The sequence below is a fragment of the Dermacentor andersoni genome, chromosome 9 (assembly GCF_023375885.2).
Source record: "Dermacentor andersoni chromosome 9, qqDerAnde1_hic_scaffold, whole genome shotgun sequence".
Taxonomy (NCBI): Eukaryota; Metazoa; Arthropoda; class Arachnida; order Ixodida; family Ixodidae; genus Dermacentor; species Dermacentor andersoni.
Window position 1 is genome coordinate 21488816 of NC_092822.1, and position 72089 is coordinate 21560904.

General features: G+C 44.2%; 1 protein-coding gene and 1 long non-coding RNA gene across 4 annotated transcripts; one reads left to right on the top strand and one right to left on the bottom strand.

Moving 5' to 3' along the window:
* Nucleotides 1–1900: 1900 nt before the first annotated feature.
* On the bottom strand, nt 1901–54221 carry LOC126527239 (uncharacterized). Of its 3 annotated transcripts, XM_055068624.2 has the most exons (28): nt 53799–54221; nt 52946–53665; nt 47625–47926; nt 39782–39876; nt 36327–36440; nt 35628–35734; nt 34563–34624; nt 33525–33670; nt 32522–32775; nt 31072–31417; nt 29801–30015; nt 29138–29332; nt 27683–27745; nt 26507–26606; nt 25903–26031; nt 23381–23465; nt 20979–21084; nt 20348–20394; nt 19215–19335; nt 18168–18289; nt 16663–16919; nt 15175–15326; nt 14574–14662; nt 11001–11133; nt 10782–10826; nt 10034–10079; nt 6823–6950; nt 1901–5001 (listed from the first exon to the last, which is right to left on the bottom strand). In XM_055068624.2, exons 2-28 carry the CDS (start codon nt 53342–53344, stop codon nt 4924–4926), a joined length of 3936 nt encoding a protein of 1311 aa, XP_054924599.1. In that variant the 5' UTR covers nt 53345–53665; nt 53799–54221; the 3' UTR covers nt 1901–4923. The 3 variants fall into 3 exon arrangements, with proteins under 3 accessions (XP_054924599.1, XP_050030951.2, XP_050030950.2); XM_050174994.3 differs by having other exon boundaries at nt 19215–19332; nt 52946–54221; XM_050174993.3 differs by having other exon boundaries at nt 52946–54221.
* Nucleotides 4925–29131, top strand: LOC126527240 (uncharacterized). Its single transcript, XR_008611662.2, has 4 exons — nt 4925–5012; nt 8292–8411; nt 20906–21058; nt 28935–29131. It is a non-coding gene; the product is annotated as an uncharacterized lncRNA (long non-coding RNA).
* Nucleotides 54222–72089: the final 17868 nt, after the last annotated feature.

A 72089-nucleotide genomic window follows, 5' to 3' on the forward strand; every position in this document is an offset into this window, starting at 1 on the left:
AGGCCGCGTCGGAGTTGGGCCCGAGCTAAAGCTTCCTCTTAAAGAGACACTAAAGAGAAAAATGATTTCTTCTGCATCAGTAAATTACCTCTCTAGGACACCAAAAACACCACTCTTACTACGACAAGACGGGTGGCGACGCCCCTTGAAGTTCCCGCACCTGGTCGCTGTGACGTCATGGATTTTGATGGTATCTTCTAGGGCCTACCTAATTATATAGCGGTACAGATTGACTAAATTGTGTTCTAAAGGAACCAAACATTACACATGGCAAGTTTCGGGAGCCGTTACTGAGCCAACGCGGCCCGAATGCAAACATAATTTGGAATCCCTGACGTCACACTGACGTACGGGCGTCGGGGTTTAGGCGCGAAATTCGAATACTGATACTTCGACCTTCATTTTCTCATCTAATATCATATGAAACTACTATTTTGAAATGACTCCGTGCAGTGTTCTCAAACAATACTTTATTAGTCTAAACTGGTTTGTTGCTCCGCTTTAGTGTCCCTTTTTGGTCGCCATAACAGCAAAACAATGAGCCATCAGTAAGTGCTATTTCATCATACCGACGCCTGGCTGATCGCACATGTACGCGTGTCTGACGATGTGAAAAGCTTCAGCGTTTCCACGCGGTCGCTAATCGCGATGCGTGTAGAGGCGAAATAGAGCGCCTTAGGTTTCCGTAGACAGCGAAGCGAATGCGTGTCCCCCCCCCCCCCCCCCCTTGTTGCGCTATAGAAGATAGCGCGCCACCACATTGCTATGACGTAGCCGTTAGCGATTCCTTTTGTTCCGCAGTCCGCAGCGGTAGATAGCGCCAATAGCGTCATGACGTGATCATGGCGCCGTAGGAACGCGCAACTCTCGCATGCAAAATCGCACCACGTGCCGATCGCGCGCTCACTCCCCCTTTCTCTCCTTGTCGCGAGCTGTGCCTCTCCACGACGCGTTAGCGTCCGTTTCCTGTCGTCTGACGTTTCCATGTTTGTAGCGAGAGCTGTCCGAGCTAGGGAGGTAGAGGTGCGACATGTAGGCTCCCTAGTCCGAGCGTCGCCGCGATGCCCTCTGGACTGTTGTAATCGCACGTGAGCCCCTTACAAAAACACTGCTTGTACTCCCCGCGCAGCGGTCCGCAGAAGATTCCGTCTCCTCCCCCCCCCCCATGGGAACGTTCCCCACTCGCAGTTCAACGTTGCTCGGTGTTGCTGTCGACAATAGAGGACGGAATCCGCGATACGTCATCGCTTCGCGTAAATATGTTGTGAAGAAACGCCCCCTTGTTTACTCGACCCTGCAGTGCCGTCAGGAAAGACCCACATATGGCAAACTGCGTCGGGACAGTTTTGTATGGTGCCATGAGCTACATGTAGGTGACCTTTCTCCTCTCGTGTCAAGCATGCTCGCATGATTGCACGTGTACTTCATTTGCGTGGTGAACATTACTTGAGCGTTGTGACCAGTGCAACTCAAGTGCCGTGTGCATGCGTGTTATACGTGCCTTCTCGCGCGTAGGGGGGGGGGGGGGGGGGTGATTCTGCGCATGCATTGTGTGCATGTTCGTGTGCTGGCATGTGTGTAATGTTAATGTTCGGTGTGCTGTACCGTAAGTGTGTATGGTCGGTAAGTCGATGCAAACTAGGAACTTGTTTGTGAACTCAGTGAGCAGGGCAGCCTGTGCCTTTTTACCATGCAGTGTTGCTCCTACATTAAAATTTTGCGTTTTCACTTAATTCAGTATACGATACCGCTACAGGCGACGAAGCTAGGCTCGTGTCATTCTGTACCGCGTATACATCACTAACTCCAACAAACTTCGCGTCATTGAGATTCCAACGTTGTGTTGGATCAGCGGGTTTCTTGTCATTTTTGTTGTGCTTAAAATAAAACAGACCACTGCTTCATTTTCAACCAATATTTATTGATCATTGTAAAAACAGTTTTAAAAATGCACTTGCATCCACAACATGACTAGACATATTTTTTGCTGAGCTGCAGCAGCCATAAAAGGATTGTTCACGTTGAAAAAAAAAGTGGAACCGTTGGCAGCCCACCAACATTGCACAAGTGATCACACACATACGTTACACAGTATGGTTGTTCAGATGTTTTTTTTAAAAAAGAAGGACGTTCGCCTGGAGTTGTGGTCTGGCACATAAATATGCCGCTAAAACAGTATGAAGACAGCAACTAAAACCACTCTGTAAGAAATGCTCCACCTAAAAAAAATTGATTACAGACTCAACCTCTTCCATTCTGTGCCTTAGCTGGAGAACAATGAGATTTAAAATGGCCATGTTTTAAATAGTCTTGTAAACACACAATGCACATGCTTCCAAGCTGTGGAAGCGGAGAACTCATTCCAATGTGGACAGCAGTAGCCTGGCACAACCCAGTCCACTGCTAAAGAGAACACCCAACTGATAATGAAGTCAATATAACTTCAGTGAAAAAGAAACATTTCATACTGGTTGCATTAAGCTGACATCTATGCATCAAAAAATAGTCTGTATGCCTTTATGCCATAATCTCCTTACTGAAGCATTTAGAAGTAGATTCCGTTATAGATTATACAGAAAGCAGACGGAAAATATATGGAATTGCTCGACTGCATACGGAATGTATCAGTAGTTTGAGCTGTAATTTGTAGCAAAATACCAATTGAGTGTTCCCTCTAACAGTGGGCTGTACAGCAGTGAACAAGGCCCTCCCCGAGCAGAGCAGAGATAAATGATACCTTCGAAACAATTCTTCGCAGAGCTACCACAAAACTTAATAGGTAGTTCATTCAGCATAGTCAAAGCCAACATTATGTCAGTTGGCAAGTAAAGCTTTAGGTGCAAGAGGAAAACAGCAACAATGCGTCTCAACTGCTCTGTGTTACATACCGCCAGCAAGTGACACTATGCAAGATGCCATCATGTCTTTAAAAGCATCACAGTACATAATAAAAATCCACAAGAACAACTTGAATACAAATAAGGGGCAACTGCGATTTGCACATGCCTTAAATAAATAACATGGAAGCATAATAAATATAAAACAAAGCTAACTTTCACTGTGATAAGACAGGCCCACATGGAAGGACTTATGAGATGTCAAATTTCTTTCAGTCAAAACAGTTGTAAAGAATGCTGCAGTAGTTTTCGGAGAACGAAACAACTTGAACAGCTCCTTACACAAGGTAGTTTGGGACAGCACTTTAAACAATCACAACTTCAAGAAGCCCTGAAAGAAAACAACACGGCCAACAGCCTCTACGGCCTACAACTGTGGTTCTGAAGGAACTTCAGTGCCAGAACAGGCAAGTCTGTCGAAATGAAATAGTAAGCACTGTCAAACATTAAAACCAACAGCCAAAGAGCTCCTCAAGAAATGAATACACAAGACATGTTTAAAGCCACACATGAATTAATGACAACCACTTCGCTTGAATGATTGCAAACGTTAGCGCATCCCACAGACTTTGCATGTGCACGCTTGCACGGATAAAATGCGCTCAATGAAAACGAAGAACATGGAGATGTCTCTTCAGCCCCTCTTAACGACTCACAATGTGGGCACACACAACTGTTGACACCACTCACTGACAACAACACGGGAAAAAGTGGGGGTGGTCAGCCTTGGTGGTGATTACATGAACGTGCACCAAATTGAGCACAAAATTAGTGGCCCCACAGTGGCAAGTTGTGTTGCAAAAACGCAGGTGCTGAACAACAGACCCGGCCACCTAGACTTAGTCATGACTGTGGTAATTATTAAGTCAAGCCTTAAGTCTCTGTTTCTTATGGTATTGGGTAATGCTAATGCCAGAAGGAACACTGACACAGCCATTCAGCTGGCCACTCTCAACAGTACAAGCTGGTCAAACGAGAGGGACTAGAGGCTGGCAATGACATATTAGTGTGAATGCTCGTGGTACCTACTTAATGCTAATGCATTAAGATGCACTAAATGGCTTTAATGTAATGTTAATGCAGTAAGAAGTGTGAACTGTGCGGTAATGCGAGGAGAAAGTAACTCTGCCTTTATAAAATGTTTTGCATGTTAAGAATGAGGCCTAGGCTAGAAAAACGGGGAAAGGCTAAAGATTAGTTACAAAATGTGTTGTAAAGAAAACTAACGAGAATTTGCAGTATCATCTTGCATGTTTTTAAGTAAAGTTTAAGTGTGATAAAAAGTCTTGGTTTGATAAAGAAAATGACAATGAGAGGCGTGCTCTTGGCGAACACAAGTAAAACCTGGAGTAGAGAAGTTAAGAACAGGTTATTAAAATTTTCACCGTTGAAGTGAAACTTAAGTTTCTGCTTTTGCAGCAGCACACCAGTGAAATATACTTTTGGCACACAGCTATACGGGGCATCTTTCTGCAATGTGTAACTGTGTCAGTGCTCCGTTCATAATCTAAAAGATGTTGCATGTTTTGAGGTGTACTTGATCCTCCCTCTAGTCATACGCATCTCCCTTCTTAAGCTTCTTGTGACTACTCCTTTCTTGTAACGCTTGTATATATATACACACAACATTACTGAAAGGAAAGCAACCCATGTTGCATGGCCTTGATTGATGCTCTCGGATGATGGCAATTATTGTCGTAGCACAAACAGACAGACACTCTGAAAGGTGTAACAGTTTTCAGGGTGCTAATGAAGGGAAAGGGAGTCCCATACACTGAGCTAAAAAACACTGAGCGAATGCATACTGCCGCAGTCAGCAAGACTGCAGTGTTTTTGATGAATGGTATGAGCAAATGGCTCTTCTGATCTAATGCTTTACGATGATGGGAGTGATTAAAATGTGTCTTAGTTGCGAGAAGGACTGTTCTGTGCGTTGAATGTTTTTCCTTCTTTTGTTATTTTGTTCGATGGCAGCTGTGACGCCTGGCGCACACACATACACACACACACACGCAGAGGACGGCAATCAGACAGCGGTCACCGTGAAGGAAGGATCCGACTGCTGCTGAGATGATTCCTCATCCTCGTTTTTGGCCTCAAAGATCTGGAAGAGATGTGAGTCATCAAATTGGCATGCTGTGGCGATTTGGTAGGTCAACATCAAAGAAAGCAAACAGCACAAAAGGAGTGCAAGAGAAATGTGGATGCAGACAAGGCTCCCCAATGAGAATGTGCGGAATGCGGAACACTTGTTTGGTGTCTTTCTTGTCTTCGTCTATGCTCCTTGCACTGTTACCGCATCTAGATAAACCAACTAGCCCAACATTGCGCCCTTTAGCATAATCAGCCGACACGTGCACTATTGTCCGGTTCCTTTGTTCTGTTTTTTTTTTTCATGCTCTTCATTTTATAATATGTTTGAATGAAGTGTGAACCTTAACAAGGAACAAAAATGCACATGAACAGCACCCAGCTTTGCAGAGCATGAAAGGACTGCATATTCTCTGGGTTGCACACACTGACTTATTTAGTTCCTCAACAGCTGTTATTGTTTGCAAGACATCTCCAAGTCAGCAAATACTGTACACGGGAAGACGCAAGACTGTGACGTGGTTAGGTAAAAGATTACAAAATACAACTCATATAAAAAAAACAATAATAAACATTAAAAAGAAGGGGAAAAAAAAAGCTAGTTTCATGTCGTGTACCAAGTACAGAGCTTATTCGAAACCAGTAAGTTTCCAATGGACATACTAAAGTTCAAAGTAGCAGATTAGAAAAATTTTGAGACACCTGTAAATGTGTCAGTTTAACAACACGCCACTCAGATTATGATAGCCGGAAAGCGTGCTGACTGGAGAGAAACTGTTTCGATACTTTCTGCAGATGCTTTTTGCTCTCCTGTTCCTAGCGTTCAAGAAAAAATTACCAGAGACACTCACGGACTCTCAGAAGAGAGAACACAGTACGAGGCTAGTGAAAACATTTGAGGCAGGTTGCACTCAAAGATAACTTAAAGAAACATTAAAGGGAAAAATAAGATAAGCTGTGTTAGTAAATTACTTTTCCAGAATTAAATAATAATATTAATAAAGACGAGCCATTTTTACTGTGAGGTGAGGCTTGATAAACCAGAAAAGATGAAAAAAAAAACAGGTTGCAATGCTTCCTTACAGTTTGTGCAGCACCCAGCAGTGATGTCACAGATTTTGATGGCAGCTGCTTGGGCATAGTTAACCCTTTGCTTAACTTAATTGCTTAACCCTAGCAGTTTACACTCTGTTGGCACGGGCTGCTGCTTCCCTGTGTCCCTTTTTTTGCGAAGGCTGCAAGGGACTGGAACACTCCTTTCCAAAGAGTGTTCCAGTCCTACACGCCGATCCACATGGTTTCAAGATTGTCATGGCATGTTTACCACTAAATGACGGCCCATCCCTCATGTAGAACTCCTTGCCTGGGGCATCTAGAGTATATTATTACACAATCAATGAATATGTACTGTGCCGTATTCTAAAGGATCGAAATATACAACTTAGCAAGATACCAACACAATTATTGCACGGCAACAACCCGAATACAAGAAAATACTTTGAGATCAGTGACATCACACTGACCTGCCAATGCTGAGGTTTCAGCATGAAAAAGAAAAAAAAAGGGGGTTTTAAATGAAAGTTTGGCCTTCATTTCCTTTAGGAAATCAATTACTAAAAATCAACGTCTTACTGTGAAATTAGCGAGGATAGAGTTTTTGCAAAATAATTTATCAGCCCAAACTAATTGAATGTTTCTCATTAGTGTCCCTTTCTAGACAATGAGTGGTGTACCGGCTCATGTTGGTTCGGCTTGGCTTGTTTTGTGGTTGTTGCAAACCTTGAACATAGCCTTAAGGGATGGGGGGGGGGTGAGAGGGAGAGGGGGGGCTCACCTGTGACCGAGAACCATGGGGGCTCTCCTCCAACCGTGGCAGATCCAGCCCTGCATTTCCCTGGGCCAGCAGCCCCTCTGATTCGTCACGACCCATCACAGTCGCCAGGACTGTTGGACCTGCCAAGCCTGCGAATGTTGTTATGGTACCAGGGGTTAGGCGCATGCACGTCTCGTGACACACATCGATCTTGCTGCACCAAAATTCTAGGTTTTTCTTCATTATCATTAAGCTGCGGTAACCCTTCAAGAACTACTAACATGAAATCTTCTACTAGTCCTTTTTTCCTTTGTGCTTAAGAGGAAGCTTTAGCTCGGGCGCTCCTATCTAAATACATGTAAAAGGAGAATTCGTTTTTCTCGGCAACCACTGTACAAAATTTGACGGGGTTTGGCGCATTTAAAAGAAAAACTTAAATTCTAGTGACTGTTGGTTTTGAATTTTTGATTTAGGTTGTCAATTTTTTATTAAAAATTGGCAAAAATCGCAAATTTTCAGAAAACGAAACTATTAAGTTTACAACTCCGTAACTCAGCAAGAAAAAACGATATCGCAATTCTGTGAATTGTATCTGATAGCACATCTAAAGCGGACAAATTTGACATCTTACACATGAATCTCAAAAAATTTATTAATATATAATTACAACTTTTGCAAAACCCTCGTAAACAACGTAACAAATTCACGTAAGATGCAAAATGCCATATCAAATTTGTCCGCTTTGAATGATCTAACGGATTCCGTTTACAGAACCAGTATATCTTTTTTTGATGCAGAGCTATAAATTTGTAAACTTCGTGCTTCTATGTTTTTCAAACTTCTGAATTTTTGAAAATCTTTTGAACAAAATTCAAGCCCTAAATCAAAATTCCGCTTCCAACAGTCACTAGAATTTAGCTTTCCCTCTCAATTGCAACAAATTTCATTGAAATCGGTCCAGGGGTTATCTCAGAAAAACGTTTTTGCGTTTTTACATGTATTTGAATAGGCCGCGTCGGAGTCGGGCCCGAGCTAAAGCTTCCTCTTAATTAAAGTCGAATCTTTCTAAACCCTAAACAGAATACTAAACTGCCCTAAACATTTTACTACAATACACTTGCTTCTATGAATTAGTTTCAGTTTTGGTATCACTAGGTGGATGTTTCACTACGTTGTGGCATATTGCCATGCCCTGTCCCTGCGACGGCTGCAGCAGTCACATGCCAGCACAGCCAGAAAAGAATATGAGCTGTGCTGCTGTTTACTTTCTTCATGAGCAACATCATCACACATAGCGATATTAATACATGACATCGGCAAATTTTGCTCTGTGTCATGACATTGTGAAAACGTCGATGACACCAGGTCTAGCATTCTGCGACCAAGTTTTGCATCAAATTAGGACATCTTATGTTTCCCAACTTTCAAACTTTTATGTGCTGAAAGTGTGTGGCAGAGAATTTACACCCAAACTCTATTGGCCTTAATAGGAAATCCAGGATGGTGGAAAAAGAAGAGAAGAAGAAGCAAGCACCATGGTTTTGTGAGAACAATGCAGACTACAAATGACAGAAAGCTGAATGAGTTGATAAGGATTCATGGTTTGAAAGGTGAGGCGAAAGCACCGGTATAATTTTTAGTTTTGACATTTTATTTCAAGACATAGCAGTCGCAAGGTATACTCCAATACATAAAATTATAGTCCGATCACTGGTGTTTTGAATGGATGAATAGTAGTAAGAATTCCTCAGAGAATTTTTGATAATTTTTGTGTGAAACTTCGAAGAAGCACCACAAAGAACTCGAATGAAATTAATAATTTGCTATATTTAGTATAAGTACTGAAAGTAAAAAAAAAAAAACCTGAAATAAATATAATATAAGCAACTGGTTCCTAGTTCCTAATTTTTCCAAGTCCAGCTCAAGCAAAAAAAAATATATTATGAAGGTTTGTTGGCATCAATACTAGCCATAGTGATGCCCATGCTATGTCAGAAAGCAGTAGCTTTGCAAACTTAAAAAACCGGGGAAGTTTCTATTGTACAGGAAGCACTTGCGTTTACTCATTGCAGCAGGTACCTGGTTTGCTTTTCATTCTTCAGGCTCACAAAGCAATAGTTGTCAGGTCAGGGAGCATGAAAAAGCCTCCTCACACTTGATTATTGTGGAAAGGAAAATTTTCATCCACCCAAATATAGCACGAAGCTACAAAGTAAACCCGTACGGGTTTCTCAGAAATGTTCCTACACAATTCCTCACACTTTTCCCTTTTATGAGATTTCCTCAACCTTGCGGCATTCCATAGGACTGATTTGCCCTACTTGGTTATTGCGTTCAATCAGCTTTTCTCTGCAAGCAAGGTGGCCTAGTGTGTGTTTAAATGGCGCTGAGCCTCCGCGTACTTTGTTAAGTTCTTGTACAGTGCTATACAGTAATGTGGAGTGTTGCCAAAATATTGTGCAGTAATGAATATGGGAACATGCACAGGCAGTGTTCAGAATGTGAGATATTAGACAGCTAGTCAAGCTTTGAGCAAAGGTTGGTCTGGAATCGACTGTGTGCTCTTGTGCGAGTGAAAATCCCACATGATGGGAAGGATTGCTCGTAATCATGTGTACATACGCTGTCGAAGTGCTGATGGATAAACACAAACTCTGGTGGGGAAAAATAAAGTCGCACTTGATATTAGCCGAACACAATTATCAAAATAATGCACACTCTTGAGCCTCTTGAGCATATACGTCGAACCGGTAAATTGACAACCTGAGAGAAGCTTCTGTTTTCACTGCTGCTGTCATTTGAAAATTAGGTTGCAGAGTCAACCAAAGCGCAAAATTTTGCGTCTCTTTATGGAAGTGCTAAGAGCACTGGAGTCTAGTTTCAACAATACTTCCAGCTGTCGTTTTCTGTACCCAGCAAACTGCTAGGTATTGCCAACCTTGACAAACAGCTAAAGTTCAGTTGTCATTGCAGATGGTGCATAATGTTCCCAGAACTACAACGCAAATGATCAACAATTTGCAGAAATACTGTTGATCAAATTGACTGATTTTTATAAGTGCGGTAACGAAAGGGTCAAGGCTAAAGCATGGCTGTGCTACGCGTGTTGCCAAAAAGTGAAACTCCATTCTGCCCATGGCCCTATGCTGTGTAAGAGCTTGACGGCAATCTTTTCAACATGATATTTATGAGGACTTCAATTGAATTGATACAGCAAAAGCAAGAAACACACCTTTGGTGGCGCTACTTCTGGTCTGCAAGCTTGGCGAGGGTGACTGCTGAAAAGACAGACACAAGTGCACAGATGAAGCAGTGCCTGAGACATCACACAAACATGGGCACAGTTGCACAAGCAAACTTAATGTTAGTTTGAGTGAGGGCACTCTGTCATTAGTGCCATTTGCAGGCCGTCAGACGGAAAGGTTTAGTGACACTTGCTGATGAATGCACTTGCCAATGAGAGCGTTCACTGAACTCACTTTGAACTCACATCAAATCGTATAACTTTAACAGCAGTGCTTCAAAAATCGTAAATAAAATAATGCTCACTACGCAGTTGGCACTAATATTAACTACACTGCTTTTGTGCGTTCAAATGTTACAAGCACCCCATGCCATCTGCAATGGTAAGCAAAATTTTTTTCCCTGTTTGCCTTGGACTGCTGTCTTGTCTTGGAACATGACAACTGCTCATGCTAATGAGGTTGCAATGGATGGCTTTAGTTACACTAAAATCGAAACTAAATACTATTCTTAACCATATAATGCAGTGTTATTTTGCATTCGTTGCCTAAAATATTAAATTTAGATGTGCCTACTGATTTGCTCAATGGCAATGCTGCCAATTCCCAATGAGATTTTCTTTTCCCATGTAGCAGTGCATTGCCAAAAAAGGACATGCACCGCAGGAAAGTGTACTGTCAAAGTGTCACTAAACTTGCCCGCAAGACAGGGGTATTAGTGCACAAAAATCTGACTACCTTTTCTCTGGCTGCCACCACATAGAGGAAGAACACCAGCAGGCCCTGAAAGTTTGAAAAAGGATGTGGTTCACTTTTGGATGGACTGGAAGAGCTGTCAAGGCACTGCTACACACAGTTAGTTTGGCAAAATTTCTGCAGAGGGCGCCTCTACCAAGAAGAAATGTGTTGCTCTAGACAAAGTGCTTAACAACATTGTGTTGAATTGCAACCACTGACCAGAAGGCCCAAGGTAGTGGCAAGCACGTAGGAGCGCAGACGGGAGTTCTCCATGTTGACGTACAAGATGCTGGCCAGTGACACCACCAGCAGTGCCACCAGCACAAGCATGGAACCAACCAGGACACTTGACCTGCGCAATAATGGGTGCGGCGTATTATTTTTGTTCACTCATTCATTCACTTCCTTCGTGAGATGGCATACAAAGTACAGAGTGGGTCTGCATCAACGTGCACTGTATCCTTGATCAACCACATCCAGCGGAAACGCTTTCCATGAATACCTATTGGCTAAGTCAGTGGAGGCACACATGGCAAAGGAAACTTCTAGGCAAGCAGGCATTCCTTCTGTGTTATGTTCATATCGCATCATTGCCAGGATATGAATTCCCAGTGCTACAGTGACGAAATCTGCTTGACATCATGTCGTTATGACAACATTATGTACTGACATGGATGGTAGCAGCAGCAGCAACAGCAGCAACACCTTGTGGTGGTTTCTTGAACCACAAAGCATCAGAAACATTTCTGTGTTTCCTACTGTTCTAGTTGAAGGAAAAGAAAACAGCCACTACAGTCAAACCCATTTATAACGAACTGGATAGTTTCTCGAAAAGTGGTCATTACAGTCAGACCCACTTATAACGATACCAGTTTTAACAATACCGTATTTACACGATTGTAAGTCGACTCGAATGTAAGTCGACCCCCCCATATCGCGTGACCGAAAAAAAAAAAAAATAATAGAGCATACCCGAGGGCGCATTCGATAACGAAAATTTATTAGTAGCTGACATGATCACTGGGCTACTCGTCTTTACTAGTGCTGCCATCGCCATCGTTGCTGCGGTCCCACAGCGCGTCGTGGTCCAGCGAAATTTCAAATTTGGCAAACGACCGCACCAGGACATATTGCAGAACAGCAGCCCACGCCAAATGCACCCAACTACACGCAGCCGTCAGGGAGGCTCTTTTGACAGGTCCGGTTGCCGTAATTTCGCAGTCTTCTGCCGCCAGCCACTCGTTGTACTCGCAGCGGAGCAGAACCTTAAAATTAAGGCGAAGGTCCGGGCTTGTTTCATGACCACGTCGCACTTCACTGGCAGGGACCGATCACGGATTTCAGCGACGTACGCCGCAAGCTTAGCCTACAGCTCCGGAAAGCGTCCAGACTTTGGCACGTGGGAAATTTCTCACTTGTCGTCACCGGTGAAAATTTCGCTTCGCTGCAGTCGCCACTCTCGCACCACCCGTTTAGAAACATCGAAATTGCGGCCCGCTGTGCAGTGATTTGTTTCTTCGGCGTAAAGGATGGCAGCCCTCTTGAACGCTGCTGTGAACGAGTGCCGAACGAGTGGGCCTGGAGCACTCATGACGACTGGGGAAGCATAGAAGTAGCACCATAGAGAAAGAAAACGTAGCCGGCAGTCAAGTGGAAAGCGTCAAACCAATACCATGCCAATACCAATGCCTTCAAACCGAGAAAGAGAAACCAGCGAGCGGTGTCTGCTCTTCCATGAACTACCGATACTCCCCGCAAGCGCCGCCGTTCTGAGGGTGCCGCCGCAAATAGGAACAGCGGCGCTTCCATCAACTACCGACACCCCCCCATGAGTGTTGCATACACTGTAAAACTCTCAAAAATGTTGGAAAACCCTTCCGAAAAGCGAACAAACACGCGGGATAGCGAAAAGACACGGGTAGGGCCATAGAGCAAGCATAAAATTCTAACTACATTGAAGCTCCCGTTGGTATCGCTTTTTTTGGCGGGGCCATGTTTCGGTTTCGATTGTAAGTCGACCCCCCAACTTCAGACTTCCAAATTTAAAAAAAGGGGTCGACTTACAATCGTGTAAATACGGTATATTGATTATAACAATGAGAAGCTGCTACACCGTCAACTTCTGTATGTTTTCCATGGTGAAATAACCTGCTTACTACAATGCCTCGATGTCACATTATCGGTTATAACGATGAAGTCTGGCTGCTGGGTGTCCATGCTGAAAGGTAGTGAAATGCAAAATCCTTGAAAAAAAAAGGAGAAATTTGAGCCACTGAGCGATGTCCCTGACAGCTGCTGCGAGCTCATTGTCCAGCCTTCTCCGCATGCCTTCCTCCCGTCGCCCTTCCACCCCCACCGAACACAAACGGGCTGTGCCCAAAGCACTACGCTGCGCCATCCTCTGAAACACGAATGAACTGCGCCAACTGAGCTACTCCCAGATTGCTTGCTGGCTCCTCATCCAGCGTAGTTCTATAAACAGCTTATTCGCTCGCGTTCGTCTCTGTTGGTTGCGTCAGAAGTCGTTCCTGGCCACATAATTTCTCAGCCTCGTTTTACTCGCTGCTGAAATGAAAAATGGCTGATCCGCCCGCTGATCATGATGTTGCTGGTGAAAGCACACGGCTATAGATTTGGAAACTAGGCATTTCTAACCAATGAGGCAATCATTGCAAACGTGCTTGCATGAGATAGCGACGGCGACGACGACAGCGATGACGCGGTAGGGCAGGCTGCCTCAACATTGTCCTTACAAGAGACCCAGCAGATGAATCAGTCACTCCGGCGCTTCGTTTTCACGAGGAAGCTTTTGCTGCACTACGTGGAGCACCTGGATGCCCTGGAGAAGGATGTCGGCAAGCTTCACATAAAGCATGCAAGGCTGATGGACATAGGGTTTTCTCGTGCAAGCCAGTGTGAAGTACGTTGCAAGATGCTTGTGGCCATCTCGCCTCAGCGTTTCTTCTGGATTTAATGCGAAAGACTATCACAATGGAACAGAAGGCAGCTATCATGTCATGTCAGAACCTGTCATGTCAGGTTCTAAGTCGCATATGTGTTGCACACGCTGAATATTCTTCTGTTCTATTCAAATTTTATCGCATGTGTGGCCATGTAGCATTTCCGCGTGCTGCAAAGCTGTTTTCTTATTTCCATGTTTACAATTGTGCACCCTATTGGGCATGTATTGTAGTAAATGGCAATAGATATAACGAGGTAACAGATATAACGAAGTAATCTCAGCTCCCCCTTCAACTTTGTTATAACAAGGTTCAAGTGTATCTCCAAGCAGTTTCAATAGGCAGGGTTGGAAAATTGTAAATGCACTGAAATGTGTGGTCATTATAATCAGGTTCGAATGTAGATATTCACAATTATGCTGCTGTTTACACCTTTATGCTTCCAGCTAAGTTTCACCTAGCATGTGTGCTCTGTTTTTCTTAGGCTTTTTCTCCACTTTATTTTTTCTTTTGTTCTGCTGGCGGGATGGGCTATATAAATGCCATCAAGATAATCAATTGTTGCTGTCATGAAGACAAACCCACTTGTTCAAATGTTGGCCACAACCAGATCTTTTGTTAAAATATTGTTGGTCATTTCAAGTCTACATTTTAGTGTGATCTGCTGTAGTATTTAGTTGAACTCAATGCCACAACCTGGCACCACAGGCACTGCTGTTGATGTCTATGTTCTCAGTGACATTCCGTAAATGGTAATACAAACTGGCTAAAGCTTTCTTGTAGGCGATACCAAAAGCAATAGGATGAGGATGTCGAGGCAGCACACACTTACCGACTGCTGGAAGCCTGCTTCTTGGAAATGCCCATGAGCCGCTGGCGCCGCAGCTCCCCACGCACGGTCAGAAACAGCAGGAAATGAAGCTGAAAACAAGGGTAGACAAAATTCAGCGTATAGGCCACGGCGCATTCAGCACTACACCAGACTCGTAATTACTACTTCAATGATCTCGTATGATCACCCAACTAAAATAAATACGGAGAAAAACTAGAGTTTTTGAGTTCTTTCTGTGGACTTTTGATGAACTTGTAGACATTTGTAAAGCCTTCTGTGTCTGAGCTGCCCTGTGTTGTAAGATTGACATTCTGCAAGGTGAATAGAGCCTGCATTTTGGCTCCAGCATTTAAACACAGTTCCTTATACTTTTGTTCTTTCCTGTGAACACTGTACATTGTGAACAAAGCAAACATCAACCAGTCTAGCGCATATACATGATGTTTACAGAAAAATCATGCACATACATTTATACTATGCCATTCAAGACAACAGACCCACACATTAACATGCTATCGGGAATGTAAGTGACAACGGACACTTGCGCTGTACTTCTTGTGTGGCTCTCTGTGCTTTGCTAGCATGAGAGGACGGCACTCACAGCTGTAATGATGGCGAGGGAGGCCACGTAGGCGCAGAAGTAGTTAGACAGATGTCCAGAGGGGGTGCGCAATGTCAGCCACCAGCTCTCGAGGCGAAAACCTTCCAGCACTTGGGCTGCCAGGTTGGCTCCCACTACAATCACTGGCACGGCTGCAAAAAGAGGCATCAGAAGTGACGTCAGCATTAACTTCAGTGCTCCAATACGACAATCTTCGAGTGACACATGCTACCAAGGTAGTAGTTTTGCACTGACTCATGTAATAAGCTCTGCATATTTCTTTGCTTTAAAGCTCCCCAAGATTTTGCATTAAAGGAGCACAAAAGGGAAACGCTAAGTTCATTTAGACTGAAAAGGCATTCTTTCAAAACCATATTTTCATTAATTTTGCAGTAATAGGTTTATTCTTAGCAGAGAAAAATGAAGGTTAAAAAGTTTTGTTTCTTGGAATTTCCTGCCAAAACCCCAGCACTAGTATGTCAGCGTAACATCACAGATTTCAATGTATTTTTTCGTACTTGAACCATTGTACCTCAATAAAAGTTTTTTGTAGAGACAAGAAGCTAAGTGCGCCGATGCCTGTGAACGCCGAGAACGGTTCCCTCACTTGCCACACACTCAGCCGCACATACTCGGTGACTCAAGTTGGTGAGAGGTCCATTGAAGAGCTACACATGTCCGGTACGTTCACGGCACAGCTCACCAAAGTGTTGGTGTGAACAACATTCTTTGAAAAGCAGCATATGGCCAGTGCATTTGTGTCGCAGTGTGCTAAAGTGTTGGGATCCTGTCCTTGAGGAACCCTTGCGACGTGGACTCAATTCTGCTCAGCATCCAGCCCAGCACTGGTTCCATGAGCATGTACTGAATCAATCTATGAAGAGTTGCACATTCCGAGTGGCACATACTACCTAGTGAGCCATATTGGCATCAGGGGTTCATTGAAGAGCAGCACAGACCCGACTGGCGCACACACCCAGCGACCCAAGCTGGCATCAATGAGGTTCTTTGAAGACCAGCATAGACCGACTGGCACATGGCCAGTGCTCCAAGTCGGCATCAAAGGGTTTCCTCGAACAGCGGTACCTACCCAGTCTCGCATCTTAGAGTGCCCCATGTCGGTGTGAAAGAGGTTCGTCGATGGGCAGCTCGTATGTACACATTGCCACATGGTGACCCAAGTTGGTCTGATGGTTGGTTTCGAACCCTGTTACCTCAGCGCAGCAGCCCGATAAGCTACTCGTTCGACCATGTATTACTCAGTGACTCAGGTAGGCAGGATGACGGTTAGATACAAACACACATAGATAGATAGCCCTGGAAAGCGCATGGAGTACCCTAAGAATGTTAACACATTAATAAAGCAAACCAACCAATTTTTGGATTTATTTTGCTATAGCCTCCGTGTTCGTTATATCGTAGTTAGACTGTAATTGTTCATACACAGTATATCTGCGCAATGTGTTCACAAAAGCATTGCTGGCTTACCCCAGCCCAGGGCGGCAACCTTGAACGCAGCGTGGTGCACAGTGCGGGCGTCCACGAGCTGCACGTACAGCACGAGCGCGACGCAGAGTTGCAAGCAGCAGGCTGCCAGAAGGCAGAGCTGCAGGATGGAGATGATGTAGGGGTATGCCCTGGGGGTCAGCTTTCCATGCACGCCCTGGAGTAGCGCGAGGCACGCACCGCACAGGGCCAGGCAAACCTGGGCGTGCAGCGTGTCCAAGCCGCAGCAAGAGCCTTGGCTGAAAACCACAAGAGTGGAGAGAAGTGATGCAAACAGCCTTGGACAACTTGAGCTATGCCTGTGCACAGACCTATCTCCAACTGCATTTTACCTCACTATCTGACATTCAGATTCAACAGTATAGGCATGGAGCTGCTTTGTGACTCAAAGCTTTGATTACACCATCTGTGGAGGAACTGAACCGATTTACTTGGCCAATTACTCCTGCACACAATGTGTGGAGAAGGCAAATCAGTTCTGTAGGAATCTGTATCCTGGTCCAAACTGGGACAAACTTATCTTGAACTGCAAAGCTTTCTTTATTGAGAAACTTGAGAGAGTTTTCTTTGTAACTTCCCGCTACTGTTCGATGGATGAGAATTTTCCCTTTCAAATAGGGGAAGGGGGGGGATAAGTCAAAGAAATCTATGCATTAAAAGAAACAGAACCATTACATGAACATTCGCTCCTACAAACGTCTTTAAAAGAGGCACAGCAATGGCTGAGGTTACAAACTCAGTTTGCAGGTGAACAGGCAAATTTTAAAAAAGATTAAGCGGAACCTCCCTGAACAGGAACTGTCCAAGATATGTGCAGCATTATATACTAGTGGTTGGCGTGGTGCAGAATGTGTTATGCGTGGTACTGATGTTTGTGGCGGTTATGCTAATTTAGTATGCGCTATTTATTTATATATACGCATGAGGATTACAAGCAGAGAGTGCACACACTTACATTGCTGAACATATACATTCTGCACCACTGAGACCGTCACGTAATGCTACGCATATCTTCAACAGTTTTCGTCCAGCAAGGTTCCGCTAACTTTGTTTGCGTTATGCTTGGCATGGCACATAACCAACATGTTGATGCTATCACAGGTAGCGGAAAGGGGACAGCTACACATGCATGCGTAATTTAAACACAAGTGGTGCATATTATCATTTTGGGGCCCCTTTTGTCACCTTCTCCCTCCTTTTACTATGAGCTTGGGCATTTCTGGCCACGGTGTAATGCCTCCTTTCAAGGTACGGCGTATGGGAAAAGGCGAAAGCGGATGGGCTCGTTTAATGTTTTAAGCACCAGCACGCTGATTCTTATCGCGGACAATGGGTCGTTTGTCACTGTGCTTGAATGGCAGCTATAAACCTAGCAAACAATGCACTTAAACTGCTTATTGTTGCCCAGTATTGGGAAAGATGTTTTCCGACTTCACACAAAATTTTTCAACCGACCAGCCATATAATGCTATACATTCAAAAATCACCTGCGCCATCGACGGCAGCACCGAACCAGAACCACAGCGAGGGTGAGCAGCACCAGCACCAGGCAAATGCCGCAGCCCAGACCAGCCACCACATCTGCCACCTGGCCTTCCAGCAGCTCAGCCTGGAAAAACGCAGTTAGCTGCCATTAATTTGATGTTGGTCTATTTGATTGCAACATGGCAAACGGTGTAGACAACAGGACAAGAGATAAACAAATAGGGCAGTTGCACTTCAGTTTGCGTTATCATTTATGCTGATACAGTTGACTACCATTAATTTGACCCTGATGGCACCAACGAATTTGATCAAATTACCCGGCAATTCGAATTAAACAAGACGCAGAAAAAATGCCATAACACACCACTGATTCATTTGGCAGTATTTGCCCAATTCTAACACTACCCCGAATCAAATGAGTGCACACTTTTTATTGGTCTAAGGTAGAAAAACGTAGAAATGACATTAAAGCTTGTAAACAAACTAAAATGTAATGCACACGCGCTTTTTTAGCAAGAAAAATTAGCAAAGCTCTATAATATGTTGCACCACAGTGGCCTGTTTTCTATAGCCAGCTTTGCCACAATACATCTGTTTCTTGCGGTAAAGCATACGAATGCCGCGAAGGCGGCTTTGATGTCGTGTCCGATTGCACTGTGCAGGCCATTTCTCAAAAAAGAAAAAAGAAAGCCATGCATTCGAATCAGGTAAATACCGTAATGAGACATTGCAAGCTACATCTGTTGCATGCAAATCTACCTAGGTCGGGCCGAAAATAGGTGTTTTCGACGGGAGATAACGTGCATTTAATGCATTCACTGTCCCCACGCCCTGCCGAGAAAGACGTTGCCGCCAAAGGGATCACTATTGAGCGTCACCATAGGAGTCAGGCGCAAGCATGCTGACTGGTCAAGTTTGAAGTATCCGGAGGCCTCGGCACTTCTGAAGAAACAGAGTTCTCAGCAGCCAAACAGTTTAAGAACCCCTGGTCCACACAATGACAAATCAGTCACATGACAGCTATGGGAATGCGTCCATCTTTGCCCTACCTTTGGTTCTTCTCCAACCAGCAGCGCGTACATGCCCGGCCGGTCGCACGAACACCAGGTGTAGCTCCTGTTGAGCCCTGGCGTCTCAGCACGACAACCGTCGAGGAGGAAGTGGACCCTGCTGAAAGCGTGCAGCCGTGCGCGTGGTGTCACACGTTTGGTCCACCAGCATGCCGCGTGGCCAATCGAGTCACAGCCAAAGCAAAAATCCTGGGCTTACTAGTTTAGTGCTAGCTTTAATGGGTCACAGCTGCAGCACCAAGTTAGAAACATGTAAGAACGTGCTTCAGTTGCAGTCCTACATATCAGCAGGCTTCCTTTTCTTTTCTTTAAGCTCTGAATAGCTGTTTAAGTTACCTCAATCTGTCCACTTTTAGCTCCAACTGGCAAGTTGAAAGTCAGCAAGCATGCATGTTGCTTCAACAGGCAATTAGCTGGAAATGCATAAAAACACATCAACTGGAAACATGTGGTGTGATTGGTTCAAATGGTGATGAAAACATCAAATTAAAGCACAGTGCTGACTATCCCAAGTACGAAGTAGGAACAGTTGTTAATTAAAGCAGTACCAAGATTTCTCACCTGGAAAGACACATGCGGGTAAAGCAAATAATTTTTGGACCCAATGCAGGATAAGTCTGCTCTGGCAAAATTCAACCCGATATCCCAGCAGGTGTAGCTTTTTTTTTTAAATTATTATTGCATTACCTTGCTCTACAGCATCAAAAAGAAAAGCTTAGATATAGTTGCAAAGCAGATCATTCTGCCCGCTTTCTTATACCGGTGTCACATGGACACTTTCAATCACGATTGGTCCGCATCAGGCTTGATAGCGACCGAAAGTGCCCTGTGCGACTGGGCTATTACGAGCACAAGGGTCCTAAGAATGTTAGGAACCCAACCACTCATCGCACAATGCAGGTGAACTTTCCAAGCCGATCCTGTTAAGGCAATATTCCCAGTTCCACCACTTTGAGCATGAACCAAAATTTCAGCTCAATCAAAAATTTAAAGGTAAACAGGTTCACTATAACATGATATGTTACTCCGTGTAAATAGCTAAACACGTGTTTAGACGTTGCAGTATACGCACGCTTGAAGGAAACTGTGCTGAAGAAGGAAGGTAGAATCACCTGTGTGAAAGGTCGGCAATGCCACAGACAACCTCTTGGTCAACCAGCTGAAAAAAATGAACAAAGCAGAATGAGCAACCTAGCTCCCATCCCGACAAGCCTTAGCAAGGCATACAAAAAAAAAACTGAAGGCAGTTGTTACCTAATTCCCATCTGATAAATTTATTGTTACAAGGAAGCACAAGACAAGCACTTTCTAACAGAAATGTAGCTATGTGAAAGCCAGTGTTCACATACTACGACACTGAAAAAGCTAGAAAATATTTCTGTGTTAACTATGTTTATCACTTGAAACAACAAAATGTGCTATTCATGCATGGGATATGGGCTTTCAGCGATAACTGCGCAAAGCATAATTAAATCAAAATTACAATGCAGTCACTGCGAAGTCTAAAAAGGACACGTCAATACCAGGTGTCACTGCACCGAAAATGCATCTGAAATATGCCGCGACAGTATAGCCGCAACATCAGACAGTTCACCATCATAGCTTCAGCAGCAGCAATAGAGTTCTTAAAGTACATATCTGAGCACATCTTTGCTCGTGGTTCTTTCTAGGTGTCGAGTCTTTCATTCACCTCAACCTTTCCCCGAGCCTCCTGGGCCAATGTCACAAAGTCGTCATTCTCACCGGTCTGACGTGAACCAACTGGACTCGAATGCCAACTCCTCCACCGCCACTGAAGGCCACGCTGATGAGATGCGAGTGAAGTTCGTGAGAACTTTCTTCAAGGTTCCTGAAAGTTGAAAAATGGCAAACAGATTAATCACAGTGGCTTATATCATCCGAGCTTAAAAGGCATTTTAAGTTTGTCAGCAAACGTATAAATTCCTGAAAAGGCTGTTTCAATGAAGCTATGAATGCCAACTAGCATAGAGCCATTCCAAGTGCCATATTTGTATAAATATCATGCTACTTCTTTTGCAGTAATTTACAGGTTACAATTTAGCTACATGTTACATTCAGAACCCATTTACAAATAGTATAACGCTACAAACTGAACATGAATAAGTGTACTGGGTAAACAACCCTATACCATGCACAATATTCCATAGGTGTGGTTCTCCACACTTATACAATATACGATCAGTGCCAAGTAACAATATTAAAATCTGCTTCAATCACAAGAGAAGGCGGATCATGTGGCGTATCTGCCAAGCAGCCATCAGTGATAAAGCAAGTGAGAAGACTCCATGGGCAATGTTGATTTAACTGCCTCAGAGCCAGACAGGCTTTACATTAAAGGGGCCCTGAACCACTTTTTATCGAAGTGAGGAAAGGGATTTGAAGTGAAAATAGGCTATTTCAGAAATACTTTGCCACAAAATCTGCTTCAATGTGTTCAGCAGAAGCGGAGTTATTGGCAATCAAACATGGCCTCTGCTGTGCTCCCATTTCTTCTTCAATGCATTGCACTGCAAAGCCTACAGTGCAGTGGGGTGTGCTCACAACGCTTCGTCACTGTGGTGCGCAGTTCACGTTTAATCTTGGATGTTAACATAGCTGCCACAACTTCCGATTTTGGTGCCTACGCCGCGCTAAACATAAGCTAAACGCAGTTGTCCTCAGGGAGCCACAGTGCACTTAGCTAGTAGACTCGTAGTGGCACTCCGTGGCAGCCGCGGTATCTACGCTGCGTAGCCGACCGCGCTACCAATAACGGCCGCTTATACGAATTCACTTTAATACGAAATAAAGCGTCCAGAGAGAGAGAGAGAGAGAGAGAGAGAGAGGGGGCTCTTTATTAGAAAAACAGAGAATTTTGCCGGCGCGTATATAACCGCTGGCATGCTACTCTGTATAGGGATGGGGAATGGGATGAAAAGATTCCAGAAAAGAGTGGTAGAAAAAAAGGATAAAAGTAAATATGAAATGTCCGAGTGGACCTGATACTAATATTTACAGGTGACATGGCGGGTAAATTTAGGCTTTTGTATAGGAAGGATGCAATTTTTAAAGCTTTCCTATTTGACCAATTTCTGTATTTGAACAATAAATCCAAAACCCGTCGCTGTTTCGAAGGGCCGGGCATTGGACCTAAGATGCTTGGTAATGTTAACGGTTCGTGGCAAATCATGTCCATTTGGTGCTCTCAAAATTGTCTCTCGTCGCGGTACGCGGGGCATTCTAGTAATATGTGCTCAATTGTCTCTAAGTTGCGACAGTTATCACAGTATGGGTTAGTGGTTAATCCTATGCGGTACAGATAATTGTTCGTGTATGCCACGTTCAGTCGAAGACGATGGTACAATGTCTCTAAGTGTCGAGGAAGTGGTCGTGGAATTTTTGGTCTCATATCTGGGTCAATGTAACGTAGGAAGTTATCTTGGTGAAGCGGCAGATTCAAGATGCGGTCTTTTTCTTGATAGGCATATTTTTTTCCCATGTTTGAAGCGTCGGCTTTTGTAAAATACGTTCTTTTGAACTTGCGGTATTGGAGTCCATTTCTGGCAGCTTCGTCCGCTCTTTCATTTCCCGAAATGCCGGCATGGCCAGGTATCCACTGAAACTTTATGCAATGCCCAGCAATCTTAGCCCTGTGGTGAAGATAAGCAATGTCAAATGCTGATGGTTGATTATTGCAACGCTTGTGCCTGTTCCACATACTTTGTAGGGCTGCTTTTGAGTCTGTGAAAATCACCCATGTCTTTGGTGGTTGCTGTCGAAGTACATACACAAGGGCCTCCTTAATGCCATATAGCTCCGCTGAAGTAGATGATGTCGCTCGCTCAAGACGAAACGAGAATCGTTGTCCTGTAGAGGGAACAAAAAGTCCGCACGATGAAGCGTCCAGAAGGGAGTGAGGAGCAGGCTTCTGTTTGAAAAGAGAGCATTTGAGAGAAAGGTGACTAGATGGTCTGCTTGTGAGCTCCACGCAACGCGTACGACAGCAGAACTTGGCTGAAATGTTCACAGCAGCATATGCTACCCATGGACTATGTTATTTCACCAAGCCCGAGGGGTGATTTAGGGCCCCTTCAAAAACAGTGCTACTGACACAGGACACAGAAAAGAGAATGGTCTTTACATACCCTTGTTGTGCAAGGAAACGCTCAGGCAGCAGCTCATTGAGTGTTTTGAACAGAGCCACCGCAACCAGGAGTTCCTTGTGATCACCTGTGAAAGAGAGCAAAGAATGATTACAGGCTTAGTGCACTAAGCAAAAAGAAAAACTGTTGTGGCATGATTTTACTAATTCATTGATTTATTGAGTTTAAAAGCCCCAAAGTAACAACACTGCAGCTATGAAAGATGTAGTAGTGGTCACCAGTAAAACTCTGGCTCAGAACATTATAACGAGAAAAAATCTATTGTGACATGACCTGATTGAATGACTGATTGACAAGGCTTAACATCCCGAAGAAACCCTGCAGCTATGACAGATGCCATAGTGGTCACCAGTAGAAAAGAGAAAAAATAATGAAGACATGCTCAGCTTAATACAATCGAGTTCTGTTAATCTGAACATGAGAGGACCAACAAAATTGAATTATCCAGTGGTTAGAGTAAAACAATATGCAAGAAACACGCCAAAACACACCACTCGTTCACTTGCCAGTATTTACCCGAATTAAATGCGTGGCCACGTTCTATGTGTCCAAAGTAGAAAACTAATGTAGAAATATACATTAAAGTTCCTACACAAAGTAAGACTAACACACACCCAGTTTTTTAGCAATAAGAATGGGCAAGGATTTAAAGGGGCCCTGAAACACTTTTTGTACATAGTAAGAAAACATTGTCTATCTGTCATAGAGACTGCAGTGAACATGTGAGCCAAATATTACTGAACTGTGTGTAGCAGGGAGCTTACAGTCTCATGTCAAAAACAGCGAAATAATCACTTGCTCTAGCTTCCGAGACGCCATCGTGCAGCGTCATTGAAAGAAGCTGGCCCACGAATGCTATTGGCTGATTTCGCGACTGCAAGAGAATTCTCAGTAATACAGAATTGCTAATTTTAAGTTAAGTAAATAAAAGGTACATATGTTTGCAATTACAAAACGACAGAAAAATCGTTTCATCACTGAAATGCGTGTAGCTACGTCAGCTGTGCGTGGCCTCCAAGATCCCAGCAGTGTGCTGCTTTGCATAGTCTACCGTGGCCACTATGGGGTACCATGACGAGTCCTTTTGCCGCCGCAACACTCAACCTTTTAGTTGAAGGAGTAAAAAAAATGTTGCGTTACAAGGTTTGCGAGATGGCGCCCTTCAATAGTGAGACCATTTAATGATTATTTAGAGAAGTATTTCTGGGCCCCTCTGGTCAATGATGACCAGTTTCCTAAAGTCAGCTACGCCGCAATACTTCCATGTTACGCAGGAAAGCATAAAAACGCCGCAAAGGCAATTTTGGTTTCGTATTCGATTGCACCGCACAGCCAACTTTCGGCCCAAATTTCCTGAAGAAAAGGAAAAATAAGAGGCCGCTTGTTAGAATCTGGTAAATAGCATAATCATGCATTGTCAGCTACAGTTATTGCTGGAAAATCTTCCTAGCGAAGGCCAAAAATAGGCATTCTTGACGGGAGATTGAAGTGTGTTCAGTGCATTCGCTAAATGCTCTGCCGAGACAGACACTACGTCTAAAGGGGTCACTACTGGGGCCACCACAGGGGTCAAGCGTGCACATGCTGACTGGACAAGTTCTAATTATCTGGCGAAGGCCAATTGTTTTATCGAAATAACAAAAGTTTGGGCCCATATAAATGCACGAGCGCCAGCCGGAACCTTCGGTGTGGATCAAATTAACAGAAGCCCACTGTATATCATATTTACTCAAAGATAGGCTGAACCCGAATATAGGCTGACTTCTATTGTATTGAACTTGCTGAGAAATAAAAAAATTACAATTCGAATGTAGGTTGACCCATACTTTTTAGAAAAATGAAAAACCGAGCATGGAACACATTCATTGACTCTAAGCTCAGCAACTAAATCTCACGATCCTCAATGGAACTTCCAGGGAAGCCATACTCGTGTGCTTCGCAGGCATCCTCAGCATCCCAAACGACGTTGTGCGCAGAGCAATCAAGTGTGTTGGATATGCAGCATTTCTTGCAGCAAGTCTACGTAAGCTCCAGACTAGCTATATGGGGGCTGCAACTAAGGAACTCCTTTAGCTTGGTACTTTTGCTACCTTTGTTTTCAAATATAGGTTGAGATGCTTCGGTCATGAATACAGGTCAATAGGTCTCTGGGCAAAATTTCTGAAGGATGAGGCCGACCTACATTGGAATAAATAAGGTAATAGGAAAAACCTGCTGTGACATTATTTGATTGATTGAAATTCATGTTCCAAAGTAATGTTGGGGCGACAAGAGGTGCCACATAGAGAAGTGAATTTTGGCCACCTGGGTTTCTTCAGCGAGCATCCAAACCCAAGCATACACAAGTGTTTTTTGCATTCCGCCTCGGTCATTATGCGACATGGAAGCCGGGAGTCGAACCCGCCACCCTGCGCTTGGGAGCAGAAAGCTACAGCCATTGTCAGCCGTAGCGGCAGGTGATCTCATGCATTGAACTTGGTTAAGAACTGCAGGCAGAGGATCACCTTGGCTTTCCGGCTTCATGCTGAGCTCCAGGGAGTTGCCGGCCCAAGCTGAAGTTGCAGCGCCAGGCAGGGGAACCCGAACCACAGCCGCATCTGGAGAGTGCCGAGTTATCCGTCCGAGGGACACCACTGAAAGAAGTTATAACACGGCTCGCATCGGAATCGTGGGTACTTGAGCCACTTGGCGCAAGACTACGCAAGAGTAAAGCACAGCTGCGACAAGACAGAGATGACAGGACGATGCGCCAACAAAAAAAACCATTAGCTTTCAATGTGCGGAAAAGAACACATGCTACCTATAGCCTCCTGAAGCTACGAGAAAACAATGAACCAAAAACAATGTTAAAGCATTACTGCAAGTAACTCCATGCATTCACTTCAGCAAATAGTATAATACAGTTGAACATTGTTATAACAAAGCCATTTCCAACACCACAATACCTTTCTGACATCCAGTATTCGTTATAGGCACGTGTTCATTGGACACTGATGTTGGCAAGAAACAATTTTGATTTGCTTCATTATATCTGTGTTCGTTACATCGAGGTGCAACTGTACAACACATATTTGCCACTAGTGTCCAATGTATCCAAGCTGTACCCACCCAAAGCAGGCCGGTCGAAATTTTTGAAGCGGCCAGGGCTGAGTGCCGCTGCTGCCAGGAGCCCAAACCGCAAGATGTGGTTTTGAAGTTGTTCTATAACCTGCAAGAATGACACACAAAGATAAGACAGGAGGATATTTGCAATGTATGACATTGCAAAAACAAGTTGCAATGTATGACAAAGTGCTCAAACCTTGCCAGCTCTCTATCAAAGAGCAAGAAAACTTGATAAATTCAAGTTTGTACACGTAGCTTGTTTATATTTCATGCGAGTTTCTGAATTCAAATTTACTACATTCAATTCAGCAAGATTTCGATAATATGAATCTCTCAGACTGAAGAAAAACATTCGTAATATTCCAAGTTTGTATTATCCATAACAAGCCACAATCAAGACATTGCAGTTGGCTCAATGGATGAACAGATTCGAGTTCTTGAAGCAAGGACACACAGGCTGAATGCTACACATGAGCTTACTTCTCAAAGACGGGTACAAATAGAACAAATAACACATGCAACCAGCATAAAAATGTGAGGGTCCGCAGAAGGTCTAGCTGACAGGCCAGAAAAGTGTGTAAAGGCCACTTGCTCAGTAGTCTTGACGCAAGCAAAGCATGGTGCCGCAGCTACCGAAGCAGCACAAGACTCTTCTGACAAAAGTGGTCATTCTAAGAAACACTGAATGGTTCTTCTCAGCAAACAATCCCCTATTTAATGTTGATTTATTTTGGGTGAACGTGCCCCTGGTTGCCTTCCGAACCTCTGTTACCTGAATATCATCGAGTAGATACTTTCTACATAGCCAGTGCTCACTTCAGGATGAAGCGAGTACTTTTTAATTGCTCAGGCTTTTACCACTATCACAGAAGTCCAAGATTTCGTACACCGACTTTGAAACAGTATGACGCAGCCGTAGGCCTCTCATTCTGAGAGGTCTTGTAGTGGCTCAGAAATTTGTATACTCCATCATGGCCCAACTGAACATTCAAGTCATCCCAAAATAGAATGCATCATACTTTAACGCCCTTTTTAGCGAGGAGACCTTCAGAATTTGTAAAATCCCAAAAATTCAGATCAATCGTGATCATATCAATGAGATTATTCAATCGTAGTGTGTTTGCATTATGAAATGTGGTCATTGTGTCTTGGCTGTGTCTTTGTCAGCATGCTGCTTACCGTGTGATCTTGCAACAACAGCGGCTTGTGGGCCAGCAAATGTGAAGCGACGTCCCAAATGGCCTGTACAGGAAACGGGAAAAATGACACAGTCTGCAGCACCTACAAGTAAAACTTCTTCAAAGACAAGCACAGCAAGAGAAAACTTCTCAATGTCAAGTGATCATCGTGGTTAAGTCCACCACTTAATACCCTAGTTAACAAGCAACCAAGTGCTTGTGAAGCATGTTTACTAGTATAACTGCCGTGTTAGAAAAGTACATACTGATACACCAGACCAGGCTTTGTAGCTGTAGTTCAGACACAGGGTAAGGTGGGGTGGACATGCTTAAATAATAATTGAGGAAGTCTTCAACGTGCCTCTGCAGGTTGATAATGATGGGGAGGATACTACCCAAGACCCGCAAGAACCAGCGGTGTTCACACTTAAGAAGACTACAATGTAGTCAACACAATCAACCCTTGGTTAACCTTTTAAAAGTGACATGACAAACAAATTACCTTCCTAATAAATTTCGATTGCATGGGGCTCCTAAGCACTGGCTGAAATTGCAGCACATTGCAGTTTTTGCATGGCAGAAGGCAGGCATTACAGCAAGTATATGAACTTGCAGGCACACACTTGGCATCAGCGTGCTAGTGCTGCTACAGCAATGCAGTGGCATTGTGATGAACCACTGAAATCATGCAGGGTTCTGCTTCTTGGCGACAGCATTGCTTAATAGGTTATGCCCGAAACTTATCATATGCATATGTGAGAACTCTGTGTACACTGCACGTCACATACCTAGAATGCTTACAGTACTATCGCATAGCAAATGTTTGTGCATGGAGATCTCGCAAATAATATGGTGGTTGCTTCTGCATGACCATTGCACCCTCTGCTGGCAGACACGAACATTCCTTTAGCCAAGTTTGTCCAAGACAAGCCAATATCAGAGCCATGCTATTGTTAAGTGCATTAACTGCGCGATTGCACTGTATATAATGTGGCGTGGTCACTGCGAGGTTTTGAGCAGCAAAATGACCCGCAGAGTTCACTGCAACTCTGATTCTCGTTTCCTATCACTGCTTTCGTGGGATGAAACAGATGTCGTCTTTGATGACCAAAACTACGCGCAACACAAGTGCATGGATTTAACACGTGTCTTTGAGATGCGGAGAGGTTCTCCGTGCTCTGCGCTTGTGCACTTTAATCTTGGATGATCTTTATGTCCACAGAGATCCTACAAACTGTCTAAACAATACGCAGGTTCACAAGAAGATGGTGACTTGAAGTGATCAACAGTGGTCCAACAAGGGATGTAACTGGAGTCTGGAGTCAACATTTTGACAAGTGCCCTTGTAGGAACATTGGCTCTTCACTGAGGCTGCTTTCGTTTGTCCACCGTTGATCGATAGAACCGTCTAATGTGGTCTACAGCAAGTGGAAGTAGATATGTGATGCACACGTACGTCAGTCGCAGCCAGTGCTGGTTGTCCCCCATGCCGAAGTACTGGGTGGCTCAGGTAGTCGACGAGGCCTCCAAGGAACCTCACCAGAGGGCGTCCCTCGCCAGGCTGAAGTGGCCGCCCCTGCAGGTACTGCCGCAATTCCAGGGACAGCTGCTGCCCCGAGGAGACCAGGTAGCCCATGCGCATGCTCTCCAGCTGATGAAGAAATGGTAGGCGATACTTTTTTTTAATGTGGAGTTCAAGGGGCACTAGAAAGCAACACCAAATCAGTTTAGATAGGTAATGGTATAGTGTAGGTCAGTGATGATCTAGATGAAGACTTGCTCTGCTGCCATATTGTGATGATTGTGACGATTGTGATGAAGCTGGCTTTGACAAAAGGCTATTGCCCATGAACATGGTTTCCGTTTCATATCAGATTATAAAATGCAGACAATTTTTCAGACCCATGTTTCTTGAAGAAACTTGCACATTAGAATACGATAAATATAGCAATCATTCATTCTGATGTGCCATATTTGTTTGAATATTCTTGTCTTTGACAGGTTTACTGTCCCCTAAGACCAAGGCCATTGGGGTCACTATTTGCATGCGTGCTGATTTGTCAAGTTCAAATGATTATGATGGTGGTGGTGATGATGATGGGAGGGAGTTGCAACTTGCCTTCCACTGAAGCTGCACCAGCCTAGCATCAGTGCAGCCTGAGAAATCTGGGCTTCCCCACAGGGCCTGGCGGTCGAGCGAGAGGCGACAGGGGCGCTCCAGCCGACCCTCCACGTACAGCGGCTGTGGACACGCCTGGACATCCCGTGAATGGGCTGCAGTGCGCTGCCACTGGACACCGTGCGACTCCTCCGCTGGACAGACTTCCGCTGACACTGCAGGCATCCCGAACAGGCACAGCGCTACTCAGCCAAAGGCTTCTAATGATTTTTCTTGCATAAAATAGCTACAGTCACACATGCTTCCAACAACAATATATTTAAAAAAAAAAGAGTCAAAGTTTGTGTGTTTCTCAATCTGAAAAAAAAAGAACTAGAAGCAACTATAGTATAAGCTAGGAATTCGTTTGGGCCCAAGTGCCAGGCAGCCATGCTAAGGGAAACCACAATAGCAGTACCTTGCTTCGAGGTAGCTGGTCGTTTATAATGAGTTACAGTATAAGGGTGGTGCAGAATGACAAGTACAACAACACAAGACTTGCATCGTGTCAATTTATTCAGTTGACCTCATCGTGCTATGCCGCTCTGTCATTTAACAGAAAACTAGCCGACATGCAATTGACTGGCCACTCAGGGCGGCAAATCACTGACATTTAGACTATGGCAATACAACCAAGAGGGCACAAACACATGTAACCATGTTCCCACAAAGGCATGCATTGCTGTGGTTTATAACGTGTCATATCATGCCAAAATGTACTGCTTTAAGACCACAGCTAGAGGCTAGATTAAACACTGCCACATGACTGACTGACTGCCACATGACTGTCGCATTTCTTTTTCTTAAGTCGTTAAACATTCTTCTTTGCATTAATATCTGTACAAATATGGTGCTTTTCAAACAGCTTCCATCATCTTCTCGATGTGGACAAAGCCTTTTGTAGTCTTCAGATATCTTTTAGCAATACCTTAAATCACCCTCTTTTCTTTATTTTACTAAAGTCTACTACGAAAGCTTTTGGACCGGCTTAAACATAAAGTTAGAATTCCTCACAGCTTCATCGCTCAGCCTGGAATATAGATGAAAAGCATGGTAGCTGCAAGAAGTATCCACTGAACTTTTTAATTCGACAATGGCTCCGTTGCAACACAATTTTGGTTTCTCTCAAACTCCATGCTCCTGGAAGAGTATTACGGCTGGTAGCACATCTGAGGCTTTATACAAAGTGAAGCAAGAGAACCTAAAAGCCAGGACACTAGCATCTCGCTCACCGTGTGGTGCGAGCACCGTGACGAATGCATCGGCACGACCTGAACCCAGGGGGCCCGTCGCCACGCAGGTGTAAGTGGCCGATGACCGGGCTTCAGCCAAGACAAGACGCGAGCCAGCTGGGTAGAGGTCCTCAGTGAGCTCTGGGCTTCGGGGCGGCAGGAGACGCTCGTTGCGCAACCACCGGAAACCCAGGGGACCCAAGGCCCCCGCGTGGGGGGACAGGCAGCTCAACTCAAGCGGTTGTCCCTCAAGTAGTGTGACCGCCAGCGGCGACACCAGGGGTCGTGGCGCTACGTCTAGGCGCACCCGCATGCTCTTGTTCTGCACTGCTCCCCAGTCACTGACCTGCACAACAAGAGTTTGTGGAAATTGTGGTGTAATGAAGCTTGACGTCGGGAGTATTTACTTTTATTTATATTTAACTCAGAATATCGCTAAAGGCCCTCGTGGGAGGCTATTACACGTGGGGGACATAAACAAAAGGAATTGGTCACAAATGAAACAAAAGTAACAAAAGATAGCAAGATGATTACAGGATATAAGTTCTTATATAGATAAAGTCAAGTGTTGTTATAATGAAATCGGTTTATTCGAAATATCGCCGTATTTTAAATTTGTTTTGCATTCTCCCATTATTATGTCCCTACATGTTATCTCACCTTTAATGAAATACTGCTTATAATGAAGTCCATTCCTTGTACCGACGACCTTGTTATAATGAGGGTTTACTGTACATAGGAATAAAGAAATCATTCTTCTCAGCATTCCCACCACTGAATTCAATGAAGTTCATTGCATTTAAAAGGAAAAGTTAATATCGACCAAAAGTAAGGAGCAAATTTTTAATCTAAGCCATCAATTTCCTTTTTCTCCAAAAATTGCACAATAGTATTGTGAAAGTTTCAAGAAATGAAGTGCCATGTTTACAACTCTGCAATTCAGCAATTAAAGATAGTACTGCAATTCTGTAAATGCACCAATTGAAACTTCTAAAGCAGACGAAATTGATGCATTTATATATTGCTCTGAAGTATGCCACTAATTTGCGAGTACATCTTTTGCAAAACCTCGTAAATATTGTAACAATTTCGTGTAAATGCAAACTTGTATATCGAATTTGTTTGCTTCAGATGCTCTAACAGGTGGAGTTTACTACTGCAATATCTGCATTTGGTGCAGAGAGAGATTTGTAAACACAATGCCTCCCTTTCTGTCCATGCCAGTGCATTCTGCTGGAAACCATTTGTGCTATAATGCTTCACATTTCTTACCCTATTGATTTCTGGCTATTCTTGTAGTAACTACACGACTTTTAATCAATCTTCTTCTTCTAAGAGTCAGAAGAGTTCAGCTTTCTCACTATCTCTGAACCCACAATCTTGCCGCATTCGCTGGCACAGAGCTGCAGTCACCAAGCTACCACAGAGCCACACCACCCAGAAAAAATACCTGGCACGTAAAGACGCCGCTGTCGAGGGTTGTAGCACGATCAATGCCAAGGAGGAGGGTGTACTGGTCTCGCTGGTTCTTGGCAACACGAGAGGTCCACAGGGAGCGGAAAGGAACGTCGGGATCCACAGGGAAGCCATCCTTGAACCAGTGCACGGACAGGGCGCTCGAGCCAACCGCCATGCAGGCCACCATCAGTTCCTCGCCAACACGAGGTGTGCGTGGAGACACTTGCATCATCTCTATGTGCATTGCTGTTAAAGCGAGGAGGGGAAGTACACAGAAGAAGATACAGCATCAGCATTACACAGAAGCTAGCTTATCCCTGCTCTTGCATCGTTAGTGCCCTGACTTTCTTTTATGTTTGCATGTGATGAGGACAGTTCTTGTATGCAGGGCTGCGAGTATGTGCATGCAACTTTGCCATTATTTTACTGTGCAAAGCAGTAATGACCTACAAAACCAAGACTGAGTGTCCGTAATGTCATGCTGAGTATCACACTGAATTATTCTCATAGGCAGGCAAGAGAGATACAAAGATAAGATTTGGCATAGAGAAAGTCTAAGAACTGGAGATGAGGTTTGTAAAATATCAAGTTCACAGGATAATTAGCATAGGCATAATGAATTGCCAAGAAGAGACACTGAAATAGACCCCTTTGGCCAAGTTAATTGTGCTTGTCAGAGTGGTTTTCAACATTAATTTCTTTCTCTCTTTTCAGTGCCTCAGATGTTGGTAAATTAAGTTTCATTGTGATGTCAACGTGAAGGTCTCAGCTTGCTGCCAACCTTCTCCCGCCGTCATCATTGTGGTGCTGGCGTCACGCTGCAGTTGTCATCATTACCATCACTGTCGTGTTTAACTGTTGTGCAATTTCCATGGTTTTTTCACAGCAAATGACTTGAAGATGCCAAAAGGGTCTAAGTATCTGTAATTCTTTTGTGTCTGGTGATGTGCCAAATTAAATGAAGGGCCTCTACCACCAAATCTTTACTCTCTCACCTGGCTCTTGGCTGATCTGCAGGAACTCCCGGTCAACGGCAAAGGGACCAAGTTTGCCTCCCTTGAGCGCTTCCTCCAGGACTGACTCGACGGTGGATCGTTCTTCTTGACGGCCAAACAGGTGGAACTGGACCACAGCATTCGCCCTTAAAGAGATCAGACCAGTGGCAAAACAATTACAAAAATGTGCCATAGTTTCGATTTCATACAAAGAAAGACAGGGTGCATGTGTAGTCATAGACCCTGTACCAGCGTTTAGCACTTGAGAGCCATCACCATCTAAATTCCCATTGTTATTTTCCTTCCAATATCTCTCAAAATGTCCAAAGTGTGGTTGACATGCCTTCCACAACCCTACGGGGCGTGTAACTTTGCATGCTTACAATGTGTCACTAATAGTTTTACCCCCAACTTCAGTAATTATTCATTAAATAATCTGCACGCACCATCCTTTTTATTTTGCTCAAAGTTTACACTAGATGCACCTGCGTATTTAAATAGTACATTAATACAGCCTAACTTAATATACTTCTTTAGTATACCTTTATCCTATTATAGGTTACTGGGTCTTTAATTTTTAGTTATATGGCTTCATCCTAGATCACTACACATGTAGTGAACCATACTGGATGTGTCATAGTGTGTGATAACTAAAGCAATAAATTTAATGTGTTAATAAGTAAACAAAATATATTAGAGTATACTTGTCATCAAGTTCGTCTCAGTATTTAAGCTTTTCTTTGACACCACATTACATTAGGCTTGCTCAGTTTTTCAACACACATAAGACATTTTCATTCTGAACCATTGGCATTCTGAATCCCAAGAGTGACCTTTTTCTTTGGGGTTTGCATGTGAGCTGAGTGAAATGGGAGAACGGGGATTTGTTCTAAGAATTCCTTTGAGATGCCATGTTTCAAAGGGCTGCTTACTGTTTTCAAGGCAATAAGGCAAATCTGCAGTTCAACAAAAATGTGCCTCGGGGCAAAGCACACAAAAGCATGAAATGCTTGCTTACGGATAACAAGGCGAACTTACATGAACTGGAGTACAGCCAAGTTGTCAAATGCTTTGGTGTGGCTGGCAAACAGGGATTTCAACTGTGCATTTAAAAAGAAAAAAAAAATGTTTAAGCAAAGCAAAGCAAAGCAATGAAGAATCAGCCAAATCTGAAAGTACTTCACAACTGGAAGTCTATTACGTTACTACGATTTTTGGCTATGAGCCACTATGACACTTCATTTAAGGTACAAGACGCGACTTTTCATCACTTTGTGGTTTCGAATGTTATGTGCACATGCAAGATGCATAGAGTGTGCGCATTCTTGCTCATGCAGGCACACGGAATGCAAAAAACAACTTATAAATGTCTACCAACATTGAGTCCCGTTAGTGCACTATGACATAGTTTTGACAAGATACCTCCATCAGCACAGAAACCTGAAATAATACTTGGCAATACCTTACTTGAGCCTGAGCTGCCTTTGCTCCAATAAACATCGCACCACACATTCTTGGTGATTCCTTTTACTACGTGAAATTATAGATCAAGTTATAAGCACCAATTTAAATGTGGTATGACTAACAAGACTGTCATGACACCTTTCAAAAGTGATGGATTCAATGGGAGCACAGTACTTGTCAAGTTTAAACAGAACAAGTTTAAGTTGACAAGAATAAGGTTAATGTATAAATTAACGAGAATAATTTTAAAAAGTTTATGCTATCAGTAAGCTTAAACACAATGAAAAAATTTGTGAGCGTGGACGTTGACAAACACCTGAAATTAGTATGTAGATAACAAACAGCTACACAGGTTCTTGGCGAAAAACAGAACTTGCAGCTGAGAAAGAAACCTTCTTGCAACAAATGGTCAATCAGGCTAGTTGGTTGATTTGCATCTTAAAACCTTTTAAAGCACAATGATAAGACAGTACATGAAGGAAGTGCCTTGTCCTGTTATTCCTTGGCATACTGTCTATCATTGCACTTAAAAAGCTTTTAAGATAGAAACCTTCTTAGTTTCGGGGTCAGCATATACAACTTCAAAGAGCTCGTAAGCGTACCAGTCCAATTTAAGGAAGTGGGGGCCAATGAACTCACCGCATCTTCCAGGCCTGCCTGCAGCTGCGAACGGCTCTTTGAATCCAACCGTGCCAGGTCAACATTGCGGTCGTAAAGTTTAACTTGCACAAGAAAACGGGTGCGGCCTGCATATGAGAACATGTCATTACAGATGCATTCCGTGCCAAACAAACGTGACTAACGATAAAAAATTTAACCAAGAAGAAGAAAAAAAACTCGTGGATAAATGTTCTCAAAAAAGGTATCTCTCAAATTAAGTCTCTTAGCCAGAGTCCAGCAAGAGCATTGATACCATGAGGTAACATTTATTACATACCAGTTACATACCAGGGTTTATTGGCCAGTTTCTCAGTTCTGCTTCTAAGTTCACATACTAGGTGACACCTGCAGTTAATTATGTGACACCTGCTCTGGCTAACACTCCCAGGATGTTATACACGTATGCACAAACACCCAAGAAAGTTGATGGGAGTACAGGGTGCCATGGTAGCTTAATGGCAAAACGGGCACGCATAGTGCAAAAGGCGCAAGTTCAGCTTTCACCTGTGGCGAGCTGCATTTTTCGTCCACTTTAATTTCCCTTTCTTTATTATTTTTGCATTTCAATCAAGAATAACAATTCATTTCCCCTACACGTTTTTTGGCTTTATTTTCTGTTTGCTGCGCATGGTTGTAACTGAGAAGAAGCAAACAATGCAATGTAGGAAGGCCACCCACTTGCAGGAGAACAGGTGCGGCCGTCATCATCCAGTCTAAAACCAGGATCGCACTCGCAGTGAGGTTGTGGCCCAGCTTCGGTGCAGTGTTGGGTGCAGTTCAGCTGGTTACAGTCTGCAAAGGCATATATAGAAACAAGATTGAACAACTTGCTCATGACAAACTGGTCTATTTGATCACAGCGCACGATAAATTGACAGGGACTGACAAGAGTAAAGAAGCAGCGCATTGTGGTGCCTTTACTCTGTTCGTCCCTGTCGATTTATTGTGCACTGTTATCAAACAAAACAACAATTAAAAGAAAATACAGTGAAGAGAGACTTCACTGATAATTAGATAACTTTCTCATCATCATCACCCTAATTTACTGCACTCTCAAAAGGCTTCTTGCGGGATATTGCATAGGGCACATAAAATATTAGATTTATACTTTTCAATAATGAGCTATAATCTATAATTTAATAAACTGTGCTATAACCTGAAGCCACGATAATACCAACATATAAATTATATCAATATGACTTATCTAACAGTGTATAATATATGCATAAGCCATGCCTACCATGCCTATCTGTAACGCCATTAGGCATTGAAAGTATCTTAAATAGATAAATAAATTATTCGGTCATCTCGTGGGCACTGTCTTTCATGAAAATGGGTGGGAGACCATTGTATCAATACTGATGACGAAAAACGCCTGCTGAGTACACTGTCAGTGACATGAAGTGGCTCTGCTATTCTGTATTATTATTGTTACTATTATTATTAAGTTTGAAAACACATATACCAGAGGGAAATAAAGGAAGAAATATTTTGGCAATTGTCACCGAAAAAGGCACCCCACCTGCCTCCACTTTAGGAAGGAAGGGACAGAAACATAAATTGAAGATCTGAAATAGCTGAAGATACACAGAAGTACATAGGTTGAAGATAGAAACAAGGGAAGTAGAAAGAAAAGAATGAATCAATACAATGAATGGCAATGTGGATAGCTTTATCAATGTGTTCAGGCTAGGGGTGCGCGAAGATTCGAAGCTTGAAATACAAATTGAGTATTTCACACCAACTAGATTCATATTTGAAGAGGACCTATTAAGTATTTTCAAATATTAAAAAATTCACCGACGATTACGATATTCTCCAATGCAAAGCTTCGGTGCACCTCTATATGTGTTTCCATTTCGTGATATATTGAGGCAAAGAATATGAGAGAGACATGTAGCAGAGTCGACAATAACCAAAAATTTTATCTGCAGGTCAAGTGCACTGGCTTTTATACATGACTAATAGAAAGTTCCAATGTAATCGCTCGTGCTGCTTGGCTTCCAGAAAGTACTATACAATCCGTGTAGTGCATACAATCAGATCACAAAACAATTGCAAACCATGACAATCGAAACAGGCATGAATGAGACCAAACCAAGCAAGCCAAACAAGTGCGAGCGAGAGCTGACGCAAGCAGACGATAGCACGAAACGAGCGGTCCGGCTCAGACCAGATATACGAGTACACATTGAGCAGCCGAGCGGGTCCACATGAAACCAGTTTCCCGCGTTCACCTCACTGAAGGGGCCACTCTCATTGGTCTCTGCCGTTCGCGGCTCGTGCCTTTTCTCATCTGCCGCTCCGAGCGCATTCACTCTTTCATCCTTCGCTGTTGTGCTCGTTCGCTCAGTTACGCCGTTGCCACCACTTGCCGCAGGAATGGGCCCATTAAGAGCTGCGCTCTAAAAATTGCCAAATGACTTGCAACAATGGGCTGCTAAAGTATGGTTACAGTTCTCGGTCTGCAAAACGAAACATTGCAATTTATCAGATATGAAACAACAACAAAAGTTTTCGAAGCACTGCAGAAACAAAGTGGGTCATGCAAGCCTTGTTTCAGGTCTTGCAGTGGCAGCCAACAAGACAATGTGCAGCTTTTATTTGTACTATTCTGTCATTTAGTGTGCTTGGCTGTCTAGTGACATAGCAGATTTTTTTACACTACAACCAGCAATGTTTTCTTTGTAACGGGTCCTTTTACATGTGTCCATGACACACAAGTCCTTCAACCGCCTTTTTTTCTTTTTTGCACATCAATTTGGCATTTTTGGAAAGCTAGTCATGCAGCAGGCATTCATTCTTGCAGAGCTTTTTTACAACCAGGATCTAAAAGTAGCCTCTAAAAGCTGCCTCTACTGGAGCAGCTTTTACTTGCAGCCTCCTCTGTCAAGTAGATGGAAATAAAGTTATTATTATTATTATATTATTATAACTATCCAGCATGCAATAGCAATAGGCTCCTAATTAGTTTTGAAATAACTGGTGTCAAATTCCTTCCGGAATAAAATGTACTAAAGCCCCTATATGATGAGGTATTCAACTCAAAATGCCGCTGTTACCAGTGTGGTGAAACAAGCTCCAAAATTTGAAACTTATTCCAATCAGTTCAGCACCATGAACAAAGCAAGCAAAACAAGCAGTCGGGATTCACAACGCCGGCATGTGACATAAACAATTGTCACAAGTCACATAAATGAAGCATTAGCACTGTTTTCCACAAGCTAACGAATGTGGCCGAGGTATTAGGTACCAGAATCGCTTTCTTGCAAGTTCTAAAATCTGCTCCGATTGCAGAGGGAAGTCGTTATAAGCATGGCACTTGAAAGTGTTCAAACAGTGCAATTAGTAGCAATTTTCGAAACGGAATATAAGGCCTAAATAAGGTGCATGCTCTTATTTCTTAGGATTTGATCTTTTGCTTCAAGTGCAACAAATATTATGTAAATCGTTGCAGCAATGGTTCAATGGGAGCACCCTTCATAACACAAACTGTTTCAAAGGGACCACTGGATCTAGCTCCTGTGCAAGCACTACAGTTGAACATTAGGAAGTCTTAGCCCGTCAACATTTGTTTTATGATTTATGAAATAGTAACCATGTTATCAGAGGCTTAGATGTGTCCAGCCATTCTGGTGATGCCATATTGTGGCACAGACTCTAAAGTAGTACAAACACACATTTCTTAAATTGTAGAAACTCTACCACACACATTTCACATGTAAAAGCATAACATTTAGCAAGTATGATGGTTCGAGAAATACTTGTGGCATATTTTAGTTCGATACTAAATTTAGTCCCGAAGTGTTGGACCTATTGCAGCAACGAGCCTTATTTAACCTAGCTGCTGGCATTGGCAGTGCAGTCCGTTCCTTTTTTTCATCGAGAACCCATGTTTCACAAACAAAAACATTTCTAATGCATTGGACAAAGCATCACACAATTTCACTGCGGTTCATCTCTCCAATAACGCTAAATGCTAATGTGCGGTATTACCATTCTAGGTGTGTCAAGGTCACTGGGCCTATATATGGTAATACAAATATGGGCAAGCTAAAGCTATCTGTTCATGTCATGTGCCACATGTTGACAACCACATTTCTCTTCAAACAACAAAGATTTTTCATGCTCACCTAAAGCTTGTTCTGGGCGCGCCAGGTATTCGCACCGACTGCCCTTGTACTCGGGAGGACAAATACAGGTTTGGGTTTTGCTTCCTATGTAATACCTGCAACAATGATGCGACCACAGGACGGTTAGGTGCATGTGTCACTAGCTAGTGAAGTAAGAGTGAAATTTAAAAAAAAAGAACAGCACTGAAAACAGAGTGAACAATGGTACCCAAGTGGCAGTACTGTTCTTGCAATGAATAAATCATAAACATGGCTATCATAAACATGGTGAACAGTGCAGAAGACAGGCTTGTGATGCACAAACAGGACAGACGTTAACACATTTGTCCCGCTTGTACATCACTTTCATCTCAACATCTGTGCCATTTGCTACGTTGAACATAGACAAACTGGCTCAGCTTGGAACTCTCATGAGGCTATGAGAGTGGTGAGGGGGGGAGGCTTCGGATGAGGCCATGCGGCTGGGGGGCTTCGGATTAATTTTGACTATGTTGAGTTTTTTAACATGCACCCTATGCTTGGTACACAAGGTTTCTGAGCGAGGGAGGCTATGTTCACCACAGTAAAATGGCACAGACGACACGATAGGTGAAACAAATGGGTCAATGCTCTGTCTCATCTGTTTCACCTATCCCATTGTCTGCACTGTTTCGCCACGGTGTTGGTACACAAGCCTTTTTTTGGAATCTGCCCTGTCAGAATGCCACCACGGCGGCCAGGAATGGGACCTGTGATGTCACGTTTAGCAGATAGACACCACAGCCACGCATTTACTGTGGCAGGTAGCAATGAATAAGTGACGTTGAGTTGGTTCATGTGGAAACAAATTCAACATGCAGCTCACAACATACCTGTTCTCTATTGCACTAAAACTATAAAGCACATCACATGTAATAAAAGCCAGCTCTTGTGAAACAAGCACAAACCAAATAACTCTTGCAACAGTAAGTAAGGTGAAAAATCCCACCACTATGTTTCTTGCTGATAAGTTTTCGTGGTTAGGAGTGAAGGCCAGACCCCACAATGCTACTAATGGCATATATTTTCACGTTGGCTCCCAACCAGGCTACTTCGTCCCGTCTCTAAGGTCTTGAGGAAAACACGTTGGAGGGTCTCTACAATATTAGAAACCAATACAAAAAACAATAGTGTGCAAAACACGTGAAAGGCTGCAATGTTCATCATTTCTTCTAGAATCTTGCACAACTGCACAGATTATTTTGCGTATTTGTTCATATTTCCCAAAGTTCACATTTTCCTTCTCATTTTTTTTTCTTTCAGCAGCAAGACTTTGGTGAAGCAAAAACTTGTGACTAATCCCTTTCAAGAATTTTTTTTTACTGCCTTTATACATGTCCTGCCTTATCTTAGCCTTTACACCGTTCAAGCCTGGTATGTAGACGAGTTATTTCTTGTTTGTGCGTAGTGCTCAATCCCAGTGATATGTTTCTCTCTGGCACATTTTTTCCGAATGATAACATGACTGAAGGCCAATCCCCATGATGCTAATGGCATGTTTTCATAATGCGCCCCAACTACATCACGTTGCAATTCAGTGGCCTCGTGTGAAAAACATAGTGGAACATTCGTACAATACTAGAATAGATGCAAAAAATAATTCCGCGCCGCACAGTTGTAAGGCTACAACATTTATAGTTTACTCTAGAATCTTCTGGAACTACAAGGATTATTTTGCGAATTTGTTGATATTTACCAAAGCTGTTCTTGTTTTTTTTTCAGCAGCAAGAATTAGCTAAAGCAAAAACTTGTGATTAATGCCTCTAGTCCCTTGCAGACTTTTTCTTGCTACCTTCACGAAAGTCTTGCCCTAATTCTAGCTCTTAACGCAGCTAAGCCCTGCCATCTAAGTAAACGTTTTCTTGTTCATGTGCAGAACTGCCCTTTCTACGCTCCAGCCTCATTCAGTTAGAAAGTTGATGTTGCTTCTGGTAAAGATAAACCTGTCAAGAGTCAGTGTTGAGCACATACAAGCATTGTAGTGAAAAAGCTGCAGCACACACAAAAGAAGGTCACCAAAGTTCGAGGTATCATGTGTTGAATGACAGTAGGCAGAAAAAAAGAGATCGGCTTCTGTACCACAAAGTACCGATAACTTAAGCTGCCAGAAAGTTTTGCTCAACCTAAATGTTTAAAATAAAGTTTATAAGTGTGAGAGCCCTCAAATTACGAGAATCATTACTTTCTCATCATACTATTTCATAGTTCAACAGCAAAGAATAATATAGCATGGAGAGTAAAAATCCATCACAATGACTACACAGCGACTGATACATTGACATTTCTTTAAATCACGCTACGGTTAGTATATCCTTCATTTGCCAAATTACAGCTTGGAAAGAGATGCAGTGCTTCTGTGCATTCATTTGCTACATGACATAAAATAGCAAAAAAATATTGCACATTCAGCAGGATTATATGTGAAAGTCTGTCCAGCAAGATACTTGCAAGCCACTAAGATGCCTCACTAATAATTCACTTCAGATAAAATAACAAAAGCAGGCAATATGAACGCATTGGACTTTCTTGGACGTAAATATGGTTCTATACAGAATCTGTACAGCATATTAAATGTTTTATGATAAAGTGTTTGCACACCCATCGGATAAAGTCATGCAGATCCCACTTACTGTGTGAACTGATGTTATGCGAAGCATTTTGCAGGCAGTTGGCTATCCAGTACTGTTCGGTGCTCTTCAAAGAGTTACCAGATAGGCGAATGTGTTTGTCTAAAGCGTGTATGTTTGTAAGTGTGTATGGTATGCAAGCCTTTATGTGACGATGGAAGCAAGACGACATCATATCATGTCTGTCACACGTGTCACATCAGATGTGTCACGGCATTATATGTCAATCACGCCATTCATGTCATGTGATATGTCGTTCATGTCATGTCATGTCCTGTCATGCATACATGTCATTCATGCATGTCATTCATGTCATGATTTATGTCTCAGCATGCAAGTCATGGTATATCTTGATATATATCCAGTTAAACAACCACGGCAGCATCATGACGACATAAGAGGCTAGATACAATAGATACGACTCAAGGTGCCTAAAGTAGGTAAAGAATGTCTTGCGTAAAAAAATGGCAATGCAGCAAGAAAGCAAAACAATTTTTTATGAGCAAAATAATTAATGATAAGTTCTTCCCTCGGCATCAACCATGTACGAGAGGATTACTAATACATATTTTTTACTTGAATATGAAGTATGTACTGGCTCAGCCCTAAGTCCAGTTAAGAGTAAACAATTTACCTAACTGTCTTTACAAACCTGCCTTGTCTGCGACAAACCAAAGCCAAAACTGTTACGACTGGAACACTCTGTTTGAGCTCACCAGTTCACTGCTTAACTGTTTTCTGTACGATGGATGTTTTGTGTCTCGTGACATTCACTGTTCCCATAACACAATGTTTGTGACATGACAGGCTGATTGTCTGACGGCACTCCCTGTTCCTATAACAGAATTTCATGATGTTTGCTGTTTTCCTGACACAATGTTATTGACATGACATGAGATGGTTGCTGCTCTCATGATGCAATGTTAATGACGTGACATATGATGATCGCTGTTCTCATGACACAATGTATGCGACAGAACAGGTTCATCATGTCTCATGACATTCAATATATTCTCATGGCAGAATGTTCACAACATCACAGTCTTGACAAGTCTCATTACACACTCTGTTCCCATGACAATATGTTCCACACAAGAAAGGCTTCTTATGTCTCGGAACAAATATTTTAGGCAAAACTTTCAATGTAATGGAACAGCCAAAGGGTCTCAGAAGCACAATCCCTTAACACAAACAGGTACACAATCAGGGCTTCGGCAGCTGGCCGGCCAGTATTTTCTTATCTCTTTCGCCTCGAAACCTAACACCAAGTGCTTTTAGAGTGCACCAGATAGGAGCTGACGGGTCGTGAGACGTGGAAAGGGTTGTTTGCGTAGAGACAACAGCACACGTTGCACAATCATTATCAGCCCTGCCTTTAAATGCCCCACTTTCACATGCATGCAATCGAGTGAGGAAGTGTGCGCACCCTGTTTTATCTTCCAGCTGTCACTTATCATGCTGATTACTCTACGTATGTAAAAGGAGCCCTCATATGACCATGAGCAAGAGACCTTAAACAACACGCAAATACCGAGAGTATGAGAAACTTCTAATCAGAAGGCAAGCTTCCCAAACAGACATGTGTCCTGGTATGAGCGGGAATGGCTTCTTAAAATATTGAAGAATAAAGATGGAGAGTTTCAGAGGAAAGGAGTTGGTAGAAGTGCTGCATTGGAGCTAAGTAATGACATTGCAGTAAAAAAATCAGCATAACTGTAATAAACTTCCTAATGCGTTCTTCAGTTGTAAGAAATGTTGAGGCAAAAAAATAAAAGGAAGAAAAAATACTACATCATATCATAGCCGACACTCACATTAAAGAAGCTAAAGCAAATTTCTTCGATATTATGTAAACACTCTTGAACCAAATGGACTTTAACAAAAGATGAATGACAATAATTCCAATAGTTTCTAGGCCCACCAATTCCCACAAGGAGTTGTTAGGATGGTTTTGAAGGCTATCCAAAGGGGGGAAAATGCAATAACCTACAACATTAACAGAAAAATATTTTTAAAATGAATAAATTGGCATAAAAAAAGAATGTATACATGCAAGCAAGTAAGGTAACATAGTGCAAGAAAACAAGTCATGCTCTGTTTGAGAAATGCATAATATAGGTACAATTTATTAATTAGTTATATGAATTTTTTTAGTTACCTAAGCTAGAAAGCACAATTATAATCCTGAAGCTTGAGTGCTTGAAGAGGCAGCCATTACTCTGACATGAAACCAAAATGCACAAATTTGCACTAATCAATTTTTTTAGCTAATTACTTTATGGTACATATTGTAAATCAAAACTAATGAGTTCTTAAAGCACATTCCCTTGGAACCAATTTTGAAAATAGCAATAGTTTTTGAGATAAGCACCATGAACGTTGTGATAACATGCACTGTTGTTCCATGCACTTTTCTAACTAACACCTTGTTATGCATCGCAGGACAAATATAACTGGAACACTAATGCACTTCATTGTCCACTTTGAGAACACACATCTCAATATTGGCATCATCCACAGAATTGGTTTCCCATTTGTACCTTAAACTATTAAAGTCTATTAGAGCAATTTTGTTAAATAGTCAGTTGTGCACTTCTCTTGCGCAATTAAAGCTTGCCTCTTCTTCACGCGATCGAACCCCAAGATTAGAATTTATTTATCTAACTAATTTTTCTAGACGCGTTATACTGCACAAAAGCAAAAAAACAACGTATCTCAGACGTGGCAGGGGTCACTGCAACGATGCACAGAACAAAGAGCTCCTGACCGTAACACAAAAGAACAACTGCAGGTACCTGTATGCTCAACTGATGAATTGAGGCCCAGATGGTTGCCAGCTGCTTTCGAGAAAAGGAGTTTACTAACGCACAATATACAATGCCAGTGTGTGCACACTGTTTTCTTCATTATTTTTATTATTTTTCTGAAAGCTTGGGTCTTTCATATTTACTTGAGAACATATGTTCACATAATCTGAGATCTCACCCAGTTAGGGACGTTACACTGTTTTCAGTGCTCATGAAATGGTGCTTCAAAAACTTTCACAAAGAGTAGTTTTCGATCAGTTATAGAAAACAGACGGAAGGCCTACAGCATATTTCAGAAGAGAAGAGCATAATTAAACACAAAAAGAAAGAAAAAGAAAATGCGTGCGTGTGCGGGCATGTTAATGTGTATGTACATGTGTGGGCACATATGCTATTGTTTTATTTGCCTCGAATCTTTTAGCGTTCATGGATGCAAAAAAGAAAAATGGATGCTTGTATTCAAGTAAATAAAGTTTAAATAAAATAAATAAAAATAGGTACGTTTGGGTGGATGTCTAATTTTTTCATTATTAATTACTTCTCTCCACCTTACGGGTTTCCGCAGAACTATTACATCAAACTCTTGCCTTTGCTTCGAGTTGTTGATAAATTTCGACTTTGCCCTGCCATCTACTAGCCACCTGGTTAACTCAGATGGCAGAGCGAATGCCCAGGAAAGGCGGTGGTCCCGGGTTCGACTCCCGGATCAGGTCGAATTTTTCTTCAACTGCGGGGCTTTTCTTTCGAGGAACCCATATGGGTTTCCTTTGTAGCAATTAGCTACGTTTGGGTGGATGTCTCATTTTCCCTTTATTAATTACTTCTCTCGACCTTGCAGGTTTCTGCAGAACTACTACGTCAAGTTTCGTTAGAACAGATCACTCAGCATTAAAATGGAATAATTTAGAGTAAACATACCGGCAAGTTCAAACTATACAAAAAAGGACAATAATTAAAAAGAAAGTTAATATGAAAGTTTTCATTATGAAAAGCTGTTATATCACCTGCTTAGGGGGAGCTTTTACATATGAGAACTCGCAGCTGCATTTCAGCAACAATCAAATGCTATGATGGGCATAATTTTTTCTGCATTATAATTTTCCATTCCCCCCCCCCCATTTTTGCAATATAATGATACATCGCATAAAAACTGTCACTGCATTATGGGTTATAGCACCCTTACGCAACACCTTGGCCATGAGCAACGCCACAATAGGAATCAGCCCATTAATTTTGAGCATCTAGCATTCTCTAATGTGCATCGAAATGCATTCCCTTAGGGACACTGCGGATAAGCTAGGGTCAAATGTGTGACATTGTGCTTCGCATCACAAAGAACATCATAAGACAATGAGCCACAGTGACGTGCCTGGTCAAGGTGTCATGAAATGCGTGATGGTTGTGCTTGGTCCGGAGGCATGGCGATGTCGAGTCATTTGTCGTTGAATGGATAAGTGCGCACCCATCATGACAGTGGTTCACTGATCCTTCTCTAAAGCAAAACATCAGCCATAGAGTTTTCTGCTAAAGTTACTTGAAATAAATCTGGCGTTACAGTCATTCAGCCACTTTGGGGATGACAGATAATGCATGGATCTTCTACAATTGGGCATGGCATCATTGAGCAAGCAAACTGCAGCCTCCTCTACTGTTTTGTACGGTTCAGTTGTGTTGTGTTGCAAGTTGTATGTTTCTTTAGAACAGTGGAGTGGTTTACGTTGACAACTAACTGATCCTGTTAAGGAACTTCACACGCATAAGCAAGTTTCTACACTGAAGACTATGCGTACTGCTAGATCACTATGGCCTGTGCATGGTGACACTCTCTGACTGATTGGCTCACAGTGTGGCTGCGCCTTCTCTGATTGGCAAAAAACACAAACATGGTGGAACTTGAAAGTGACCAGACTGGCACCTAGGTCAAGCACATAAAAGGTGAGGTGGGTGTACGGGGGTGGAAAGATCACACACTAAAAATAGTTTGCACCTTCTGGGACTTACTGTCCCCCCAAACAATAATAAGTAATTAGCCATCTTGTGTGCCGTAATGCATACTTTCAAGTCGTGGAACAATATGCACATATCAGTGTGACAGAGTTCTTCACAGGAAAGTAGTGAGCGTGGGTCAGTTTTGATAATGTCAATTTGGGCGCGTTGGTAGATCACCTTGAATTCCAGACAGTGCAAAACGATACAGGAAAAGAAGGGGACACGCACAGCACAGTATGTCTTGTTCTGTCACTGTCTCGTATTGTGCTGCTCTAAAGGTGAGATTATTGTTTGGGGACAAGAAGCACCCCATAAGGTACAAAATTTCCAGAGTCTAGCGCCATCACAACGTCTACCATTAAATGGATAATCCTACACGCATTACGACAGCAGCTCACTGACCGGCAGGTGCCACCATTGTGACACAGGGAGGAAGACGCTCGACCGGTGCTGCCGCTGCTGTCGGGGCCGCAGCGCGGCGAGAATTGGCACTCGTCGCCATAGAAGTCGCCGAGGCAGGTGCAGCTGTAACGGCTCCAGTCGGCCGCGGCCAGGCACACACCCGTGAAGGAGCAGTGGTGTTGGAGACAGAGGTCAGCGCGCATGCTCTCGTTGGCCTCAAGCATCTCGTACGTCAGGTTGAATCCATATACGTCCAGGAAGAGGTCCAACACCCGGTGATGAATGTTGCCAGGCTCGCGAACCTGCACTCAACACAATTTTACCGTTACACAGCTGAACCTTAGTATATCAAACATTGATATAATGAATTATTGACTCTGACAAAGTCAATATAACGTTTCTTTTTCTTGCCGATATAACTGTGTAACAAATATGTATGCTTATTACAAAAATTTGACATAAGGTATTTCTGTGCCGGATGTGTTTGTTATAGCAAGGCTTGACCATACTGTTAAAGATATTGACTGTAAAATGAGTAACTGCTAACAGAAAAAAATTCTCATTTCTTTTGCATGTGCTTTGTTATAGGATTACCAACACATACTTTCGAAACTGTAGAGACTGTGCCGCTCATTTATTGAACATGAAAAGACGACACTTACCAAGTTCAAAAATGGGGAAACATGGGATGTTTCAATCTGATACTTAACTTGCTCACAAAATGCTGACCGTGCCTAATGTCATCGGCATTACCATGATGCCGTGACACAGAGCAAGATTTATCAACTCGTAGCACTAAGGCTAGATGTGCTGACGTTGTCCATAATGAAATGAACAAGAATGGTGCGTGTTCCTTCCAGCTGTGCTTGTGGCTGTCAGGCATAGCAACCGCAAGGACGGAACGAGCCAGTGTATCACGACTTCATGACGCCATCTACATTTTAGGTACCGAAATTTACACTGGTTTGTAGAAGGGTGTGTTACGGCAAATCATTTAGGGCACTCTGATACTTGCAAGTGCAGTTGAACTTCGTTACAATGAAATTGCAGCTGACATAAAAAATAGCTTCGATGTATTCAATATTCCTCATGAACATATTTTTATGTTACAAAGTAATAGAGATAATTTTGAATTTATTTGGTTATAGCCAATAATTTGTTAAATCTTATAATTGGTTATATCCCTGTTGGTTATATTGGTTGGAATTAGTTATATCGAGGTTCGACTGTACCTTTTTTCTGAAATTTAGAGTGTTTGGATGTTCATTTATTGAGGAAAAAAACATTATGCAGAACCAATGAAAAAAAGAATATATAGACAGACAAGTGAAAAATGCCATGACACTACTCCCTTCTTTTCAATTGTTTAGCAGGCTTTCATTTCAAATAAAACAGCAGCCGAGGCAGTAAATGTTAATTACAACTGCGAAGAATCGGAACAGCTGTACAACAAAGCTACTCGTCATCAAGAGCAGGAAAACGAAAACAGTCGTGTAAAAATGAAAAGCAAATGAAGCAACTCAGCACTCCAGCTGACAGCTCACTCTTTCTTAGTTTATATGGCATCTGTGCTGCACTGTAAAAGACTATCAATTTTCATCTGTCTTGGACCCTCGTTTGCTTGCAATCTAAATGAAACATCCCTGCTTACTGACAGGTACACATACGCCTGACTGAATACTCTTCTTTATTCTAATTTATTGGAGACATCATGTAATCTTGAAAGTTGCAAGATTATTTCAACAAATAACTCATTTTTGGGCTGCTTTGGAGAACACAATACTGACACAAAAACAAAAAAGCAAAGGTTCTTATAAACAATGGAAATGTAAACAACTTGCTGTTTATTTCTGAACAGTAGCACAATTATGCATGCACTTCATTAACATTCAATGTTTTTGTGGACACAATGTTGTTAACTTTCAAGCTAATAGTCAAGCTGATAAAAGCAGGTTTCTAAGACTCCCCCCCCCCCCCGCCCACTTCATGTGCCACCTTCCTAGTTTAATATTGAAGAAAGACAATAATTACGATAATTATTTTTTGAGTTTCCCATCATTTATACCATATTTATCTCTACATCCTCAATGGCGACCAGTATTACAAACGTAGCGAGCAAGTTGTTCCATGTGGCATGATGACATAAAGGAGATGGTGCCTTGTCAACATCTTTTTTTAAGACACTGCTTTGTCTACAGCATTATGCACTGCAGTGAAGCCTCCCTACAGATTTTTGAATATTCTCCATCAGAACTAAACTCTTTCTCAATCTGTCTCTTCAGGTGTGAAAGCGCAGCAAACATATCTGGCAATCAACACTTTACAGTGGGAGCCTTTAACAAAAAAAAAAGAGCCTCAAGGTAACTTGTTGGACGCAAGTGTACATGTCACCTTCAAAATTCTGTTTCGAAAAAAAAAAATTTTAATGAAAGATTTATACAGGGCATACTCTCTATCAACTTCATGTGTAACAAGTCGTGGTGTCTTTACGTTTAGCTCTTAGGTACTCCAAAAGAAGTTTGCCAGCCTTACGATCTTTGCAGTCTCTCAATATATTTATAATTAAAATAATCTTAAGTCATTGTAAAGGTGCTTATTTACAGGGTGCACAAGATGGGAAAGGTCGAACTCGGTGCGGAGGTTATTGCCCTGCAAGCAGCCAGAACCAGCCTTTACGTAAAAACTCTGCTGATGTGCCTAGCTGACCAAAGGTTCTTCTTAATTACATAATGACGAGACAGCAGCAGCCTCATGAGCTCCAAGCTAAATGAAAGACAACTTTAAAATTATCTTAAGCTAAAGATTAATACTAAGTGCAACCTTACGAGCTTCAAACTTATTAAAATACAAAACTTTTTTAAGCATAGATATGCCATCGAAACTTCAGCAAATGCCACTCATTCCATATAATCTACGCTGCATCATCAAGTGGATAGCTCTGTTTGGCAGAGGAGCCAGAAAATCAATTCTAAGAAATGTGTTACGATTCTATAGACAGCAGGAACAGTATGAAGTAATCTTTTTTTCCCCTACAGATTCTCATCAATTCTAATTAACCACCCTCTCTGGAGTGGCAAAATCTGGTGATAACATCTGCAAGACACTGCTTTCGTTATAGGAAAGTGCAAAAAGGAACATGTAATTGGAATGAAATTGTCATGTTATCTTGGCTCCATTACAAAAAGGGAATGCTGCCAAGTAAAGGCTTCATGCCTGTTGACTGCTTAACAGACCAGTTGCATGACAGTAAATTTCTTCTTGTACATGTATCATTCAGTCAATTTTCTGCATATACTTCTTATATCAATATTCTCCTTCTGCAACAGTGAAACCTACATGCATTTACACATGCCACTTTTCCTAAACATAAATGTTAATACCATGTTGACATTAACATCGCACAAACTTTAATGTGTAAAGATTCACATAACCTAACATCATCCTTTAATATCAGAATCATTCAATTAACCACATTTTCATAACCTATTTAGCACCTTTCTGCAGCTATCCCAAGGTTTTAAAAGAAGCGCAGAATCAACATAGATGAAAGAAGAAATGCACTTTATAGCCATTCAGTCACGACACCAAAGGGTAAATGATCATGTTGATGTTCCAACACACGCATGAACTCAGATGGCAGCAAAAATATTTTCCTAAGCTAACTGACGACAAGCAGGCATCTATGACGCACGACTACACGTATACTGCAGGGAACAATGCTTGATTGTTTGTTCAAGCTGTAATTTTAGCATGGATTTAAGATTCTAAGATTCTAATTGATGTATACATAAGGACACTAAGAACAAAAAGGAAATGCATGTATTGTACAACTATGACTTTAAGAACTAACTTATGGCAATAAAAGTTAAAGCATTTGCTGATCTTAAAATTAAATTCTAAAGTGCCTTAAGCACCTCCATTTGTCTTTCCTACTGCAAGGTACTGCAAACATTTCAAACCAACACCTTTTGCAAGTTTATGCATGCACCATCTTTTTCATCATGCGCGTGCTCATTTAATATCATGTAACATATTTTTCCACACAGCGTCCTATGTCTATGATCCCAAAATGTCCTAGAGACGACAAGGTGTTTGTTTTGTATGCACTTGAAAACCTATTCAAGCATTGAGCAATGTTATGCTGTATCATATAAAACACATCTGTAATGTTACCTGCATGACTTTGACAATTAATCCTTCTGGTAACTATATACTGAGCACTTCTTGAGTAACTAATATCCTAGAATCCTGCATGCAAATTATCTCCCATAGCATGCTCTCAAGATGCATCATTAGATAGAAAGATAATCGCAACATTTGCATGACTATGTAAGACTTTGCAATAAAGAAGTTAAGCAACGTTAAGCAGGGCTGTAAATATTCATAAATAATCTCCTGGATATTCAACATAAATAATGTATAAAATGCTTTGTCTGATATCATATAGTAATATAACATCTGGTTTATGTTCTGTTTTATCACCATGTCGTACATTTTAATACATCACATGCACACCTTGCCTTGGATGGATTAGCTGCAGTAGCGCAGCCGGATGGGGGGGGGGAGACTGACCAGGCTTCATTACCCCCCCCCACCCAAAATTTTTCCGGGTGGCACTCTGCTCCCTTTTATGTCTGGCAAGTCACCTATGAACAAAGGTGCATATCCTTTGAACGCCCACCCCAGACAAGTACAGGATGGTAGATGCCTTCAGGCAGACCAAGGCCCTGCTCAAGGTAATATTTGTTTTATTATGTACCAAGCATGGGAAACTTGGAGAATAATGGAACCTTAGCCCCCCCCCCTCCCCCCTTCCTCCGAAAAAAAAATATCGTGGCTACGCGCCCGACCAGCTGTGAGAAATAATGTTTCTGACTTACAATTGTCAATTATTCTGAGAACGGTCGGGAACGTTTATATATGTCTATTATAGGGAGAAATATTTGTTCAGAAGAATACATAAACAATGTTTTCTTTCAAACATATGTGTGTTCTGCATGCTAGCTATCTCTATAAAAAGTGTAGGCATGTTGCGAAAAATAAATGTTCGCACGAAAATTAAAAATGAAACGTTTCGAATGTAAGAACATAAAGTTCCGGAAGACATATCTGAACGAAAAAACTACGAGGCACAGGTCGTGCATGTGGATGAATACTCCCCGAACTGCGGTAACGGAAAACGAAACTTCAGATAATTCGCATTATGTGCACTACGGCGTGAAAGAGAACACTTCGAATGAGTAAAGCTCCCGCCAATCACCCTGAAAGTTAACGAAGACAGGCCGGAGGATCTGGAAGGGAGCGAAATTCGGGCCAATCACCTGAAAGTCGATGACCATGACGGGCTTGTTGCTCACCACATGCGTGGGCTCGGACTCGGAAGTGATGGACCCGATCAACGTTCCACCCATGTTCAGCTGCTCGTCCGAGTAGAAGAGGTACTCCGAGACGGTCACACCTTCGCGCATGTAAAACTGCGTCAAATATAGCGCCACCCGCTGCCGCGGAGCCGCCTCGAGCACCCACCGGCACGCGATGGGTACGGGGTAAGGCCGGGGAAAACCCGGAGTGCTTATCACGCCTCGGGGTCCGCGCAGCACGCCGCCGCATTCCCGGTACACTTCGGCGGCTTCGGCGCGCGGCACGGACGCCGACACCGCCGCGAGGAGCACGACACAGCAGCAGACGACGGACGCCGCGGCACAGCACCTAGCTGTCATGATGAAACCACGGCCGACTCGCGTTCCCGCGCCACCGAGTAATACACGGAAAACACCGAACCACGACTCGAACCACAAAGAGACACACTCGTTTCGCTGCTCTTCACTCTTGCCTCCCGCACAAGCAGCGGAGTTCTCAGATGCCAGTCGGCTTCGGTGTATCCGGCAGTCCGCGACATTTCCTGGCCTTCGCGTCCGACCTAGCTGGGCAGCAGCAGCAGCAGCAGCAGCAGTAGCGCTGGGCGAATCGATCCCCGAGGAACGCCGCGCGGTTTCCCGGGCTCGCCTCCATCGGATCCGAGCTGTGCCGGAACGCTGCGCCTGGAACAAAGTGGCAACCGGCCGGATGATACGTTGTGTACTGCAGCCCGTGTTGTAATGTGGGCGCACGGCTCAGCGCGCGCGCGCGCGCGCGCCTTGAGACAATGGGGATTTAGCGTGCCTCTCCGCTTACCGCCACCTTTTCGAACGATCGATGCAAGAGCAGCAGGAGACCCGGGCTAGCTGGATCGGAATGGGAGGCTGCAGTGGTCGGGACGGCGTCGCTCTAACCCCAGCGCCGCAGGGCGCGCGTACGCGCAGTGAATGGACGCCGCTCGCTCCATCGGCCCGCTCCGAAAACGCAGAGTCCGGCGAGGCAAAACCGGTTGCAGTGTTGAGACAAGTTTGCACTGCCGCCGCCGCGCCTCATCGATGCCTCCGGAGTCGGCATGGGTTCGGGCACTCGGCTCCGACAGCCGTAGTAACGGGCTCCGGAACGCGGGCCCTTCGCCGTAGCAGACGCCCCTTTACGTCAAAGCGCTGCTCCGCTGGTTTCGTTCGCCGCCGCGCACAACACTCGCACGCACGCACTTGCGCACACAAAACGCGCGTTCACTCGCGCGCGCTCCACCCGTGGTCGCCCGCCGCGACATCTATCGTCGGAGCAGCAGACACGCGTCGCACATCGGTTGCTCCCCGCGGCTCGCGACCTATTTCGCCACGCGCATGCAAATCACAAAAGTCGCCTGTAAATAGGCGTTTGACGCGCGTCACTTGCGTCAACGCTTAGCGCCTGCGGACACTTGGTGGAGTGGGTTAGATAGCGAGAGACAGAAAGAAAGGCGCCATGTCTCACACGTTTAAAAAAGCCGTGATTCTGTGAGCTGACATCTTTGTTATCGAGCTGAAAGCGAAAGGGCTCGAACAACTCGCCAGGCGTTTCGAATTCAAGTATACTTACGTTCAGAGCAGAAGTGATATACACAACTCGTAAGACGAGCGCAGTATAGTTGGTGTAGGCCAGGTTGCACCAACACAAAACAGCTACGTGGCGGGCGTGCGGAAGCTTTGACAAGCTCGTAGATAATTCTAGTGTACGTCAGCGGGCTTAGCATTGACTCTAACCACGGTAGCCGTCTAGATTCTATTATCGTGTCCGGATTGGCTGGCGCGCCTGAACCCGTCAACCGCTCCTAGCAACCGGCATAGCAACGGCGGGACGAACGCGTGAGGAATTTCGGCTCGCATGGTTATAGGCAGGTTACGGGGTTTATTTTGTTTGATTGTGGTGTGCCCCTAATTAAGTTAATCCTCAGTTACGTTTGGACGTCCCACGGTCTACTGTATATGCAGTTGAGGTACGTGTTAGTAGATGAACAAATTGACACTTCGCCGAAACCAATTGAGGCACTGCCAACGTTTCGGCTTTTGTGCACAAGTGCTACTGAAGTAATTGGTGTTGCTGTTGAGCTGCACGACTGGATGATTAGACTGCGTTTGGTTTAAAGGGTTGCAGCGTCTGTGAGTGCACCAAGTTGATAGAGTGAATCAAGAAAACCTGTTCTTGGGCCAGTTGGCGGATGCGCGGTGAAGCCATTGTAGCGCAAATAAAACATGTAGAAAGACCAAGACTGGACAACCACGTAGCATACGACAGTAATACGAGTCTGTTTAGGATTAGTTTGTCTTAATACAATTTATAGAATTTCGAACATACTTTCTCAAGGTTTATTCCCACTGGTCTTGTCTTCTTTGTATCTGTTTTATTTGCGCTGCGATGGCTTCACTATTTAGTGACTCTTCTTCAATCTAGATTTTAAATCCTTTGGGGCTTTTCTTTCCCATAGATATTCATCAATATTGCGTGCACTTACATTATACACTGTGCGCTCGCTGCTTTCCTGGTGAGGACTCTTATGTCACGTCGGTACGCTTATGCTAGAGTGGTTATAGTCACGCCGTTCGTGACCTGATATGGGAGAGAGAAAGCTCTTTATTCACCTACGTGCAACCCTTTATGGAGGAGGGAATGTGGGATTCAAAGGCCCTAGAATAGAGAGAGAGAGAGAGGACGGAAGGACATTAAAAAAAGCGTGAAGAAGTTGGGCTTCGTGCGTACGTACATCAACAACGGCTTCGCCTGAGCTAAGACGTTCTTGATTGTTGTGCCGTAAAGAAGTAATTTACAGACAGGACAAAGAAGCTGCAACACGACAGCCGTGTGTGCCTCAGCCAGACGCTTCTTTCATTGTCCTGTCGGTAAATTTAGACTGTACGCAACACTAATCGATGGGTGTTTACGGGTAAAACGAAATTCCGCATGCGTTACATGTGAGAATCGACGTAAGCGAAGCTTTGTCTGCTGTTTGCGTTCGTTGACGTTACTCGGCGGTGACATATTGGCGGGATACGACAGTCATGACGTGAAATGTTATCTTGCCTGCTCCGCTTGTGTTTGTTCTTGCTTCGCTGGACGCTTTAAGCGATCCTTCATCTCCTCGGAACTAAGTGCACGCTTCAGCGTCATCTGGGTTGTAGCGTTGTGGCCTGCCTCCTCTCTCTCTCTCTCTCTATTCCCTCGCTAACGTTCTCCCCGCCTCCCTCTACTGTCGTTGCTGTTGCGGGTGAGCACGGAGACAAGCGCGGCAGCTACTACTGCACTACATTTGTGAAGGGTCACGCCTAGCTGCGGCGTCCGGAGGGCATTGCGCGTATGCGACGTGGCGTAAATGTTGACGCGAGCTTCTCGGGTCGTCTTTCCTTTGTTCTACACTCCTGTCATGTACTAGCACGATAGCGTTAAGGGCCCCGTGTCACAGAAAATCCGGCGTCGACGTCGCTTGCCGAATAATCATACTGAATCACAACCGCGCAGGCCCTCCACGTGGCGCATACAGTCTCTTACATTCTTTACAAAGTTATTCCTCGGAATATTGAGAATCGCGGCTCATAAACAAATGTCACGAAAAAAAAAAAAAAAAACACCGACAGCGCATGCCTTTTATGTCTATGTGACATCTAAGCCACGTCCCGACGAGGCCAGAGTTAGCGGCGTGCAAGAAAACAGCAGCAGCGGGAAGGTCGAAGAAAGATGCAAAGGAAGCTTCGCTTCACAAAACGAACTATCGCGAGCGGCTGCGTTTAATAAGGTAAACGCTGGCGAGATGTGGTGATTATAGTTTTAGAAGGACAAGTCTCGCTTGGTGCAAACAAAGCCCCGATGATGCAGTCATAGAATAAAGAACAAACTTAGAGAAGGGAAACTGTACCTTCCACCGTGGTTCGAAAATAAGCAGCGGCAGCGCATGGAACTTACTTTGGGGGACGCCAGATGACGTTGCTCAATCCGGAAGCGGAAGTGCAAATTTTTTTTTTAGAGCAAATTTCAATATGGCCGTTTTTTGCCGGTCGCGTACGCTGGTACGCGCCGTGCTTGCCCTGCAGGCTATGCGGCATGCCTCAATGCCTTCGCTGCCGCGTAGCTGGTGCGATCTAATTGCCAAGAGCCTCTACTGACGTCCATACAAACAAGCCACAAGTGAGTGAACAGAACGCGCGACTTTATTGGCAGAAGACAAGCAGTGTACATTCTCGTGCAATAGCAGAAATAAAATTTGCATGTCGAGATACGCTGGAATCATTGACGCGAGCTCGTAAACGGCTCACCGTCGTCGTCGCACGTGGTGGTCAGGTTAACGAGCAACAACCAGCAGCGGAAACATATTGGACAGAGTGTGCCACTTGTTTGCAGCGACAGTCGCCGTAAAAAATGCCCAAATTTCATTGCGAAGCTATCGGGAGACGCAGGCATCTGCTGCCGCAGCCTACACAGCGACATGGGCTACCCCAGATTTTAGCCTCCTTTCCAACCTGCACGTTTCTTTTCTTTCGGGGGCCGCTAATGTGTGGCTCACACTTGGTGTCTCACATTGTCTCACGATGGACAAGTCGCTTTCGTGGGCATCGCCTCCATCAGCTACTTTTGCGGGCCTTTCCAACCATCTGGCTATCAACTTCATACGTATCGGACTATGTAAGCACGTATGCTGGTCTCCGTTCATGCCTAATCGCGGCCGAGAAAGGCCAGAGGCACAATATGCCCGTTGCTGCAGCAGGAAAGCGCGAACGGGGAGCACGAATCACGGTGTGCGTAAATTGGGAGTGTATGTCGCTGTGCAGGCTGCAGGAGCGAATGCTTACTTCGAGAGACTGCTTCCCAGTGCAACCGACCAGGCCGCAATATTCTAAAAACATAACACTGCAACCATAACAAAGTGACATAACAGCAAAATTAAACAGCAATCAGTCACCGCATGAGGTTCAGACAATACATTATACATTGGCTACGAACCATCTTACAGGCTTAATGCTTGCCTTTGTCACATGTGGTGGTCTGGTAACGAGCGACAACCTGCGGTACAAACAGATTGGACAGAGCCTCGCACCTGTTTGAACCAACAGTTGCCGTTGAAGATGAGCAACTTCCATTGCGAAGCAATCAGGTGACGCAGGCATCTGCTGCCGCAACCAACACAGCGACATGGACTACCCGGCATTTTAGCGTTAACTCCTTTCCAACCTGCACATTTATTTTCTTTCGGGGGCCGCTATGTGTGGCTCACACTTTGTGTCCCACTTTATCGCAATGTGGACAAGTCGCTTTTGTGGGCATCACCTTCGGCAGCCATTCTTGCGGTCCTTTCCACCCATACGGCTATCAACTTCATACACTTCGAACCATGTAAGCACATATGCTGGTCTCCGTTTTGAGCAAATCATGGCCGAAGTAGGCCACAAGCACAATTTGCCCATGGCTGCAGCAGGCCAGAACGAACGGGGCGCACCAGTTATGGTGTGTGTATACTGGGAGTCTATGTCGCTTTGCGGACTGCAGGAGCAAATGCTTACCTCGAGGGACTGCTTACCAATGCAACTGACCAGGCCCCCACATCTGAGAAACGTAACACAGTTACCACAACCAAGTGTGGCAGCAAAACCAGATTCTGCAATCAATCACTTCACTGTAGCTTGCACAAAGACCCAGGCTATCAAGGAAGAGGAGCAATCATCGAGACTAGGAATATGGAAAATGAGAAAGCTTGCATTCAAGAGAGAAGCCACTCTGCTCTGCAAGCATTGAAGGCTAAAAACATCAAGAAAAGTAAAATGGTGCATAGCACATGTGCATAGGTTAATGCAAGACGCATGCCGATGCTGCATCAGCTATTTCAGGAGAGGAATTGCGCATGACAACATACACTAGAAGATACTGCTACAGATATGTTAGGCTGCTAGACAGTGACTGGTATTAAGTATCAGCGAAGAATCGGTTGACCTTTATATTTGGATGAGGATGAATGACCTCTAACAAAAATGGGCAATGAGAAAGCTTGCATTTATAGAAGAAAATTACACTTGGCACAAACGGAATTAACATGGCTCGGAAGCTGATTAAGGGCAAACTGATGGAACTCAATCTTTTGGCCAGCGTCGTCCGTGCTTGGTCAGATGTTGCAGGTGCATCTGAAGATGAAGAATTTCTAGAAAGTCCTTCTTGAGTTACCTGGATGACTCAGCCAAATGTCCGTGCTGGTGGAATGGTGGCTGAAGCTCTTTTCAGTCTTGACACAGTCCTCTGTAGACTTGATATCTCATTCATATTCTTCTGCATGTGCTTCTTTGTTCTTGGTGTAAAAGCCTTGCAAATTCGGCTCCAGCCCCTTCCTGTTGGCGCAGATAGGAGCTCCTGTGATGACCAAGATGTGCTTGGCATAGACTCTGTTGGGGCAAAATGGTGACACATGAGATACAGCACAGATTAGCCAAATTTATGTGTGTTTTATATGTTCGAACCAATTATACTGAACCATAAATATGAACAAACATTCATATCTGCTGCAAACAGCAAGCCAATACAGCATATATCAAACATATTTATTTCTGAACCATGTGTTGTTTACCTTGTAGTAGTAGCCAATGTCCACACAATGACCTTGTTGTAGCAGGCAGCAGCTTCTGTTTAGTGCGTGGAGTGTGTTGCTTTATACTGGTGCCGTCCTCATTACTGCATGTCTGGAACAGAAATTTTGACTGAATCAGAAATTGAAAAAGCAAATTTTTGCAATATGAAATGCAAAAAGGTGTGACATATATGTTGTAATGATTTGCAACTACAAAACACATGCAAATGTACACTGTCTGTTCTAGAGTGCTTAAGCAGCATGTTAAATAAATATTGCTATTGTCCATAAAATTGATGTCTGCCTAACTACAATGCATGTCAACAGCGCAAGTACTATTAAGATCACAAATGAAAACATTTGTGGGTTCATTTATACACTAGAAGTGATCACACTGCTAGTTCCACAAGCAAATGCATGAAAGTCATGAAGCTATTAGAACTGATGCATTATTTTTCTGCACGAACGTGATGCACCGCTTCACTACTGCAAAAATAAATGCCCTACGGTAAACCAATCTGAACGGCAAGAACATTTGGAACCAACAAGTACGAAATATGGGTGAATTATCATGCTTGCAACTGTTTAATACATTAAATTCTGTACTTTCACTTCATTTTACCAAAGGATTATTCGGTTTTGTGGACGAAAGACGTTGTCGGCCGACTCGAAAAAAAAGTTTAATATGTATATTGATAAGGCTACTCAGTCACCTACAACCACGGCTACAATAACATGAAAAATGAGACGCGCGTTCCGATATCGCTCTTTCTTTCCTGGTTGTGTGCGAACCAAACGACAGCCTCGCAAGTAAAGGTTTATTTAGGAAACAGCAACTGAGATCCTCACTGCCCATATGTAATGCAGGATCTAGTTCGTTAACTTGTGCCCGCCTGGAAGGTAATGAGACGGATATTATATAACGATTCAAGCAGCGGTGTTAAACAACTCACCGTTGTTGCCGTTGTCAGCCGCAGCAAAATCCAGCTCCCGTTTCGATGCAGACCTGTTCCGAATGGCTCACGACCGAAACCCAACTGCCGGGCTTACATGTCCGCTTGCAAACACGTAACTTCACCCCAAGTTAAATAACGCGAGACATCGAAGCGCAAGAAACTAGTTTTAGAAACAAAGAAGCAACCAGTCTTGAGTGTACGAACGAATGAATCCGTGCCGCCGTGCACTCGGAAATACCGGTAAAAATTTTAAATCCAGGCCAGAGGTCACGTGAAAGATCGATGATGCTGAACGCTATTTGCGTTTATAATGGTGAAGAAACAATAAACTCACTAACAAAGAGTACAATATCTAATTAGCAATGATAATTTTGCCCTGTTTTTATGTAAAAGAAAATGCTTCGGTAATTGTAAGAGAAAGTTTGTAAGATAAAATTGCGCTTATTACGACGCCTCTACCGGGGAATGTTGAAACTAACGAACGAATCCCGAGGTGATGCTACTACGTCGGCTTTGTTAGCAGCGGCGCGCGGTCGATTTTTTCGCCCTCTGTGGCCATTTGTTGAACTTGAGAGTGTGCTACCCCTGATGCAGTGATAAGAACCTACCATATATGGGAGTGATGAGCGCTACAGGCCGAGTGACGTGGTGTGGTTGTGGTGCGACGTCTTGCTCGGCGCGCTTGTCGCCGGTTCCGAGCGCTTCGGCCGTTTCGGTCAGCAACACGGATTCGCACGCCAGCGCGCCGCGGAGGACGTCGGGCACGTTGGCGAGCATTGTTGCAACCCCCTTCACTGCAACGCGTCTCAAAGAGCGGCGTGCGCTCGGCATACGGGTCGAGCTGGTGGGGGCTACCCGCCGAAGGTCGCCCTTCGGCTGCAACAAAAAAATGGGGGGGACGGTACAACAAAAGCGTGCGGGGAGTGGTGCGGGCGTGCCTTTGCGTCGCCGCTGCCGCGTGTTTTAGAGCGCGCCGCCCCCGCCTCGCGGTTCCTGGAAGATTTATGCGGGCCGGTGGGTGCGTTGTCAAAAAAACCCGGTCCCCTCGCGACCCTTAACTGCGTCGTTCCGGAAGTCGTTGAACTTGGCGAGTCGAGAGTAAATAGGGGTGGCCCCACCACCCGCTCCGTTCGTCGTTTGGCTTCAAGTGGAGCTCGCACGTGCGGAGATGTCATTCCGCGTGGTCGTTTGTTTCCTGCGTATAGTACGCGCGTATTGGTCGAGGGCGTCTCGCAAAGCGTCTTTCTTTCTTTTCTTTTTTTTTCGAGCACCGCCGCAATCGCTCGAGCGTTAGCTTGCGCGGACGAGAGACAGGCTGCGACCTCACTACTAAGGCCGCACGTTTTAAGCGACAAGGCAGGGAACTTTATGCATTTGCGCTCTGCGAGCGACTCCAACAATTTGCGGCGTGTTTTGTTGTCAGAGGATTAGGGCGTAGCGAAAATTTTTTTGCCGCGTACAATCCAAACGGTCTGTGCATTTGTGGCAGTGTGCCGTCCGTTAGCGCTCGTAAATCTCTTTTGGGAAGTATAGAAACGGCAGTCGTTAATCCTTAGCAAGAAAATCAATTCATGCCGAAGTCAACTAGCGATAACGATCGCGTACATCAGCCTCGGAGGTGCCTCCCGAAACCGGTGTGAGGTTTAGCGAGAACGCCTTTAAGAGCGTTTTAAGAACTCTTCCTACGTATTAGTCCGCGGGAATTCACCAGCTGAAGTACGATTGGAGGAGCTTCAGACGTGCTACCGCGCAAAACCGAGCCGTTTCCAGGAATAGCGCTGCTGGCGATGACATCCTGTACCATGTGGCCTGATCCCGCGTTGCACTAATGTACACAATGCCGTAGCCAGGAGTATTCTTCCCGGTGGGAAGGCAACTTTACGCTGTTTTACGTCAGGTATCCTTGATACAAAGAATTTTTCATTTTTTTTTTGATGGGGGCGGGGGGGGGGGGGAGAGGGGCTTGTGCCAAATGTGCCCTCCTCTGGCAACGTCTCGGCGTGTACGTACGATCCTTAGAACAGCCGCACGCAAGTGCTACGTCTCGTCTGTCATCCCTGTGAGGTTTGCGAGCCTTATTTTTTGGTTATCTAAGTGCTCAATCGTACCTACTACGTCCTACAACATCACTCGTCTTATGATGATTACGCTGCTGACGAAATCCAGCCGTGCTTCTTCCGACGTGCACTAGAATTACTGTATCTATGCGGCTCGGCTCCGCGTCCTGTTCCGAAGACCAGTCGTTTTTTTCGGGCGCCCTCCACCCGTCGAAGCCAGTTCTATCTATAGCCTTCAGCACGTAGCATGGTTTTAATCAACTAGACTAACGAGCGAAAGGGTGTTTGACCTTGTTTACTACTACACGTTATCCAGAAAGAGGCGTTTCCGGTCGTGCCAAAGGCATTTTATCGCAAGCCACACGGATGAAGGAAACTAAGGAGAGGCCCTGACGTCACTCTTTGTGAAGCAAAAGTGAAGCCGGAATTTGGCGTTGCTCATGGCGATGCTCCGCCTTTTGGGCCACCCTCCTCTCTTGTTTACATCTTTCGCGAAACCACGCCGCGCTGCGCGTGGTGTCGCGCAACATCTGGCAGAGCACGGTGCAGGTAACACAGCGCAACAAGACACGGTGACTAACGCAAACCCGCCCACTCAGCGCCTTTGCCACGGCCCGAAACCTACCAGAGCAACACGTGTGAGCGCTCAAAACCATAACAACGCCGCCATTGTGGCCCAAAAGGCGTGGCCATACAACAGAAAAAATAAAAAAGCAGCAAAAAAATGAGAACCTACTACGTCATTTCCGCCACACTTTTCTCCTAGCGCGCGGAGGGGGTAGGGCCTCTCCTTAGTTTCCTTCCTCCGTGGCAAGCCACGTTCAAGTCCACATGATATTCCGAAACATGCGGCCTAATCGTCAAAGCGCGCAGTCCCTTTTTTTCTTTTTTTGTCAGTGACCCTTTTAGAAGATAAACGAGCCCGCAGTTCAAACAATGGGCGAGACCAGGCTGCCTGCTCTCAAGAATGTTTGTCAAAATATCTTGGTGCGATTGACGAAACGTAAAGAACAATTAGGGACCCCATCTATGCGGCCCGTACTAGTTAGTATACTATATCGACGATACATCGTGAAGTTGTCAAAATTCTTTACTTTTTCTGTGCTCAACCTTGCGGAGTCAGTTTGGCTTCTCCAGGGGTGACTACGGACAGGACCTGCAGTTTATTATATTTAGATAGGCGAAAGTGTCGAGTGAGGGGGGGAGCGAAGGGGGCTTACATCGTTGGAAGTTTTGGGCATTCTTCTTTTGTCGTCGGTGAGAGGCGCCAAAGGGGTGTGACGTCGGTGATGTGGAGTCTTGTCGCGTGTTTGTCTCGTATCCCCATTTGACGCTGATCGCAGAGCGCGGACATGGTACAAACCAGGCAGGTCTTCCATTTTGGGCGAAGCCCACCCATACACAGGTGGCGCGTGGATGGGAGGGGCTTTAGTTTTCGGGAGCCTGTTCCTGTTTCAACAGAGGGTTGCGTGTAGGATGACTGGCTCTTGATAACGCGTGCGAAGTCATCTTGCGTGTGCGATCGCATTTTCTTCATGTGCGTGTCTTGTTAGAACTACGCATCGCAACTTCGCATGCACTTTCGCTTCAAGTCTGAGCAAAAACTGCGAGGCACCTTTCCTGCAGTGCTAAAAAAAAAAAAAATAAAGATCGCGTATTGTGGTGGCGCTACCCGTCCTCGCTGTAGATGCTCGGCTTCTAGAGACTCCCTTCGCACTACGGTGCGCTAGAATAACATTCTTGTACACTATACTTCGCACCCTTTAGGTTTCAATGTTTCCTCTTGAATGTTTCCTCTGGCGCGAGCTGCTTCTAGCGCGCAGCAGAAGCGGCGTTTACGGGAACACGACGGCTAGCGTGTATAGCGTTCTCTAGCGCGTCACGGTAATTACCGCGCGACGTTGTTTCGCACGTGACGCATCCGTGCTCCTCCGAAGCGAACCGCAAATTGTTTCCGCCCGTTGGCTTTCCGCCGGTAAGTGCGGGATCGCACACGGTTGGCAACCGCCTCTCTCTCCGTCAATGCGGCACTCCAGCGTTCACATGCACCGCGCGAGAAGAGAGAGAGAAAACTTTATTGTCGCTCAGTGGATTACCGACCAGGTGGTCTCAGTCCAGGCCGTCTCTGTCAGCGTGCTTGATGGCGGTTGAGATGTACGCTGCCAGGTATTCCTGTTCCTGATATGTGGTGGCTGTAGTCAGCCAGCCGGGGTTTGGAGGTAGGGATAAAGAGGTGGGGTTAAGGAAGTCTATGAGGGGGCGGGTGGCATATCCACAAGATGTGATTGGTGTTCGGCCGGTCGCCGCAGTGTATGCAGGGTGGGGGATCTTCTGTGAGACCGTGGATGAGGTGAAAGCGGGCTGATGAGGTGAAAGTTGGAAGGGTGTCTGTTTGTGCTTTGTGGATGATGGTGCCTTGTTGACGTGTGATGTGGGGGGGGGGGGGGGGTAGGACAGGGAATAAGCGGCGCGAATGCTTGTATGGCTCGAGGGAAGGTGAGGCTGTAATGCTCGTCTGGGCAGATCCGCGCGAGAAGACCTCACACCGTCTGGAACTATACCCTCTCCTATAACGTCGATGCGATTAGTTATCTCAGCGGCTTTCCCGCCGTTTACCATAAACGTAACGCGCTAGAAGTTGCGACGTGGCGACGTGCCACTTGTCGCATTCGTGTTAAACTCCAGCTACGGGCGTTTCGCAGAGGCCGAACACGTCGGGGGACACAGCGCGGGCTTACGCTGCACGTAACAATCGCAACGAGGACGAGGGCCCCGCCGCCACGGTAAATGAATTTTCGAAGTGCAGGAAGTCTGCCTTATGGAGAGGGTTCTGCAACTTGTTTATTGCACTTCTGTCCCGGGCCCGTCACGCGTTTTTGTTGCGAGTCTGAACAATTAAATCGTAACTCTTTTATGTCGAAGAAAACCGTGTCGTTTGGGAAGCCCAGGCTCGGCGAAGCGGCGAAGGGCGGTGGCCCATCGGAGTACCTGGATCCCTGCCAGTTTCGTGAAACTGCAACCAGTGGCACCCCCCCCCCCCCCCCCCTCCCAAACGAAAACAGAAACGAAAAAGACTACCGGTAACCGGATGTAAACAACTCGTTATCGTGAAAGGGGTAAGAGAGAGAGAAAGAGAGAGAGAGAGAAGCAACCCGCTCACTTCCCGCGCCTTTCGTAAGCGGAAGTATACAGGCTTGCTCGCACATCGCGCGAGGGTAAGCACGGAAGTTCCTCATTCGCTTGGCTACTGCCGCAGAAAAGTGGTGGGACCCTGGGACCTACGTGCCCGGACCCCTTGGTCAAATAAAGTTGTTTCTTTCTCTCTCTGTCTCACTCTCTCTCTCTCTCTTGTAAGGCGGACGCACACGGCGAGTTTCCCGGCCTATGACTGCGACCACGCGGAAATTATTCACGGTGGGCTCTCGTTGCGCCTGTCTTACGCCACGCGTTTTTTTTTCCGCGCTGCGAATGCTTGACGACGAGACAATAAAGCGGAATGTTAGAGAGGAGTCCCGACGCGACATTTTTGGACAATTGCCAGTTCGCGTGCGTGCGCGCGCGGTGCGTGTGTGTTAAATGAAGCCCTGAGCCTTCAACGCCTTAGAACATATTACATACACTGACCGTAGCTACTACGTGTAATATATGCATTTTTTAACTATTACTCCGCACCTTCATTCTTCCTCCCCTCTCGGCCGCTATCTATTACTCTCCCTACTTTTACGCCCCACTCCCTTTCCTCGTGCAGTGCTGTTGAGGTGATCTCGCCTGAGACTCGGTTACGGCGCCGCACTTATCTCTTCACTCTTCCTAAACAAATCACAATGATGATGATCATGAAGCATGTGGCAGAGTTCCCACAACTTCAAAAATACACGTCGGCGCTCTCTGTAAGTTGAAGTGTGTCAGTCAGTTACACGGTTCTGCGATAACAAAAAAAGACGGCTCCAATACCGTTAAAGGCGGATAGGGTGAGCCACGAAAAATCACGAAAACCCATGCAAGGCTGATGGGGTCACCGCATTGACATTTCCACCACACCGTGACATCATCAATTTTGGGAAGCGTCTAATCGGGTCTACGTAGTCGTTTATCAATAACGAAGGACTACATTGTAGCCTAAAGGAACCCAAAGGATCAGAACACTCCTTCGCCAAAAAAAAAAAAAAAAGGAGATTGCTTCTAAGCGCGCTCCCGTGCGTCTATATATGTTAAGGGCATAGTGATGATGATAAAGTGTTGTTAAGACGTTTGGCTGCACAGTTTATTTATTTATTTGTTTGTTTGTTTTCTTTCACACTGCAGACCAAAGTTGTCCCAGAAGAACAGGCAATAGAATCAACAAACTGTGCGCGTTGTGGAGAAATGGTGGAATGAATCAACAATAACATAATTTATCATGCAGAAGCTCTTCATACAACGTGCCGTGAGGTTCAGTTGTAAGCTATTCCATTCGAATAATGTGCGCTGAATCCTTTTACATATTAAGGGAGAGTAAAGGCTCTTGGTTGAGAGAGAGAGAGAGACAGAGAGAGAGAGGTATTTGTTGAAAAGGCGGACTGTCAGCCGGTGTATGGATTCCTCTAGGTGAAACTCTGCAGGTAGTTGGACGAAGGGAAATGCCCAATAAGAATTCACATATCACTATAGGCATATCGCATAAAAGAGAGAGGCACGAGTTGTATTAGTGATAAGTCTGTTTTTTTATGTTTGAAAACGAGATGCAGCTGTTAAAAACGTCACTGCAATCGCTCTAGGCAAGACTGATGTGCGCATGCGCATTTGTTCATTCTCCCTGCACTGCTGTAAGAAAGAAATAAGTTGAAGTTCAGCGCTCGACCTGTCGTTTCATACTCTCCCTCCCAAGTCTTTATTTTCCTTTTTGGCGCAACAATCTATTCATAGGAATTCACAGCCGGTCACTATCACCGCACACTATCAGAACACAGGGTCACTTGCGACACAACGAACACCAATCCAGGCTATATACACGGCCGCTCGAGCATGCTTGTCGTCCTCGAAAACTGTATCGGTGCCTTCGTGCACCGTCAGCATGTGTTGCCTTATGAGGTCGGCGTTCAGAAGTGGCCCGATGATACACGGTCTTTGATCGAGGCGAGCTAGCGCAGCTGCGAGCGATCGTCTCTGCACACTTGTGCAGCGAGGACATTCACACGGAACGGATGCGTACATACAAGTTCACAGCGTTGTTTGGCGTCGCTCCATAAACATCATTCATCAGGCACTTTCCTCCCCGTCCCTTTTCCCCAGTGTAGAGTAGCAGGCCAGAGCAAGTTATAGTTCAGGCCAACCTCTCTCTCTCTCTCTCTCACGGAACGTGTTGACGGGTCCCCTTGAGAACCACAGTCATCGCACGAGGCGCGTTGTCAGCCATTCCGATGCGAAAAGCAAAAAAGACGATTGCAAGCTGCGGCGACCGATGTACGCAATGCTTAGACGAAGTCCGTGATAGAGAGTCTCCAAATGTCGTGGTAGGCACTATGGTAGCCATGATCGGAGTTCCGGGGGGTCAGTGCTGTAGAACCTTTTTTTCAAATTTATCTAACGTTGTACCAGGACTGCAATCGTGACTACCACCATAAAAGAAAAAAAGTGCTTGATCGTTGTTTGAAGGTGATGCGCATCGCACGAATCATCACACGTGTACACTATCCGGACGGAGATAGCAAGCGATACGCACAAGTTATCGCTACGCGAACGTTCATCATGAGTTTGCGCAAGACCGCGACTGCGCAGCAGATATTCCACATGAAAGGCGTATCGGCAGTCACTCGATTTCTCGTACGTGAAAGGGGCGATCTATATATACACGGTAAACAGGATATACGTAAGGCCTAGCTATCGACTTAGTTTAAGCTATGGTGACCTTGGCTAGAGTTCCTGTTGTCCGGCTTTCGAATATTTAATTTCGATTGCATAAACCGGGCATCACGCGTGATCTTACCGTACTTCATGCCTTTCATGTTAGTTTTGTTTTGTTTGTTCAGCGTGAACGTATGCTATATTGCGATGAACGAGCGCTGAGCGGTGGATCTGCGTGGGATCTGGATTCGACGCAAGTTGTGTTTGAGTCGGACAGTGCACGTTATATTACCTTTTATGCTTACAGGTTGTCACCAGACATGCCCACCGGTCACGAGGGCCTTCCTCGTGGTGAGGGAGGACGTTGTGAGGTGAGGAAGGCTGCGGTGACGATGCGAGGTTAAATGAGGAAAAGGTGTTTTTTTTATTTATTTATTTGTACAATACTGCGGACTCATGGTCCAAGCAGGGTGGTCGATACAAATACAAGAAATACAAAAGAAACAGCAACGAAAAAAAGCAACAATAACACAGGCTCAGAAATATTATTTCACAGTTTGACTACTTGTTTTGATAAGGCAGTTCCATTCACTGATGGTGCTCGGGAAATAAGAAAACTTAAAGATGTCTATGCGAGCAAAATATGGGGTTAGGGCGTTTTCATTGTGGTGTCGGGTGGGCCTGCTGGTTAAGGGTGACAAATATGTTGATGCATCTATAGCGCTAGTTTGTTTTCCAAAAGTTGGGTAAGAAATTCTAATCAAAATTTTTGCCTTCGTGCCTGTAATACTGGAATGCCATTTGCTTGTATTAAATCAGAAGGTGAATCTAATGCCGAAAATTTGTTAAAGATAAACCTTACGGCCTTTCTCTGAATACGTCCAAGACAATCAATGTTGCGCTTAGTATGAGGATACCATATAATGCACGCACGTTCCAGTCTTGGCCGTACAAGAGCAGTATAGCAGAGCAGCTTAACGTTAGTGGGAGCAGTTTTAAGTTTATGTTTAAGAGCGCAAAGCTTGCGGAAGGAGGATGAATCGGCGTATCGTTAAGTACAGAAACGTCACTCGGAGCGTACGCGTGGTGGGTTTAATGCCTAAATTGTTTGGAGTGCGCTGGCAGGAAGCCTTTCTAGCGCAGATGTACGTCGCTATTAACTGACTGAGGCCATAAACGGCTGTTGACGTTCGCTACATAGCTAGACCTATTGAAAGCTGTAGTCACTGAAAGCGGCAACGAGAGCGGGAGTAGTGGCGGCGACCTTTGACGCCACTCCGAGATGATTATTTCCTTTTTTTTTTTTTTACTGATCACCGCCGGTCAGCGCATTCCTTCATCCGAAGTAAACACCCTGGAATTTGTCTTTTCTTGCTATAATTAAATGTACAAGTTTAGTTTGAGTATTTTCGGCCACTGGTAGCGCTTGTTGACGTCTGAACCTAAGGAAACATCAAGATGAATAAAAAAAAAAACATGTTAGTAATATAGCTATAAAGATCGTCTACAGTACAACCAAAACTTGCATGTTTTATTCATAAGCTCAGGAATGGCAACGACACTCGAACGGCTTTATTTACAGTAAATATTCAGCTTAAGTGTTTTAGCTCAACCTCCACAACGTGCCGAGCAAAATGTTTATTTGAAATTGTAGAAAACGGAATGGTAAGACAAGGATGGTAGCCTTTTCAGCGTGAGGGTGAGACAAGGCGGATACTTTTTTTTATAGGTGAGGTCGAGGGTGTGGGAGGGCGGTGAAAATTTTCAACGTAAGGGTGAGGACGGTATACCGTGCGGCGTGAGGGTGAAGGAGAAGAACAGCACAATGAGGGCATTTGCCCACCTCCAGTTGCCACCGGCCATTGCCTTGGCCGATCTTGGAGACAGCGTAATCAAATGTGTTGACTTCTCAATTTCTCAATTCAGTTCGCTTTATTCACCGCATGGTTCTGGCTGGCTATAATACCTAAGCTGTATGAACAGCTTGACAGGGGCCCACTACAAGGAAGACACAGCGAAAGGGAATGTAAGATACAAAAATAATTGGTACAAGAGCAAAGCAAACCACAATACAAAAGGAGCAGTATACGTCCATCTTCTAAAATTGTTAAAAACAGATATGAAAAACCATTTCCACAACTCCGAGAACGAAAGTGGCGACGTGTACAATTATTATTTATTTATTTGTTAACTTATTGTACCCTCAAGGTTTTACAACATTGTAGAGGGGATTACGCAAAACTTGACTATAGCTCATCCCGATACGATATTACACGCGGGTCGATCCTGTGGGCGGTCCTACGTCACAAGACCTACATGTCTCATAGCATTAAACAATACAGCTAACCGGTCTCCTTCAGAGGCTATATGTACACAATTGTGTACGCCACGACAGTGGCCCAAAAGCAAGAACACAGATGAATACAATTAATTCTAAATGCTTCGCATACATCGGGAAACAGACGTGAATGAACCGGTACTGCGTCTTTCAATATTGAATTCCATGGTTTTGACGAAATCCCGCCTGGTCGGGAAGAGGCATGATGAAACAAAGGAAACGCCGACCGTGAACTGTTAATAGAACATTTAGTGAAAATACATTTTCACTACATGTTTTATAAATTCTTGTTCGGCGTTTCTTTTTCTCACTAAATGCTTTAATAGTTCGTGGTAGGCGCTTCCTTTTTCACCATCTTTCAATGGAAGGTGTAAAGTGTTTTCGTAAAACGGGCTACAAGGTTGAGGGACGGATTTTTGCTCTCAGTGTGCGGTGCACACTAATATAATTTACACCCTTAAGAGTGAATAAGGATGTAAAACGGTCTATAACTAACACATTTACACCTTCAGTTGTAAGGGTATGGTTTATAGAGAGATTTACACCGTACCGAATTACACCCTTAAAAGGCAATAAGGGTGTAAAACGGCATACAACTCACACCTTTTCAACTTTTTCAGGTGTAAGGGCATAAGTTATAAACCGATTTACACCGTTATTCGCTTTTGAGGGTGTAAATTATTTTACAGTGTTTGTCGTCATGCACCGGGATCTCTCCTTTCATTGTTTTTCACCATGGTTTACACCAGCGCCATTTTTTTTTTGACGTGTCTAGGTGGGTTCCTTCAAAGTATGCCATACATTAAACAGTTGTTGATGTTCTCGTGCCCGACGTTTCTGCAGAGAGTTCTCGGGTGGAAGAATTTAAAATTCTTAATCCGTTCTGCAGCTACACGCTTACGAAGACGGTTCCGTATGTTTCCGAAAATGCAAGAAATGTGGCGAGCGTAAATTTTAACACCCCCCCCCCAAAAAAAATAAATAAAGAAAGCACCTGAAGGGGCTAACCATTTAGTGTCCCCAGCAATGGTTTCCATCATCAGCATCATCATGATCGCTATTATTATTATTATTATTATTATTATTATTATTATTAATCTTGTTTGTTACTGCATACACCTCATATTGTTCTGTATACTACATTTGCCTTTTCTGCACACTGTGGTGTTTAGAGTATTAGTGCTTTTTTTCGTCAACGTGACGAGCACACCTGGCGGCATACAATACAACCAGTGCGAAGCATCTAGCCGCCCACTGTAGGGAATGTGGTTGTTATCCTGCATGTTTTGAAAAATATGCAGATCATCTTCAAGAGCAATAACCAGCCCGTGAAATGGCAGAGGCCTATAT

Excerpts from the sequence above, each read along its gene's own strand:
- LOC126527239 (XM_055068624.2), bottom strand. The coding sequence starts at position 53,344 with ATGACAGCTAGGTGCTGTGCCGCGGCGTCCGTCGTCTGCTGCTGTGTC. Across the intron at positions 26,032-26,506 it reads TTTCGACCGGCCTGCTTTGG|TGGTGTCCCTCGGACGGATA; the intron begins GTGGGTACAGCT and ends AACTTCTTTCAG. Across the intron at positions 10,827-11,000 it reads CCACTACCTTGGGCCTTCTG|GGCCTGCTGGTGTTCTTCCT; the intron begins GTCAGTGGTTGC and ends TCAAACTTTCAG.